The following is a 72,089-nucleotide window of genomic DNA, read 5'->3' as shown; positions in this document are numbered from 1 at the left end:
CAACTCTCTCTAGTATTCTTCCCTGGAAAATTTCATGGACAGAGAAGCCTGGCAGGGTCTCAAAGAATCAGATATGACTGAGCACACACATGATAAATATGCAGGGAAGAGAAACATATAGATGGGAGGTGGAAGGTGGAATACTTAGAGCACTTTAAAAAAATTACTTAGACTTCTTTCTGGGTGTTAAAATTAAATATTTGAAAATCACACTACATTTCAATGCACCAAGAAAAAGAGAGAGTTATTTCTTAAAGGGTACATTGAATACTGTATAAATAACACTGCACTTCATTTATTTTTCTTGTAAATATGGATTTCTTTGTTTCAGGTTTTCCTAAAGGGAACTTCATCTGTATGTGTTACAGCTAAATTCAGGAGTCTACTGATATCAGATTGTATATCATATCCCTAAAATGCAATGCCTGTGAGATCTGTTGATAATATATCTTAATGGCTAGCTATTTTTCAATAAAAATTTTGTTGAATTATACACTCAGGAGGGCATACAGATCATGAAGATGCAATTTACTGATCTACCACAAGGGGCATACACCCATGTGCATATCAGCTGGGTCAAAAATTGAACATTCCTACAACCTCGGAAGCACCTTCATGCCCCTTCCAGACCATATTTAAGCTGCCCCAATTGCCCCTAATTTTAACACCACCAAACAGTTTTTCCTGTTTCTGAATTTTATTTAAGTGGAATTATAAATTGTGTGTCATTTTGTATAAGGCTTTCATAGTCAACGTCATATTTATGAGATTCATCCAGGTTTTGAGAGAAGCAGTGTTTCCTTCGTTACTGTGTGTTATTCTATTGTATAAATCTACTACAATTTGTTTATTCACTCAACTTTTTGAAATGTTTCCAGTTACAAATGATATTGTTTCCAGCATTCTATACTATCTCTTTTATTTGCATTTTTGTTAAATATTTACCTGGGGATATAACTGCTGGGTCATAGAGTATGAATATGTTTAACTCTTATAGATAAAAAATAATTTTCTCAAAGCTATCCTGCAGTGTTCTGCACCCTTGTCAACACTTGGCGTTCTCAGTTATTTTAAATTCTAGTTATTCTTGTGGGATTTAGTGTTATCTCCTTTTAGTCTTAATTTGCATTCTCCTGAGTCTAAGCACACAAAAAAGAAAAACTATATTATCTTTTATTATTTAGACTGAGGGATATGTAGAGAGACAAGTTGTACCCAATGTGAGCTCAAAACATCACAACCATACCCTCAAAATTGAATACACATACGTGAATCTGCATGTGTGTAGGAGACCAAGTGTATGACAGGAATTCTTCAAATAACTTCCATGCAAAATTATGTGCTTATGAAAAGATGAATAATAAACACAAGCTAATTTAAAATATATGCATTATTAAAATTCAACATAACCATAAAACCTATAGGATCTAGACCACAAAAGGTTTTTTTAAGGAAGCGTGTTTTATCATGAAGTTTTTTTTTTGTTTTTTTTTTTTTAGTGGCTGGTCCATGGTAACATTCAAATGTAGACCACTCACTGATATTTAAGCTCTTGTTAGACAACACATCTCACTATTGCCTACACTCACAGTGGATCACTATCACTGTCCCATATTTTTTGCTACTAAGGGATTTTATGCCTCTATATGCTGGATCATAAAATCCCTTAGTGGCCACCAAGGATGGGGCAGGAGGAGTGGTCCACTCTGAGTGCAGGCAATCAGAGGATGTGCAGTTTTTTGAGAGTTTAAAAATTATAATAAAATAACCTAGGTGATCTGCTTTTAAATATTACCATGGATCAGCAATTTTTTAAAATCTCATGATAAAATACTTTTCCCTGAAAAAAGCTTTTGTGGTCTAGATTGCATATAGTTTTTGTGGTCATGTTGAATTGTAATAATACATACATATATATATATATTTCAAATTAGCTTGTATTTATTACTTAACATTTCATAAACTCTTATTTCTGCATGGAAGCTATTTGAAGAACTCCTCAGTTATACATGGACAAAGGAACCTGGCATGCTACAGTCCATGAGGTCACAAAGAGCCAGACACAACTTAGCAACTAAGCAACAACAATGTTGAATCATCCTTGCATCCCAGGAATAATTCCCAATTGATCATGCTGTATATACTTTAAAAATGTTTTCTTCTAATGCCCTAAATGATTGCTGCCTCCCTTCCCAATTTACCTCCCCTAGTTTGAATCTTTCTGTGCCTTAAAACTCAAACAAAAAAAAAAAAAACTCAAACAGCCTGGTGCACCGTGCATGCTAAATTAAATATTAGCTTTGGACCTAAATTTACTGGATTCTCTGGAAAATGGAAGGAAGGAAATGGCAACCCACTCCAGTATTCTTGCCTGGAAAATTCCATGGACAGATGAGCCTGATGGGGCTACAGTCCATGGGGTCACAAAGAGTCAGGCACGACTAAGCGACTAAGCACATTATTGGATTTTCTATTGGCTTGGCGAGGAAACATATTCTTGGAGGCTAGTGGGAGTTAAAACATCTTACCAATATTAGCATCTCTTCTCCTAGTGAGTTAGAGAATCAAAAATAACTAAAAATAAGTACAAGAGCACTTTGGTGGGAATTTCAGGAAGACTTGATCCTTGACATCATTAGCTCATTGAGTTTGCACTCATCTCTTTATTGCCAGCAGGAGCAGGTTTCCTGGCTGGCAAATGGACTCAGTGAGAACTGCATCAACATTCAGCTAGAAACAGACAGGAGAAATCAGAAGTAGGGATATTCCTTATTGACATGTCATTATTTCTCTAAATACCATGATCATTGAGAGACATGGTATACGACATCTGTTTACAAAGGCATGAAGAACCAAGTGATGATCCAGTAGGATTGCATGAGACAGTATTCTGCTTTCCCCCTGACTTTATTTCTGTGTTGTATCAGTTATATGTCAGCTGTTTAACCTCTTTACTAAGACATACCATGGTAGGGTGCGTTATGCTGTATTAACATAATTGTGCTTCTTTTTGGCTGTAAGAGCTTTTGAAAAGTCCTAGACACTATAAACAGAAGCTGCTTCAAACTAATGCACAGGAATTTCAGCACAAAACTGCAGAGGTTAGTTAACAAAAGCTGAAATTTTACATTACTGATAAAGCATGATATTTTAGAATTGAAGCGAATTATCTGTGAGTTTGGGGTTTGTAAATAGAGATACAGAAAATAAATATTTTGTACAATTAAAAGTAATATTAACTGTCTAAATATTATTCATTGCTTTATAATATTTAGCACTTTATCTCTCAATAAATACTGTGATTTACTAAATACCTATTACTATTGTTAAGAGGTAAAGTACTATTTGTAATAATGTGTGTGTGTGTGTGTGTGTGTGTGTGTGTGTGCTCAGTCATGTCCAACTATTTGCAACCCCATGGACTGTAGCCTGCAAGACTCCTCTATCCATGGAATTTTCCAGGCAAGAATACTAGAGTGGGTTGCCATTTCCTTCTCTAGGGGATCTTCCTGACCCAGTAATTGAACCTACATCGCCTGCCTTGGCAGACAGATTCTTTACCACTGAGCCACCTGAGAAACGCTCTTTGTAATAATAAGTATTATGAAATCATTATTTATATGTATTAAACGTAAATGTATTACTATTAATATATTTCAAATATTAACTATCCAAATTTCCTATACATAATTCATTACTTTATAATATATAACATTTATTCCTATATAATGACTAATATTTAGTTGTATTAGTATTTTGTACTAGTAGAACTAGCAATTAATAATCATTTATTAAATAATAAATATGTAGAAAATGATTTTAATTACAAGCAAAGCCTCTCCCATTTCTCTCACTTCACCACCAGGCTATGATCTCTGGAAGAACTGGGCAATGATTATTACATTTTCATGCTTTTCTGAAAAATCTACTAGTGACACTTGAATGGTGTCTAGACGGATGGATGGAATTAGGAAAAGAGAGTGAAGGTCTTTCCAGGGAAGGGCCAGCAGATGCAAAGACATAGAGACATGTGGCACCTCAGAAACCAGCTGGAATTGCTGGGGACTGGTTGTTGCCCTTCACAGTCTCACATCCCTGGAGCTCTTCCCAAGTGTCTTTTCTCTTCAGCAAGATAGTCAGACTTCTCTAACAGGGGTGACTTCCAAAAAAGCAGAAGTGGAATTTGCCAGGACCCCTGTGGCTTCCCTGGTGGCTCAGAGTGTAAAGAAACTACTTGCAGTGCAGGGGACTCGTGTTAGATTCCTGGATCAGAAAGATCCCCTGGAGAAGGGAATGGCAACTCACTCCAGTATCCTTGCCTGGAGAATTCCATGGACAGGTGAGCCTGGTGGGCTACGGTCTACAGGGTCACAAAACGTCAGACACAACTGAGTGACTAACACTAACTAACTTAAGGGCTAGATGAGAATCTGCAATCATTTCTGTCACATTCCACTGGCCAATGCAAATGATAAGGTCAGCACAGATTCAAGGCAAAGAGAATCAGCATTTACTTTACATATGAGAAGACCAACATATGTCTACAATGGTAGGGAGAACTGAATATTATATGAAACAGGATTATTTCTTGAAATTTGGGGAGGAAAATATCCCAAATAGGTCATATCCCTTCTATTTTTAAATTTCACTATGTTTTGGACTATGTTACTCAAAAATTGCATTTCTTTAATTACATGAAGGAGAAAAAAGAAGGAAGAGAAGAAAGAATTAAAAGAAAATCCCTGCAAAGGAAATTTGCCTTTTAAGTTTCCCAAACTAATTAAGAACACACTCAAGTATCATTTATTATCAAAATTTAACAGGTATTTACCTATGTTAGAGTATTAACTGCAATAGTAAAATCATCCAAGTATCAAATTCTGGACATCTCCTGTTTAAACTAATAATCTTAAAGAAGTTTCACCTAAAACAGAGTTGTGGCTCATTAGATGAAATATTTTTTATTAGATTTTATATTAGGTGGAGTTCATTTGTAGAAAACAGACACCACTTTAGGTACTTAAGGGAAAAGGGATTTAATACCATGACTTTGGTGCATACAAACTCACTGGAAATGGTGGATGTACAAGATCCAAGATGCTGTAGATCAACACTGCAGAACCAGCCCAGCAAATGACTGCTAACTGTCATCATCAGGAAGCTGGCAAGTCAAGAAGCTGCAGTCTCAACTGGACCATCATCTTAGCTTAGCCACAATATGAGGAAAGAGTATTTCCTGTAACTTGATTGGGATCAAAGAATGGAAAGCCACCACTGAGATGTTGGCCTCTGGACCATGGGTGTTTAATGAGTTACATAAGGGCAAATATAAATTAAAAATAAGGAAAAAAATTAATTCTTTCCACTGTAAAAAGTGAAGCATTTCTCTCTCTTCCTTTTCTTAGAGCTTTTACTTTAGAAAACGTGTAGTTCCTCCCATTCATTGAAATGTTTGTAACTCTTTTTTAAAAACTCAATATGCCTCTTGCTAATTTTATAATACAGGAATATTTCCACAAACCAACTCTTTGAAATGTAAGCATCAAGGAGGAAAATGCCCCTCTCTCAGTTTTGGTGGGAGGGTAGGAGCCCAACTTCAGCTGGACCCTGGCTCCAAGTTACAAACCTACCTTCTGTCATAACAATATGAGAAATTTGTTTTTCCTTTGGATAAAGGCAGTGAGCAAAGACAGGTGGTTGCCCCAATTACCAAGTGAATTTAGGACCAACTATGTGTGATAAATGGTGCTGTCCCAGGGCTGTTTATCTTGAGAAGATAGATGGAACGGGGTGTATCTGCTTGGCTTTATAAAAGGGTGAGATTCCTTTCTCTTTTTGCAATCTCCTACCAGATCACCTATAATTCATACTATATTCTGGTTCAGGCTCATTCAATAACAAAAGTTTTTTCTTTTGAGGGGAGAATCTCTAGTTTAGCAGGGAATTTGGATTTTATATTTCCCCAATACTTGCATGCCACTGCCTCTGTTCCCACTGTTTTTGTTCACTTATTCAAGCCATACATGAGTACATTTGATAGGCAAAACCTATATCACATCGAGACCACTAATTTTGGGTGAGCTGGGAAATGTAGTTTTTAGCTTCCCAGTCCCAACAATGTATGTTTCATCAAAATAATGAAGTTCTAAATTTTGAGACAAGCAATAAATAAGGTATTATTAATATAAAGATCATGCAGTCTAAATGTGCTTAAATTTCTGCTCTAAGACCTGGAGAAACTCTAGTATTGGAATTTTTCTAACCATGAACTGCAACAAATGCATGCCTCAGCACGTGCCAGGTGTCAGGGAGAACTAATGACCAGTTCTGTGGATCTTCTCCACCACGGGCCTGAGCTAATCACTCTATTTTTAGCTCTCACCACAATTGTGCAGGTTGGGTATAATTATTTGGATTTTATTCCTGAGGAGACTGAGGTTCAAACAGTTTCCATGTCCTATCCCAAACCATTCAACTAGAAACGAGGTTTAAAAATTCAAGGTTTAAATGTAGGTGATCTATTCCCCTACTTATCTCATAATTTCCCCTTTTCACCTACAGGCTCCTAGACAATCACAGTGGGGGTTTCTCCTGCCTTATCACACAGTCTCATTACTTCTAGAGTTAGGAAAATGCTCCAAGATAAAGAAGCAAAGGTTTTTCTAGATGTGGCTTAAAACACAGGAGCCTGGTTTAGAGAACCACCAGCTGACACTGCCCTTCTGGCCAGCCACTGCCTGACGGCTTCCATGGATGGTCAACAGGAGGGACAGACAAGGCAGCACCACCTTTCACCACAGGACCGTGTTGGGTAGGTTACTTGACCTTTCTAAGCCTCAACTTCCAAATCTGTAAACCAGAGATAAACAGAGTCTACCTCTTGGGTTTGTAAGGACTGAATGAGAAAACATTCAAAGTGCCTGCCCCATGCCTGCATGCATGTGTGTGCTCTGTCTTATCCAATTTCTTGCTACGCTATGGACTGCAGCCCACCAGCCTCCTTGTCCACGGGATTCTCCAGGCAAGAATACTGAAGTGCGTTGCCTTGCCCTCCTCCAGGGGATGAAGGCCCCGGGGGAAAACAGCAAATGAAGATCAGCACTTGTGATAATTCTACTACGATCATTTCACAAAGCAGTGCATTCTCATTACTAAAAAATGACTTCTATAGAGCAGACTTTCGCCTCTAGTACTTCGTATTCATTGACCTTAAGTATCCCTTCTAGGAAAAAAGCAAATGAGGCATCAAGCTCCATCTCCCAGGTGACAACCTCTCGAATAATTGAAAGTACATTTCTCCTGTGTTTCCCTATGTTTTCCCCACTCCAGGCTAACACTTCACAGTTTCATCTGTTGACTGTGATACAATTGTCGCGTGCTATGCCATCCTGTTTGCCCTATAAACACTCTGTTTTGTCACTCTCTAGTGTGACACTGTGAACAACATGGGGCCCAGAAGTGAACACAGTACTCCAAAGATGCTGTGCCAATGTAGAAAATTGAAAGTCTGAACCTCCCTTGGTCTGGGTACAGTTTAGCTTAGCTTAAACTGATATTTGCTTTAAAAAGCCTCCTTACATTGTCTACCCACACGAAACTTGTTCTTGAAACTTCCCCCATCCAACACACACTGAAGTTTTTTTATATACAGACTACTCTTTAGCCACTTCTCAAGTCTATTTTTGGAAATGTTTTTTAAATGTTGGTATTTACATTTCATTCCATTTTATTTCACAACTATATAGTTGTGAGATATAGATGTGAAATAAGATGATAGTTTTGGCTATCACTTCAGTCTTTCAGTTGTTTGTTTGCTTTTTTCTTTTTTTATTGAGGTATAGTTCATTTGGAGAAGGGCATGGCAACCCACTTTAGTATTCTTGCCCAGAAAATTCCATGGACAGAGGGCTGTAGTCCATGGGGTTTGCAAAGAGTGGGACACGACTGAGCTACTAACACTTTCACTTTCATAGTTGATTTACAATGTTTCAGGTGTATAGCAGAGTGATTCAGTTATATATCTATATCTACATATATATATATGTACTCTTTTCAGGTTCTTTTCCATTACAGGTTATTACAAGATATTGGCTATAGTTTTCTGTGCTATATAGTAGGTCCCTGTTGTTTACTTTGTATATATCGTAGTGTATATTTAGTAATCCCAAATTCTTAATTTATCCCTCCCCCAAGAGCTTTTAAATCTTAATTTCATTATTTACTATATAAGCAACTTCTCTGGATTAGCTAGGATTAGATTTGATGATGAATTACATGACACTAAGATCCCATGACTTAAATGAAATAGAATTATATTACGTCTTAAGTGAACAAAGACTACAGACATACCGCTCAGGACTGGACTGGTGACTGTGTACATCAGGGATTCTGGCCCCCTGGACTGGGTTCTAGGATCCTAAACACCTCTTTCACCTCATAGTCAAAGGTGAACGCTAGAGCTTCAGCTGTCACATCCACTTTCCAGTTAATAGGAAGGAGGAAAGAACCAAGAAGTTTGTCTCCAGTCTGTTTAAGATGATCAACCCAAAGTGTCCTTCCATATAACACTTTGGTTTATAGACCTAGTTAGAATGTAGTCATGAGGCCACACCTACCTGCAAGAGAGGCTGAAAAATGAAATCTATTCTGAGCAGCTATGTTTCAGGCTAACAAGAATAATTCCATGAAGTAAGAGAGTGAGAACAGGTACTTGGGGACAACTAGTAGCTTCTCCCACACCTTCCCAGGTTTGTGCCCTTGGTAGATATGAAGGCTTTCTTTCTATGACTTTATTCACATCACTGATAAAAATCTTTAAGGGGACCCAGACATTGGCACATTCAGCAAGTGAAATCTTCTCCCTTGTCCTGCAGTGAAAAGTCCCTTAACATATCATTCATTCAATAAGAATCCCATAAATATAGCGAGACCAAGGGGGGGGCCGTATAGGACAGGATGTGGTTGGTTATGTCAAAGTTTGCACCACATCCTTCACAACGAAGGATGAAAGGACCCTAGAATATGCATGCCTTTGCTTTTATCATCTTTATTTTCTCTCTTGTACTTTGGCATATAGGTCTTACCCAATTTCTTTCTGCTAAATTAGATGATAAAAACAAAACTCTTTTTAGCTTGTTATCTTTACATTTTTAGTTCTGTATCTCAGATTTACAGACCAGGACCCCTTTAGGTACCAAATGGAATAAATATCATAGACTCCATCCACTTCAGTTTCAGTAGACCAGTGCTTTTCAAACAATAACGTACATGAATCATGTGGAAGAAATTGTTAAAATTCAGACTGATTCAGTGGATCTGGGAGGGAGCCTGAGAGTCTGCCCTTCTAACAATTTCCTTGGTGATGCCAGTGCTGCTGGTCCTTTGACAATAGTCTAGGTACTAAGGAGATTAGACCATACACTCCATGTGACCACAGACCCTGTCTGCTGTATACTGGTATACCCAAAACCTAACAGTATACATAGCACACAGAAGTAGCACCATAAATTTTTTGAATCAATGAATAAATCATATAAATATGGTCCCATAAGCTATCTATGGGAAGTAAAATTCAACTTAATTTACTTCTACTCACAATTACTCATAATTGTAATAAGCATCTACCTCATGCCCTCAACTATACTTGATACTTCAAGGACATTATTTAGTGTTTACAACAATCCTACAAGTTATGTAATATTTCCATATTGAAAATGAGAAAACTGAAGATCAGAGATATAAATTTTAGAGTCCTGAAACTAGAAAAGAAAATTTTAAAATGATAGAGCAACGTGGTTGATTTACAGTGTTGTGTTCATTTCTGCAGTACGGCAAAGTGACTCAGTTATACACACATATGCGTGCATACTCGGCCACTCAGTCATGTCCAATTCTTTTCACCCCCGTGGGCTACAGCCCACCAGGTTCCTCTGTCCATGGGATTTCCCAGGCAAGAATACTGGAGTGGGCGGCATTTCCTCCTCCAGGGACACACACACACACACATATATATATTCTTTCTTATATTCTTTTCCATGGTGGTTTATCCCAGGATATTGAATACAGCTCTCTGTGCTATACAATAGGACCTGTTGTTTATCCATTCTGTAGGTAATAGTTTGTATGTACTAACTCCAGACTTCCAGTTCGTCTCTCCCCACCCCACCTCCTTGGTAACTACAAGTCTGTTCTCTATGTCTATGAGATTGTTTCTGCTCTGGAGATAAGCTCATTTGTGCCATATTTTAGTTTCCTCATGTAAGTGATATCATATGGTATTTGTCTTTCTCTTTCTGACTTATTTCACTTAGTATGATAATCTGTGGTCGCAATGTATAGTAAATTTTTAAAAATAATTTAAAATGTAGTGGTTTTGTATGCCAGAAATAAAAGAAATTTCTTCCCAGATTGTAGATGATTTACCTTGGATCAAAAAGTTGGTTGCTTCATTTTATACCTGTCTTTTGTACTGAAAGTTTAGTATGTACATTGAATAGAGAGATAACTGAGTTGTATGTTTTATTTTGTTGAAATAATATTATACATCAACCATACTTCAATAAAAATAAGTTAAAAATAAATAAAGTTTTAACGACACACACAAATAAAATAAAATGATAGATCAGAGAGCATAACAGATCTGTGTAATCCTCAAGTGCACTGGCTCAGCTGCCTGCTTCTATCAAGGGAAAACAAACCCCTAACCCCCATAGCACGAAGCTCATTTGACAGACTAGTTCCACCTTACTGCTCAAGCTGAAGAGAAAGCCTCTCTTTACCAGCCCCAGGAGCAACGAGGAGGTGTAAGGATGCTGTGTGTGTGTATGTGTGTGTGTATTCAGCCACTAAGTTGTGTCCAACTCTTTTCGACCCCATGTACCATAGCCTGCCAGGCTCCTCTGTCCATGGGATTTTCAAGGTAAGCAAAGGGGGATGTACCAAAACTAAAGACCCTATGAAAGCCTCATCCCCGGCAGTTTCTAGCTTACTACTGGGCTCACCTACAGTCTTAACTTAGGGGCAAGGCTCCAGAGCACCAAGCATCGCCTAAACCTCTGGTTCCAGCCTACTCAGCACTTCATAAAATAATTCACTACACAAGCAGCATTTGGGAAAAGTGTCTATACTCCAAATATATTTATTTAGCTTATCTCTGAAATAATTCATTTCAATTTTAACAATGAGAATTTTACTTCAATTTGGGTCACTACTTGCAAAGAAGTCGAGCATGACTTCATGAGTGAACAACGACAATACATGAATTGTTACGTTTTAATTTCCTTACCCTACTTCTTTATTGTACTATGTTGAGATGGTGAATTACTAATTTTAAAAAGTTTATTAGGAAATTCCTCAAAATAAATAACAAATAATTCATCTATAAGAATGATTAGATAGATTAAATTTAAAATGGCCTTAAATACCTGGCAGTTCCTCTCAGCAAGAGGTGGAGTCTGTTTCCACATTCCTTGAACCTGGGCTGGCCTTGTAACTTGCTTTGACCAGTAGGACCAATGGAAGTAATGTTGTGTGGGTTGAGTATGGGTCTCAGGAAGCTATGCAGTTTCCATTCTTGCCCTCTTGGGATGTGTAGCAGTGAGATCCAGCCCAGGTCGAGCTATGGGAGAAAGATCACATGGAGCAAAAGCAAGGCATCCAAGCTGAGGCTCCCTAGACCAACTAGCTCTCAGACAAGTCACCCACAATCTGCAACCACATGAGTGACCCCAAGCAAGATTGACAGAACTACCACATTACCGCCACACAGACTTGGAAGTAAACAAAATAACTGTTGCTACAACAGACAACGGGACTTCCCAGGTGGCTCAGTGGTAAAAAAAATTGACCTGCCAGTGCAGGAGACACAGGTTCGATCCTTGGATGGGGAAGATCCCCTGGAGTAGGGAGAACCCACTCCGGTATTCTTGCCTGGGAAATTCCATAGACAGAGGAGCCTGGTGGGCTGCAGTCCATGAGGTTGCAAAGAGTCAGACATGTCTAGCAACTGAGCTCACAGACACAGCAGACAACTGTGTGTAATACTAACTCTACGTGTTGCTATAGGCATTGGAAACCATGGCTATAACACACCTAATCCAGGGCCTGACAACATTTGGTATTGTTCTCAAAGTTTCTAAAAGGAAAATATTCTGAGGTTTCTCTTAGTGACTTTTTCCTTCCACTACGCATGAGTTCTCCTTTATGTTTAGACAAGTCTCCACTAGAGTAGCTTATTATCTGAGTGTTTGCTCGGTTGACATGCAGAGCCGATTGCCACATTCCTGTTACTACTGTGCATACACCTGATGTTCTTTTTGTGTTAATTACATCAAGACTCTGGTTTTCTGAAGAAAGAACTGATAGTCTTGTAGTGAGTCCCATCTTGATAAGTCAACTGATTTCAGGAAAAAATTACTCTCACAGCAACCCTGTAATATAGGTAGATAAGATATTTTCCATCCTGTTTCTTTGGTTGCTTATTATTTTAACCTTACCCTAGTTAATCCACGAGGAGCAAGGAAACTGAATAGTTTTTCTAAATAAGAGAGGGCTATAGTACAAGTTAGAGTTGGTATTTTAACCTCCCAAAGACAACTGACTACAAATTTACTATTCAACTAATTATGATGATATTGAAAGCAGTGCTATTCACTTAACCTTTGGATTCAGTGGGGGCAGTATGCCCCACCAGCAAAAATTGACTCTTGGAGGAGTGAAAAATACTTTGATATTACAATGGTTTATGTCGCTCAAAGGGGCCAAGGAACATAAACAGATATATAGAATATTGGTATTATTAAAATTTCATAGGAAGTAATGGTTACTAGGAAAATAATGTGTAAAATGGCTCCATAGATAATAATAAAAAGAAGGCTAAGAAACACTGGCTTATCTTTTTCTTTTTTTTTCAGTTTTATTAGATATAGTGAAAATAAAATAGGAATATATCTAAAATGGACAATGTGATGATTTGATATATATTGTACATTGTAAAGAATTCCCCTCACAGAGTGAATTCGCACATCCATCATTTCCCATATTAGCCCTCAGTTTTAGCCTGTAATATTTATGTTCTATTCTCTCCAGTTCAGTTCAGTTCAGTTCAGTCACTCGGTCGTGTCTGACTCTGCAACCCCATGAACTGCAGCACGCCAGGCCTCCCTGTCCATCACCAACTCCCAGAGCCTACAGAAACTCATGTCCATCCGAGTCAGTGATGCCATCCAACCATCTCATCCTTTGTCGCCCGCTTATCCTCCTATCCTCAATCTTTCCCAGCATCAGGGTCTTTTCAAATGAGTCAGCTCTTCACATCAGGTGGCCAAAATATTGGAGTTTCATCTTCATCAGTCCTTCCAATGAACACTCAGGACTGATCTCCTTTAGGATGGACTGGTTGGATCTCCTTGCAGTCCAAGGAACTCTCAAGAGTCTTCTCCAACACCACAGTTCAAAAGCATCAATTCTTTGGTGCTCAGCTTTCTTTACAGTCCAACTTTCACATCCATACACGACTACTGGAAAAACCATAGCCTTGACTAGATGGACCTTTGTTGGCAAAGTAATGTCTCTGCTTTTTAATATGCTGTCTAGGTTGGTCATAACTTTCCTTCTATTCTCTTAGCAAATTTCAATTATGCAATACAATGTTACCAACTACAGTCACTATGTTAGACATTAGATCCTTAGACCTTATTCATCTTAAAGTTGTAATTTTGTACACTTTTACCTACCTTCCCCTATTTCCCCTGCCATCAGGTGCTCCATGTCAGCAATACAGCTGTTATGCTTTCTTACTTGTGTATTCACTAAAGGATCAATTTTAAGTTCCTTCAAGAACTTTTCCTTTGCATTCCCATCTCAGCTAACTGGTGTAAGAGTCTTAACCTTCATCCTATTTTGACTTTCAACATGTCTTCCTCACTCAGCTTAATACATGAGGAATAAGGAAATTGTTAATTTTTCTAAATAAGAGAACGATATAGTACAGGTTAGAGTTGCTTGTACTTTTGACTTCTACAAGTTTGACTTTTTAAATAATTCCACATATAAATGATACCATTCCTCTGTCTGACTTATTTCACTGAACACAATGTTCTCTTCAATTTCACTGAAACACAGTGTTTCATCCATATTGTCAAAAATCACAGGATTTCTCTCTTTTAAGGCCAACATATATTCGAGATAAGTTTTGTTTCCTTTATATATCAGAAATAGGGTTGCTGGATCATAGGATAGTTCTATTATTAATTTTTTTTTTTTTAGGAACCTTCATACTGGTTTTCATAGTGGCTACAAAAATTTATATTCCCACCAATACCCAAGCATTCCCTCTTCTCCATACCCCCTGCATGTGCTACCTCTTTTTAAAAAGAGCTATTCTAGCAGGTGTCAGGTTATATCTTATTGTGATTTTCATTAGCATTCCCCTGATGATTAGCAATGTTGAGCACCTTTTCATGTATTTGTTGGTCATTTATATAGCTTCTTTGGAAAAATATTTATTCAAATTCTTTGTTCTGGTTGCTCCAGCCACCAGTCATTCTCTCCTCTCTGCATAACTTTTGACATCTTTATTCCCTAAGACATAATAATATTGACATTAGGCCAGTTAACAACCATACCATAGCCTCAAAGTGTTCAAGTGAAAGGAAAAGTCACATTTCTCTCACTTTAAATTAAAAGTTATAAATGATAAAGCTGAGTGAGGAAGACATGTTGGAAGTCAAGATAGGATGAAAGCTAGGACTCTTGCACCAGTTAACTGAGGTGGGACTACACAGGGAAAGTTATTGAAAGAGCTTAAAATTGATCCTCTAGTGAATACATAAATAAGAAAGTGTAACAGCCTTATTGCTGACATGGAGAAAGTTCTGGTGATCTGGATAGATCATACCAACCACAACATCCTTTTAAGCCAAAAGCCTAGTAGTAACCAAGGTCCTATTTCATGAAGGCTGAGAGAGATGTGGAAATTACAGAAGAAAAGTTTGAAGTTAGCAGAAGTTGGTTCATGAGATTTAAGGAAAGAAGCTATCTCCATAATATAAAACTGCAAGATGAAGCAGCAAGTGCTGAAGTAGAAGCTGCAGCAAGTTATCCAAGATCTAGCTAAGATGATTAATTAAGGTGGCTACAAAAAACAGCAGACTTTCAATGTATATGGTGCCACCCTATATTGGAAGACAATGCCACCTAGAACTTTCATAGCTGGAGAAGAAAAGTCAATGTCTGACTTCAAAACTTAAAAGAAGTCCCTCTTGTTAGGGACTAATGCAGCTGGTGACTTTATGGTAAAAGCCGATGCTCATTTACCATTCTGAAAATCCCAGGGCCCTTCAGAATTCTGCTCAGACTGCCCTGCCTGTGCTCTATAAATGGAACTACAAAGCCTAGATTTCAGGTAAAGCAGCAGAAGCTGACCTGATTCCATACTCCTTATTCACTGTATATACTGCTGCAAAGTGTTGAAGCCTTTCCTCTAATCTAGTTTCTATCCCAAGGTTGTATCCACCTTGACAATAATATTCTTTCACTTAGCCTAGGACATTTTGAAATAAAGTTGCAGTGTCCCAAGTCATGCAGGGACTGGGCCCACAAATGTCCTAAACTTTATATATATATATCTCACTTCTTAGCAGTAGTCATGGTGATTAGACCAGTGAGGGAACACATAGGCCAAACTGCCCTGAGTCTATCTGTGGAATTTTTATATAGCAAAATGGGATGGGGGAATGTGTTTTTATTTTGCTCTAGAATCATAAAACTTGGAGGCTCTAACCTGGAATTGGCTATGTTCCCATCCCCACCATGTAGATGAAATCATCTATCTGCAATAGGAGAGGACAAAATTAATAAGCACAAAAACAGAGACATAGATAGCAATGATGTCATTGTGTGTCCAAATTCATATCTGAAGTTCCCCAGTTTGCCTGATCCTTTCAGCTCTTCCTTGGCTTCTCAGAACTACCGCCTGAGTTATTCACTAAAGTAACCTTGTTGTTTAAGCTTTCTTAAGTTGAAGTATGGGCTTTCCTCATAGCTCAGTCAGTAAAGACTCTGCCTGCAATGCAGGAGACCCAGGTTCCATTCCTGGGTTGGAAAGATCCCCTGGAGAAGGAAATGGCAATCCACTCCAGTATTCTTGCCTGGAAAATCCTATGGACAGAGGAGCCTGGAAGGCTACAGTCAATGGGGTCACAAGAATCGGACACGACTTAGCGACTAAACCACTACCACAAGTTGAAGGTTGTCATTGCAAACATAAGAATATTAACTCAGGCCAAGATAGCTAACTCTTATCCCTCAGATGTACGCTTTTCCTTCATGGAGTTGTTACCAGGAACTGCTGCCCAGTCAGGGAACACACTTCTCAACTTCAGTACCTTTAGTTTGGGCCATGTGACCTGTTCTTACCAATGGCAACAAGAGGAAGTGATGTGTATTACTTCTAGATTAAGGCTGTTAAGAAGTGACTACATCTTCTTCACTCTTTTTCTTCCACTAGCTGAATACAGATAAGCATAGTGTCAGATGATGAACCTACAAGATAGTACAAGGCTAAAATCCTGAATCACTAGTTAGGGGAAAGTTTCACAGTAATATCTTTGGAAGTTTATGTGACTGAAAAGTAAATTTCTATCATACATACTTGATCATTTATATATTTTGAGTATTGTATGTGAGAGCAACTACTCTTATCCCAAGTAATGTACTATTAAAGTCTCTAACCTCAAGTTATTCATGGAAATTAAAATTTTCTTTGAGCTTAGGAATGAACATGAAAGATATCCTATAAGTGGTACCCATTCCAAATTTGGAAATATGAAAAGAATTTAATTGTGTGATAAAGCAAGGGAATAGAATAATACAGTGGAAGAGAAGCACATATGCAAAAAAAAAAACCAAACAGCAAAAAAATCATGGAATGTTTGGAGACTAGTAATCCATTTGTTATTAATATAGAAAGGAGAAGAGTAATGGGATACCAATTGAAGTAGACAGGGAGAACCAGATAATAATAGGTCTAGGACCAAAACAAATTCTATAAAATTCTGGGTTCCCATAACCACAATCATTATATCACTCCTGAGGACAGAAAGAGCAAGTATTGTTTATAGAAGTTTTTTTTTTATAGGATTCATGGTGTGTATATCAGGAGAAGACAAAGTTGATACTCTGCACATAAATAATGGAGTTAGGGATTGGGCTGATTCTGGATTGAGCTTGAACTTGAGAGTAGTCAATGGTCTTTGTAGTACCTTGGAATAAAACTTCTTAATAAGAGTTCTTTATATGAAATGGTGACAAACTAATTTAAATGAATTCTCTCTCGAGATATAGAAATAAAAAACACTCAGAGGGAAAGCAAATCACTTAAGCTATGACTGTATCCAAAATAGTGCAAAAATATTGTTACAATTCTCTGAAGTTTATGGAATAAGCCAGTTATGGAAATATCGGGACCCAGGACCAACTTATAACAAGAAAGTGAGATAGTACCCAGGTTACTTTGTTTTATCTTGCTTTCTTGTGCTACTCCCCATTACCAGCAGTGATCTGCATATACCACTTCCATGCCACCTTAGAAACAACTGCACTAAACCTATTAAGTAACACTAATGAGTCTGTATTCTATCTTGAATGTGCAAGTTACTCTTACCATCAAGTAACAGCCATAATATCAGCTCCCAGGAAATACAACTGTATTTTTAGTCCAGGCTTATTTGTCTTCTAGTAAATAATCACTAACTCTGACATAGAACAATTTCACATTAAGTGAAAGAAAATAAATGGGCTAGAGGAAATCAACTGAAATAGCTGTTTTATAACACAGAAAAATAATAATATCTTAAAATAGTCCACCTGCTGACAGGATACTGATACTTGAAAAATTCTACAAATAAACTTAACAAGACTTTGGCCTTTGATGTTGCAGCTGTGAATCTTGTTGCCAGAAAGTAGCCATGAAGGCAAAGGGGATACTATTTAGATACTGCCAATAAATAATATAGAAATCAAATAAAAGAATTACACTTTGCAAGAAATAGTGTAGTTGATTTATCAAACGAGGATTTTGCATCACTTTGGAAATCAAGGTTTCTCAACCTGTTTTTTACCAAATGTTATTTGGTATTTTACAATGAAAGTTTCTGACTAACAATACTTGGAAAATGTTAGCTTAGATTTGATCAAGTTTCTTAATTGCAGGATTTTTCAAAGTCTGTAATATGCTAAGCAACAATATTAATGTTTAAGAAAGGATTTTAAGCATAAACCTTATTTCCCTAACCTATTTGACCTTGCAACATTTTTTGGTAAAACATCTCAAACAGTGCTCAGAATTACCAGTTTAACTAGTTCCACGCACTTTCACTGTAACCAAAGAATTAATTTTTAATTCAGTCTTCCAAATTTTGTATAAATGAATTTAGTCAAAGCAAATGTTTAGTGTCATAATTAATGGGGAAATTATTACTCAAAAGAAATTCTGCACCTGAACTTACCATGGAAATCTCAGTCAGAATAAAGAAGAGAACCACATTTACCAGAGAGTGTAGGGTCCTCTCCATGGGAACTGAGTGAACACCACAGATATGGACCCTTCGGACCTTCTGATCACACAAGGACAGTGCTGCTTGTCCCAAGAAATAAAAGTGAAAGTGTCAGTCACTCAGTCATGTCCAACTCTTTGTGACCCCATGGACTATAGCCCACCAGGTTTCTCTGTCCAAGGAATTCTCCAGACAAGAATATTGGAGTGGGTTGCCATTTCCTTCCTTATATAAATAAAATTAATTATTTTATGGTACAGCTACTCACCAGGGCTTTCCTGGTGTCTCAGATGGTAAAGAATCTGACCTTGACACTAGGAAATGTTGAAAGCAAAAGGAGAATGGTGTGGCAGAGGATGAGATGGTTAGATAGCATCACAAACACAATGGACATGAATTTGAGCAAATTCCGGGAGATAGTGGAGGACAGGGGAACCCGGCATGCTGCAGTCCATGAGGTGACTGAACAACAGCTTAAAATGCAATATTTCACTGCTTTTATAGCCAAATGTCTAAGCCTATTTTCTTTTCATCTTGGTGAGAATAACAATAGTATTCTTTTTGACTTGAAATACCAAAAGATTATCTGTTAATTAAATATGGTCATCTTTTTTAAAAAATTCATTGAAGGATATGTATGAATCTGATTGACTTGGCATACAAAGAAAAGCTAAATGGGACAGTTTTTCCATCTATCTGAAACAAATCTGCAAATTCTGTGAAATGAGAGCATTAAAAATGTATTTCTTGTCATTGTTCCAATGACTAATAAACTACTTCTGTTTTTTAACAACAAATCTCCACAGAGGAAGTTTACTGAGCTAAGGTTTTTCTTACAATATTAACACAGTCTAAGGAATACTTTAGTTTACTTTTTTTTTTCAAAATTCCAAAACAAATGCATAAATCTATCTTGAGAACAGCAATAACTACACAGAAGACCTAGGATGCCTAGGAGTCAGAAGATGTATGTCCAAGGTCCAGTTCTGCTACTGTCTTTGGACAATGAGCAAACTCTTTCAGGTATCATTTCCCCAACATAAAATGAAAAGGTTTGAATTGATCATCCTAGCTTCAAAATGACTTGAAAATAATTTTTCAATGTGTCAGTCCCTTTAGTTGAAACTCAAATAAGCAGAATGAGAGTGGGTCCCAGTGTCTCATGTGTATTCCTATTGCAAAGTAATGCAGAGATTTCCCAAGGCTATCAATATGCTCTTGCGAAGCCCATTCCTAAAAGGAGGTGCCTATTAATATCATGCAATGAGTCTAAAGGCAACTCTGGAGGTCAAGTGGGGAAGGGGGTTAGGAAGCAACAAATTCTGCAGAGTTAAAAGCTATACAAATTTGCCCCTTTGACAAACCGTTTGTATACCACAGGAGTTCCATTTCATTTTTCCTTAATTTTGTGACTTTCCCTGAACTTTTCATTTGGAGGTTGAATTGCATGTAAATTGGAGCTAATATGTGACCCCAGGTGACATAAGATCATATATGAGAAGTAATACATTCAGGGCCTCATTTTAATAGATAAAGTTTATGTTTACATCTTGGAGGCATTTGTGTGAATACTTATGACACCTAGTGGTCAAAAACTGGGAAATGGGATATTTAGGGAACAGAATGTCCTGAAGAAGGTAAAGTTATAAATAAAGGAAGAACTACTTTTTAGTAAAACATTTGTCTACAAAGGTTTCTGGTTCTGAGATCCCTCATATAAGAAGAATCAACTTGAAGAAAACAAAGGGTCACATAACCCTTAAAAAGTAAAAGGGTCTAAAGAAAGTGGAACTATGCCATCTTCAGTTCCAGATTCTGAACTGAGGAAGAAATTAATTCATTTGTATTCTTCCCATCTAGCAGTTTGAAAAACAACCATTCAAGAACTTCTGTAATCTACCATTGCTCAGTCCAGGTGTTCAAGGATACACACTGGTCTTTAGAAGAGTGAACTCACAGGTCAGCATCTTTTAATTTTGTATCAACATCTTTTTATTTTCCATGTGTTGATGCAGTCTTTAAAAAATGTTTCCACTAAGGGAAAGTTCTCAGTTATTCATGGTGTCTACTTTGCAAAATCTTCAAAGAGAAGAAATGTGAAATCTGGAGTTCCTTTTCAATAAAAACAGTAGCTTACCTTCTTTCTTAAAAAAGCAAGAATCAGAAAGATAATAATAATCAGAAGGGAGGAGATTCATAGAGTTCAAATGCATTTGAAAAAAACAATTCACTGGTGGAAGGGGTAGGCAGGAATGAGCACCACTGTTTATACAAAAAGCCATGTTAATAACATTCCTGGAAATTGTTATAGCTGATCATTCCCTTTGGTTCCTCTCTAAACTTTTTGGCATTTTTAAATGAGATCCACCCTAGGACCTTTATCACAGAAGGCCCACTATCCACTTTCCTTCATATATTGAATATATTCCATTCTTTAAAGCAAACCATAACCAATTGCTTAGACTCCTCCTATCTGAAATGTATTCCCAAATATTGCTGCTGCTCTGCAGTCACTTAGTCATGTCTGACTCTTTGTAACCCCATGGACTGCGCATGCCAGGCTCCTCTGTCCTCCAGTCTCTCCCAGAGTTTGCTCAAATTCATGTCCATTGAGTAGGTGATGTTATCTAACCATCTCATCCTCTGCCAACCCCTTCTCCTTTTGCTTTCGTTCTTTCCCAGCATCAGAGTCTTTTCCAATGAGTCGGCTCTTCATATCAAGCAGCCAAAAATCGGAGCTTCAGCATCAGTCCTTCCAAAGAATATTCAGGGTTGATTTCCTTTAGAAATGACTGATTTAATCTTGCAGTTCAAGGGACTCTCAATAGTCTTCAACAGAACAATGCAAAAGCGACAGTTCTTCGCTGCTCAGCCTTTTTTATGGTTCAAATCTCACATTGGTACTTGACCACCAGAAAAACCAGTTTTGACTACACAGACCTTTGTCAGCAAAGTGATATATCTGCTTTTTAATACACTGTCTCCCAAATATTAGTTGCTCTTATAAAAGTTTGTTTTACAGGCTATAGGGATAGTGTTGGATTTTGTCATATAAGTCCCCTCCTTTTGAAAACAAATCCCTTAAACAGTCTGGTACTTCTTAGGCTTTGCCTAAGAAGGATGCTCCCATTAATACATCAATCTAGTTACTAATGTTCGTATTTAAGCTAGTTTGTAATTTCTCAAGAATGATTTATTAATTTGGATTACCTATCCTACTGCTCCTCTTCATTATTGTAAACAGCCAAGACCTAGAAGAGTCTGAAGTTCTTTCCAGACACTGAGAATTGTCTGAGAATTGAATCAGCTCAGTAGATACATATTTTCTATAACTTGGAAGCCAAAAGAGTATAAATTGGAGTTAACTTATCTGTGTAAAGAGAAAAAAAGTATGAAAGAGAGAGAGAAGAAGAAAGGCAGGGAGAAGAAAGGAAGGAAAAAAAGGAAGGAAAAGAAAAAGAAAAAAGAAAGAAAGGAAGGGGAAAGAAAAAGAAAGAAAGAAAAGGAAGAAGTTCTTAGAATGCAAATGTCTAGTAAGCAAGTTTTCAGGAACAGAGGGAAACTAAAATACTCTTTATGCATTGAAGTTTCTCTTAAGATCTTTCTCACAGCCCTGTCTGGAAGTCAAGTGAATGGGACCAGCAGAGGTTCCATCATTAACCATCTGTGTATCCTTGGACAAGTCACACAAACATTCTGGATCTTCCTTTCTTCATCTTACAGTATGGAGATATTTTGCTAGGTGATATCTAACTGGGGTCCCCTCTGCTGCAGAATTATTTTTTTTAAATAGTTTATTGTATTGACTTTTTCTTATTTTATTTTCTCTGCTAATTAGGCCCCTCAACTTTCCAATTCAATGCCCTTTGAGATTTGAACCAAGAGAAGAGGAAAACAAAGATAATATCTATTTTCTCACTGCTATGAAAAACGAGAAAATAGAAAAATATATGAGAAGATTATCATGGAAAGAAAGAACTACTGTTTTAAAGAAACATAAAAAACCAGGAGTACAATTTAAGCAGTGACATATAATGATAGTTTTTTGTATTAAGTACAATAATTGCAACATTCTGAAATATTATTGGTTTGAAAGGTGGGAGTTGGTTATTAGTGTTTCAAGGTTGGGAAAGAAACACACTTAAGAAATTACAGTTTCAAAAAGTTAGAAGTTGTTTTAACAGTTCTGCACATTTCCAGAGAGATTCAAATATGTGATATGGAGTTGAATTCTCTTGTTTCCTTCCAGCCCTGAAAAGCTAAGAGTCTATATTTACTTCTCCTGGATTTTTCTACGAAATGGCCTTTCCAAGTCCCTCTGGGTTTAGAGTTATTTGATTCCATGACTCCTATTTGCTGAAGGAAAACCAGAATGTCATCCCAAAATATGCCTCTTTGACATAAAAATTATTTTGAGCTGAAGGCAATGAAGAAGCAGTAAACGCAGCTAAAGTTACCCCCCTTTCTGCCTAAACACAGGAAATAAATTCTCCTTTCACTGGAGACAGACTCTTAACCCAGTGAAGGCAGCAAAAGAGTCTGCAACACAAGCTTGTTAAACTAACCGTTATATTTTGAGTTACTTCTTCAGCATTTACCACCCTTAGCCCAAACCCCCTTTTCTTCTCAATTCTTCTCAAATTTATTGTTTCTCTGTCTAAAAGATACAAAAGCTTCCTGCTCCAATCACTTCTTTGGATCTTCATTCTCTTGTGCAGGCTCCATGTTCATATAAAAACTCAATATAATTTGTATGTTCTTCTCCTGTTCATCTGTGTCGTCAGTTTAATTTTCAGATCCAGCCAAGGACGCTAAGAAGGACAAGAAAAAAATTTTCCTCCCCTGTGTTGCCAACCCATGAGAACAGGAAAGTCCCTCGGTGGACTGATGAAGAAGTGAAAAGGCTTGGGAATAAATATCATTTTCACTGTTTTTACCATCTTCATCTACCTGGTGAGGAAGTGATGAAGTGTAGATAACCCAGAAAGAGTGATAAATAAGAAACACGAGCGTAGGCAGACTAGTACTACCAGACAATGCCTGGAAAAATACCCGTTTTATTTGTTTGTTTTTAGAAGAACCTGTATTTCTGACACTCTAGCCCCTCCCCAAACGAATGAGTTTGTTCCAGAAACTCATTCACATGGTGCCAAGTACTGTTTGCAAGTGGGTTGTGTGGCTTGTATATTTACAGTAGCACTTCTCAGGAAGTGCTAAAGTAAATCCTGTGGCTGAGAAGGGTCTTAGATTGTTTTGGTTCCTGCGATATTTATTTAACATAAACTAAAAGTGGAAGAGCACACATACCATGCACGCATCTCAGAGAATACCTGCTACCCTGTCCCAGCAGATGTTTGATTTAAGAGTGTTAAAAAGAAAAAGCCAAAGCTATGGGGCATAATCAGCTAATGTGCTTTTTCCAAATATTAAATTTCCCATAGGACTAGATTTTTTTTTTTTAATCTAGTTTTGAGGACTTCCCTGGTGGCGCCGTGGATAAGAACCTGCCTGTCATTGCAGTGGTCATGGGTTTGATCCCTGATCAGGGAAGATTCCACATGCCACAGAGCAGCTAAGCCCATGTGCCACAACTACAGAGCCCACATTCTAGAGCCTGCAGGCCACAACTAGAAAGCTCTGTGCTGCAACTCCTGAAGCCTGAGTGCCTAGAACCTGTGCTCTGCAACAAGAGAAGCCACCACAATGAGAAGCCTGTGCGCCCCGACAAAGAGTAGCCCCCACTTGCTGAAACTAGAGAAAGCTCCTTCAAAGCAACAAAGACCCAGTGCCACCAAAAATAAATAAATACATAAAATAATTTTTAAATTGTTTTAAAATTTAGTTTTGAAAGGCAGTGAAAAGATTAATTGTGGAAAGGAAAGAACAGAGGATACAGAGCAATTAAAGAAACTGTATTTTCCTTTTTAAACTACATTCTTAACTCTATTAGCTGGCTTTTGTTGAGGCTTATTTCAGGGCCTAGGTTCATGACACGACTAGCAGAGAATTGTGAAGTTCAAAGAAATCTACACCATGCATCTTATGTGTAGGTATATGTTTATGTATTTGTACTGTAATGTATGAATTCATGGAGAAGGAAATGGCAACCCACTCCAGTATCCTTGCCTGGAGAATCCCATGGACAGAGGAGCCTGGCAGGCGACAGTCCACAGGGTTGCAGAGAGCTGGACAGGACTGAGTGACTAAACTACACATACGGATTCTGTTCAAAACGATTCTGTGTTTGTTTAGGTAGCATCTTTGCTTCCATGTCAGTCTCTTATTTTGTAAACCTACTGAGGGCAAGGGACATCTCTAATCCCACAAGTTGCTTCAAATGAATATCAGTCTATAAAAACTTCAAGCATGCCACGCCATCCTCCCATTCTCCCCACCATTCTAGCAGCCAGCAAGAACATCTCTGTTTGATGATACATTAGACTTTGTGCTCTTATCAATCTCCTGTAACCCCCAAACCCAGCATATGCCTCAACCCTGAGCAATTTGGACCCTATGTCTTCCTTCCCCGTAATGAATCTTCCTGTTACATTTTAGCATTAACAACCTTCCAGGAACCTACCAGCCTCTTTCTCTGAGGCTGCTTTTCTAGAAAGGAATGCTACTGATTTACGGGTCCTTCTACTTATCCTAGAAACAGTTTTTTTAAGGAAAAAAAAATAAAAACACTTTTATCTTTGTGGATTTGAGCAGTAGGCATTCCACTGTCATGTAATTCCTTTTAGAAAGTGCCCTGACTCCCAGGTGATATTAAGTACCAAATTCAATAAAGACTTTTTAAAATGGCCCACATTAAAAAAAATTTTTTTAAATAAATGAGCAATTATTTAAAAGAACAAGGCAATTCTAGATGGACTAATAAGACCTATCCCCAAGGGAGGTTGTTAAACTAATAAAGAAAAGTACAGAGATCCATGTATAATTATGCCTGGATTTACAGAGAATACTTCTAGAAAGATAAAAGAAACAAGCTACCATGATTGCCTCTGAATGGTAGATTTGAGTGGGAGACCTGCGTGGCTGGGCACAAGGGTGTAGAAAGACTTATCATTTACTCTATTAAAACAAAGTCCCCCTAAACAGAGTTCCCCTGCTGAGTTTATCATTATGCCCTCTATCCAAAACTTTTTTCTCTTTCTTATCCCTTCTGACCTCAATCCTATGCTAACTGAACACTAATCAACCAGAGTCAGATGACTAAAATTACTGTTGTTGATAACATTTTGCTATAGTAAAACTGCTATTATAGATGTCATCACTACTATACAAACTCAGGTTGTTTCTCCAGAGCAAGATGAGCTAAGAGACCCCCAGCCATGGCCCACTTGGCCAGAGAATCAAACCAGAACATCCTGACTTCCAAAACTGTGATTAAGAGATGTCACAGAAATGTCATAAGACAATGACTAACCCCAGCTTCCTTGTTCTTCCCCTTTAAAATGCTCCCAGCTCAAAGAGTGCATGGAAGTGGATCTGAGGCATGTCTTCCAGTCCTTTGCTTGCCACCCAGTAATGAAGCCTTACTTTGCTACAAACCCACTGTCAAACTTTAGCTTTCTGCCCACAAGTCCTTGCTTAGTTACAACATTACCTTCTGAATTTTGTAGTATGTACATTGAGTTTATTTATAAAGTGATTTATTAATTTCAAAAGAGCTTCATGGGTGGCTTAGACAATAAAGAATCTGCCTACAACATGGGAAACCCAGGTTCAATCCCTGGGTCAGGAGGATGGCCTGGAGAAGAGAATGACAACACACTCCAGTATTTTGTCTGGAAAATTCCATGGACAGAGGAGTCTGATGGGCTACAGGCTATGGGGTCTCAAAGAGTTGGAACCCTTTGGTTCTTAGGTACTGAAATTAGACTTTGGCTAGTGTTCGGATACAATTGCCAAATAAAATACAGGACACCCAGTTACATTTGAAATTTAGATAAACCATGTTTAAAAATTAAATATAAGTATGCCCCAAGTATTGCATGGGACATACTTATGCTTAAAAAAAAAATGCTGTTTATGTCAAATTCAAATCTAACTGGGTACCTTGCATTTTTACCTGTTCAGTCTGACAGTCCTAGGTCCTGAACCCACCATTTATTTTGTTGGTGACCCTGGAAAACGAGTGAAGTAAGATTCCTCTGAAGCAGAAGAAAGGAGAGAATGAGACCTCAGCCTGGTTCTGCACGGTTAGTTGGAGTGCAAGTTGGGCTTCAGAGGGAGGAAACCGGATTTCTGTTCCCCACACCCGCACCTGAGCCTTGTGGGGAAGGGAGGACATCTCCAGGTCTCCTCACTTGCAAGGAAAATGCCCCCAGTAGTCCGCAGAGGACAGTCGGCCCATGAAGAGCCATGCTGTGACTGCTGAAAGTACACCAAAGCTGGGGGAGAAAAAGGAGACTGTAGAAATAGATACAAAGGAACAACAAGAAGTGGGTCACTGGGAACAATTGTGAGCAAAGTAGGCAGGTTTAGTCATTCAGTCAGTCACGTTAGACTCTTGTGACGCCATGGACTGTAGCCCACCAGGCCCCTCTGTCCATGGGATTCTCCAGGAAAGAATACTAGAGTGGGTAGCCATTCCTTGTACAGTAGATCTTCCCGATCCGGGGATCAAACCCAGATAGTCTGCACTGCGGGCAGACTCTTTACCAACTGAGCCACCAGGGAAACCACCCTTATTCCTGTTTGCAGAACCTGTATATTCCTCCTATTGGGTCACCAGTGGTATGTGATGGCCGTCACTCTGTGGTATGCAAAAAGAAAAAACCTGAAGGACGGCTTTGCTGTCCTGCAGAGGACTGTTTCATGCCCTGTCAGGCTTGAATTTTCCAAATGAGGTGGTTCATGGAAGGACCAGTGGATTCCATATCATGCACACCTTATCACACTTCATTTGCCATAAAGTGCGGCCCTTGATTCAGGTAATGCTGTTTCAGCAGATTAAACAGACGTTGCGGTCCCTGAGATAGTGGTGTTAGCTGATAAACCTACAGCAAGAAGGGAAACCCTGTACCTGCGAGGTGTGTGTTTCTGCCTGATCTGGAGAGATTGACTCACAGATTCTGCTGAGGAAGAGCTAGTAAATCCTTGCTCTATACACTCACTGAAGCATTGCAGGCTGTTCTGACTCCCTATTATGCCCATCTAAGTGCCCCAAATCATGGTTCAAAGAAGAATCACTAACAACAATCATTATCTCTCTCGGGTTTCCATGGGTCAGGAATTCCCCAGGGCTCAGCAGGGCTGTTTTGAAGCAGAAGCAGCCTCTGAGGCAAGACTTTCTGAGGAATCAACTTGCTAAAGGAAGTCTGGAGAGATCTGGAAGGCGAGGGGGAGGGGAAGCAGGAGCAGGAAGAGGGGGGAACCAAGGCAGGGTGTGATGGCGGCAGTTCTGCAGAAAGCTCGCTGCACCTGATCCACTGGGCACCTCTGGAGTGTTGTCCTCCCCTGATGCAAGGGGCCTGAGCATTCTCACTCCACACCTGTCATCACTGGTCATTTCCCACCCTGAACAGCAGGGTGTAAACCCCGAGGCATGCCTGCCTATACAGATACAGATCCAGGGTCCCCTTCAGATTGCTCTTAACCTCTGTTTCTTGATCAGTAAAAAAGGAAATAATATTCATATCTACCTTATTTTTTAGGACTAAATGAAATTATGCCTACAAAGTTATTGCTTTAACAGTTGGTACATCTGTTGTTGTTTAATCACTAAATTGTGTCTGACTCTTTTGTGACTGCATGGACTGTAGCCCACCAGGCTCCTCTGTCCATGGGATTCTCCAGGCAAGAAGACTGGAGTGGGCAGCTATTCCCTCGTCCAGGGGATCTTCCCCACCCAGCGACTTTACCCAAGTCCCCTGCATTGCAGGCAGATTCTTTATCATCCTGAGCCATCAGGGACAGAAGATCATGTCATAAATTACATAGTCTTTATCCCATTTTATGTGATGATTTACATGTTCCACTGCAGATATTTTAATGTGGTTTATTACAACTGTACTGTCCCCAGGTGTCTCTGGGAGTGTTATTAATATATAATACATGGGTTAATTTATGGATATCACATATGGACTATGCTAACAAGTCAAGAAGCAACAGTTAGAACTGTTAAAAACATATTAAAAAGCAGAGACATTACTTTGCTGACAAAGGTCCATCTAATCAAAGTATGGCTTTTCCAGTAGTCATGTATGGTTGAGAGAGTTGGACCATAAAGAAGGCTGAGCCTCGAAGAATTGATGCTTTCAAGCTATGGTGTTGGAGAAGACTCTTTAAGAGTCCCTTGGACTGCAAGGTGATCAAACTAGTCAATCCTAAAGGAAATCAGTCCTGAATATTCATTGGAAGAACTGATGCTAAAGCTGAAGCTCCCATACTTTGGCCACCTGATATGAAGAATTGAATCACTGGAAAAGACCCTGATGCTGGGAAAGATTGAAGGCAGAAGGAGAAGGGAATGACAAAGGATGAGATGGTTGGATGGCATCACCAGCTCAATGGACATGAGTTTGAGCAAGCTCTAGGAACTGGTGGAGGACAGGGAAGCCTGGCGGCTGCAGTCCAAACAGTCACAAAGAGTTGGATGCAACTGAGCAACTGAACAACAACAACAACTTTTTAAAATGCAAAACAAGTTCTGAGTTCAGAAATATGCCTAACCCAAGGGACTGGGATATGAGGGTCTACTTTTTACTACGACTTTACCTCCTGCCGTTTGCACTTGCTATTCCTTCTGTAGGAAATGCTCTTCCCATTCCTTTCTTACCTGGCTCCTTTTCTTCCTTCAGGTTTTGACTTAAATTTCTCCTCCCCAGAGAGGCCTTCCCTGTTGCTATTTGTTCTTGCTGTCATTCCCCATTAGGCATGCTATTTTGTCCTTCAAAACAATTATGTCAATATATAATTATTACCTTAAAGCAAACATGCTCAGTTGTATCTGACTCTTTGCGACCCCATGGACTATAGCCTACAAGACTCCTCTGTCCATGCAATTATCCAGACAAGAATACTGGAGTTGGTTGCCATTTCCTCATCCAGGGAATCTTCCTGACCCAGGGACCGAACCCACATCTCTTGCATCTCCTGTGTTAACAGGTGGATTCTTTACCACTATGCCACCTGGGAAGCCCAATTTTCACATTAGCTTTTATTTATTGTCTATCTCTCCCTCTAGACTCTAGACTTCACTAAGTTGAGGACTCTTTACCGTTATTTGTTTTTGTATGTCCAGCTCTTAGCACAACACCTGGCACATTGTAGGGGCTCAATGTAGGGGCTCACATTTGCTGAAGTGAATGAATGAGTGAATGAATCAGACAATTAGTCTATTCAGAAATGCTGACATTGGAATGGGACTCAAAGACCTCATCTGCTAGTTAAGCAAAGCTGATGCAATAAGGAAGACCTAACATATATATGAATTTGTTCTTGTATAAAAGAAGTACTTTTCTTAGGTCCAAAAATAATGACTTCAGGTATACAAATCTGTATAGAGTAAAATAAGAGATATGATAGAAAAGATGTAATTCTCCACTCAGTGAATACTCTGATGACATTGTAGTAAAATTATCTCCTGGACATACTGCCTTCATTAACACTGTGCTGCCTCATTCTGATCTGGTGCCTTCTTATTTTGATATGTGTCTTTATGCCCTTGATATATGGACTTGAAACAACACCATTTTCGCATCAACTGCCCAAACAGAATTGAAACTGATTTAAGTCTTCTGGGATCCTAGAATTACCACCTATTTCCAGAGTAAAGAATTGAGGTTCTCATCAGAACCTTCTGACATGTTAATCATTTCAACATGAAATCAGAAGATTCTGAAATTATCTCATCTGTGTCATGATGGTTTCTCCAAGGTTTCTGGGTGTGGTTCGCATCTCGTAAGATGATGAGTCATACAGGTCAACCTCCAGAACTGGCCATTTTCCAAAAGTCTGCTTGTTCCAGAAAAAGTCGCAATTTTTTTTTCCTTCATGTGCTCCTGCTCTGTGCAGCAAAGAGAGGAAGCTGAATTTGGTGGTTTGGGCAAGTGCCTGAGTCAGCAACCTTCATTTCTATATTTGGTTATGCAATTTGCTGAAAATCATTGTCAAACCAATTCTGTTTCATTTATGAAAGAAGTCTTTATTCTCTTATATGTAACTTTTCTGAACTTCTGTGTGAGCACTATCTTCATTGCTACTGTTCTGAAATTGAACCATATCCTGGGATTTTTCTCTTTTATATTTCTTTTAGTAATGATCTGGTTGGAGAATCAATAAACCAACAAAGCAACCAAGCAAGAAACAAACTAAACCAGACACCTATGCCTTGGCGGCATACCGCATAGCTTTCACACAACAACAGAGCAAGACCTACCACACAGAAGAGAAGAAGAACGGAGGCCCTCGGAATTGTGCCCAAGCAAACGTCAGGGTCTTGTGTAAAGCCCAGCAAATGAGAAAGAATAAAACCACACATCATTAATAACCTTAAATTGTCAATGAGGTTGACTTTAGAATTAACACCTCCCTTACTCTAAATCTTTAACTGCATAAAGGAAAAGATGTGTTCTTTGCTAAAATATCAATAGTTAAATTGCATCTTGGCAGCAAAATATTTTGTAGGGTAGAAGTTTCCTTTAATCACATGCTACAACTCTAGAACTTTGTGAGGTCAGTTTTGTTTGCAGCCTGGCAATTCTTAACCTATGTTATAAGGACAGCTGTGTGTTATGGCCAATGGCTAACAGTCGCTCAGACGAGTCCAAGTCTTTGCAACCCCATGGATGGTAAGCTATCAGTCTCCTCTGTCCATGGAATTTTCCAGGCAAGAATACTGGAGTGGGTAGCCATTCCCTTCTCCACCGATCTTCCCAACCCAGGGATTGAACCCAGGTCTCCAGGATTGCAAGGGGACCCTTTCCCATCTGAGCCACCAGGAAAGCCCAAGTGCTATGGGGACTATCTAAAGGGTAAATATTCCCGGGGGTATTTATTTTCTTCTTTGTACTTTTCTAGAGTATTTCTAACATGCTATTTATCATTAAATATATAGATCAATTTGCATTAGATGTTTGCATTTTTTATTACAGATATATAAGTAAATAAGAAATTAAGCACCCCAACCCCCAGAGATAACCACTGTTAACATTTTTCTGCATTTTCCTACACATATGCACATATTGTTACACAAATGGGACAACAAGTACATAATTTTTTTTAACTTTTACTTTATAATAGACCATAGTTGATTTACAAAATTGTGTTCATTTCAGGTGTATAGCAAAATGATTTCAGTTTTTCACATACATATATCTATTCTTTTTCAAATTCTTTCCCACTTAGTTTATTACACAGTATCTAGCAGGTTACATGGTAGGCCCTTGTTGGTTTTCTATTTTAAATATAGTAGTGTGTATATGCCAATCCCAAACTCCCATAATATTTTATAGTCAGGATATTTCTTCACCTTGGAGTGCATTGTGAGGCTTCTTCCAAGCTCTTCTTGGTCTTATTCTTTTTAATGCTTGTTAGTGTGTTATAATATGGACATATCATGATTATTTAACCAATCCCCCATTTCTAGAAAATTACGTGCTTTCCAATTCTCTGCTAATATAAACAGCACTTTGACGAACATCCTTGTTACTAAATTTTCAATCATTAGGAATCTCTTTTTTCTAAGACAACAGAAGATGAAGTCAGCTCATCTACCATCAGACAAAGGTCAATTGTTCCCTTTGTTACCAAAACTACAGCTCAGAGTCTCAGACACTTTTAGATTCACAAAAAAATGCTTCCCGGCAAAACCAGTCCTATTAACTGAACTTATTATGTCTTTATGTTCCTGAGTACTTTCTCAGTATTTTATCAGCTCTTTGTCATGTTAAAGAAACTTAAACATATGTATATTTTGTCAAGTATTTCCAGCTGTTTTTAGTAAGAAGAATTTACAAATATCAAGTTTTCCATTACCAAGGGTAAAACTACGGCATTTTTTATGTGCTCTGGCATTTCCTACTTGAGACCCTCCAGGGTTTCCCTTGACACAGACAAACCCAAATCCCTCACTAGAGCTACCAGGTCCTACAGACTCTGTGTTCTCCTCAGATCTCAGACTGCATCTTTGCTTCCGATGTCCCTCATTACTTCTCTGTCCATCAGCATCTGTCATTCTGTCTTTTTGTCTCTACAAAGGGCTTTAAGAATTGCTCACACCTGCCCAAAACACTACACCCTCAGATGTTACTTGATTGCCTTCGGCTCATGAGTCAGATCTGGGTTCAAACAATACCTCCTTTGAGAGGTTTTCCTGGCCATCCCAGATAGAGTGTTTACTACTTGATTTCATTTTTTTTTTTCTTGTTGCATCTATCACTCCATGCCATTTGGTTTTATCATGGGTATTCCATTTTTTCTCACTAGAATGTCATCCCATGAAAAGGACCCTGGCCCTGCTCTATCTCATTCCCCTATCATGTATCACCAGCACTTTTAAAAACTGCTCTGTAAAAAGTATTATTATTTCCTGTTCATACATTTTCAAAGTGTGCGGTTTGGGAGGAGGAGATGGACTTGTTCCTAAATAAATGTTCATGTATAATCTGATGACAGAGCGTGACAGACTAGATGTCATAAGACTTGAGTTATTTTCCAGTTACTGCGGGACCAGTGACTCGTCATTCCATCCTGCCTTCACAGTATTTCACAACATGTCTCACTCAACTTTTTAAACCAGTTCACCATCTTCATTAGTTCTTCCCACTAACCCACATCACATGCGACCCACCAAACAGCAGTGGATTCTAAGAGGGCAGCAAGAAAAGAGAGAATAGTGAGTACATGAAACCCAGGGAAAAGCTAGAATTATTCTCATAAATTTGTAAGCAATTTTAAATACAACGTCAATAATCATTAATCAATAAGCACTGAAAGTTGAGCTAATAGCCTCAAGTGAGCTGGCAACACTGAAATCGAGGTGCTAAAAATATGGTTTTCAGCCTCTTTATGGCCCGGCACAATTTCAAATACCAGAATTTTGAGAAAACAGTTGAAAAGATTAAGACTCAAGAAACTGCTAAGTCAGCAGTAAATGCAAAATCATTATACTAGCATAAAGCAGAGCTACATATTGTCTACAAAGACCTCACAGGCATGATGTGTCATAACTCCACTTCCCTGTGCTGTTCTTAATCATTCAATCATGTCCAACTCTTTGTGACCCCATGGACTGTAGTCTGCCAGGCTCTTCTGTCCATGGGGATTTTCCAGGCAAGAATACTGGAGTGGGTCGCCATGCCCTCCAGGAGATCTTCCCTACCCAGGGATCGAACCCAGGTCTCCCACACTGCAGGTGGATTCTTTACCAGCTGAGCTACCAGGGAAGCCCTTCCGCAGCCTTAGGCATTTATATTCTGCTTGAAGAGAACAGTCAGTGCCCTTGCAGTACTCAGGGACATAATCCAAAAGTTAAGTCATCTCTTGGTTGTACATTTTCCCTTAGTGAGAGTTTGATTTATGTTAAACCATCTCACCTGTAATAAACTGTACCTAGTTTGCACTGCATTCCACAAACAACTCAGGTCACGTTCTGTTTGACAGACATTGCCTGTTGGCAGAATGCTCAGCTCTAGTAAAATAAATTTTAAATGTTGAGTAAAAGACCTGATTAAGTGTAAAGATTTGTACAAAGGTAAGAAATATGGTTTTTAAAAAAATAACGCAAATGGAAGTAAAATCATAAAGGGTCATAAATGTTAAATAGTCACAGAAGAGCCACTGATTTACTAATGAATTTATTCATTTAACAGATATTTATTGAGCATCTTCTATGTGCTGGGTTGTTTCCTAAGTGAGTGATAGAGAATATGATAAAAAACAAAGCCCACTTCTTCACAGAGCTTACTTTTCAGTGAGAGCAACAGATAGCAACCCAAAAAAAAAACTTTATTTAAAGTCAAAACCCAAGTAAACATATACTTACTCAGGGTAGTGATAAGGGCAAAGGCAGCATAGGAGAATAGAGTATGGGGGAAGAGTGGCAACAAATATACACAGTGTGGTCTAGGGATGACTCACTGCTAGGGTGACATTTGTTAAGAGGCTTAAAGGAAGTTACGAAAGTTGAGAAAGCCTGGGCTGCAGATACCAAAGGGTAGATTGTAACAGGCAGTGGCAACCACGGGTGCAGAGGCCCTGAGGCAGGAATACACTTGTGACAAGGATGACCTACTGGAAGGGAATATTTGCAAGGAGGATTGGTAGGAAAAGAAAGTAAGAGGAGCGGAGATGCTGGGAACTTGGGAGACATGGGCAAGATCAAATAAGACCTCTGCAAATACTCTGGCTTCTCTTCTGAATGAAATGAGTAGTCAGTGGAGGGTTCTCACCAGAGTGACATAGTTAAATATGCATTTTAAAATGATAGCTCTGGAAGAATTAAAAATGCAAACAAGGAGATCAGGGGAGAGATAACAGTGGAGTTTGAATCAGAGTGCTGTGGAAGAGGTGAGAAGTACTTGAATTCTACATATAATATGAAAGTAAAGCTGAAATAATTTGCTAATGGATCAGGTATGATGTGGGAGAGAAAGATAGGAATTTAAGATGACTCTAAAACATTTAGCCAAAGAATTGGATTGAGATGGAGGATACAAGAGTAGGTTTGTAATCAAAATAAGACATTTGATTTTGGAAAACATGAGGTTAGCATTCTGTGCTGTCTGAATCAGCAGTTACTGGCCAAATGTTGGTATTAACATTTACATATTAATTAATGAAAGTTACAATTTACAATTCAATTCCTCAGTTGCATTTGCCACATTTTAAGTGCTCAGTATGGAGAAGGAAATGGCAACCCAGTCCAGTTTTCTTGCCTGGGAAATCCCATGGACAGAGGAACCTGGCGCTCTCTAGTCCACGGGGTTGCAAAGAGTCAGACACAACTGAGCAACTAAACAACAACGTAGCAGAAAGGGCTTGATTGACACCAGATAATAGGAAGTTGAACTATATTTGTTCTTGTTCCACCCAGTGGTTCTCAACTAGGTATGGTAGGATACCCTTAGAAGACATCTGAAAATGTATAGGGTGTTTGGGATAGACTGATGGGTGTCATGGGCATTTTGTGGCAATGATCTTAGGACAGTGACTTGTCACAGTCCAGCACAATGAAGACAAGTTCTCTCATTCAAAATGTCAACAGCTTCTCCAGGGAAAAAGAGTGAGTCTGCCCTCCTTCCAGCAATACTCCACAGTCCATAAAGTGAAGCAATATAGACATTAGAACATGGTGCTGGTCTCAGATAAACTTGTGTACAATCTGTTCTGACTTGAACTTGCTGTATGGCTTGGGATCATTTCCTAGATCCTGAACTTCGTTTTCTCGTCTAAATAATGCAGAAAACAATTATTAATATACATCATCTAGGGTGGTTCTCAGAATTATGGAACTCTTTATAGTACCTGGCTCAGTGTTTGGCTCAGGAAGTCATATAAATGTACACTATTACTAGAAGTGGAAAAAGAGGATGAAAGAGGAAGTCCAATATAGAGACTTAAATAAGCAAGATGTAAATTCAAGCAGAAAAGGGAGTCTAGAGCAGCACTGTCCATCCAAAAATATGGATCAAAAAAAAAAACTGCAATTTTTTTCAGCACATGCAACATTTAAATGTTCCCCAGCCACATTAAAAAAAAGCAAGAAACAGGTAAAATTAATTTTATTAATATCCAATATTTAAGTAACCAACTATATCCAAAAATTTTATTTCAATATATAACCAATATAAAAATCAGAGGCATTTTCAATTTTTTGGTATCACTTTCTTTCAATTTTATGTGTATTTTACTTACCCAGTGCTCAGCAGCCACATGGGGCACAAGACTACAGTATAAATGAATCCATCTCTTTCATTGACTGCTAACATTCAGTAATTAAAAGATTCTTACAAGTTAACATTTCAATGTGTAGAGGGTGGTTTCATAAAAGTCTCAAGTATTACATTTAGGAAATTTAACTCAGGATCTTCATATAAGCTGAGGCATGCCAGAGTTGTAGAATGTTTGATCTCAGTCATGAGTGGGCTCAATGAGTTGTAGGTTCCCATTCCAACTCTACAACTTCCTGTGTCCTTGAACAAGTTAGCTAGTCAAAAACCTGTGTTCTTACTTGCGAAAGAAATAATGGTACCAGCTTCCCTAAGGATTGCTATGAGGATCACGTACATAGTATTAGCCCAGTGCCTACAGAAATTTTCCAAATGTGAACTGTTGATATTTGCTATGTGGGTTGAGAAATAGGACAGAAGTCACAAGAATTCCAGTTATTCTTTACATATACACACAAGTATTTCAGAGTTGAATTACTTTTTTAATTACTTTTGTTAATAAAACAAGAGAACATTGTATGCTCTCAGAGCTGAGCGTTTGTCACCGTGAGTGCAATGATTTGTCCCTGTGGTCAGATATAACTCAACCTCTGGAAGACAGTCTGGCACCTGGTAGGTCCTCAGAAAGTTTATTAAAAGGATTTTGAGCTACAGAATTCCCGAGCAGTAGTTATAAACACACTATTGAAAGTATGATTACTAGCCAATGATGGTGATTTAATCTTTATTATTACATTTAAATTATAAGGTTTATGTAGCTGTTTTTCAATGAGAACAGTCTCTGCCACAAATTTAAGATCCTTGAGTTGATACAAAGTTCAAAAACACAAGGCAAGATTAATGATTGGTAGCTTATTAGCCACAGAAGTAGTTCTATATATAAATTACTAAAATATAATCTCAATATGGTATCCTCAAGGCTATCCCACTTATTCCATTTGTTAATGTTAAAACTCATCGCTAAATTCCTATAAAGTTTAAAAAAGCATGCAACACTGGTGTAGCACAAACAGATTTATTTACTAACCAAAGAGATGACCCTAATTTGAAACACTTTGAAATAGTTTAATTGTTTGTGATAAAGATAATTGAACGCAATAATGAAAAAAAAAACCAGCAGTATGGAGATTTGCTCATTGAACTGAGCTCGTTCATCCTCACAACTAATTTCTGTGCAAAATGATGATGGAGTTTTTATTCTACTTTTTCATAGACCCGAGTACAGGTAACATTGTTCATGACGCATACCTAGGAGAAAGAATGTCATTAAAAAGAGGCAAGTTAGTCTTACATCAGAGAGTAATGGTGGTAGTTGAATGCTAGGATCACAATCCTACAAAACATTGAAAATCTACTTCACAGATGGAGAAAATGCACTTGAGGATTCCTGGGTTTGAAAAGCTAGAACCTGTTATTTTATTTATGATGTGTATACGCTTTACTGAAAACTACCGATTTGCAATATCTAAACTATTTAGTTTTAGCAAATACTATTCCTCATTTTAAAGAAACAGAAAAATGTATGCTCAAGATTATATAGTCATTTTTTACAAACTGAAGGTTTGTGGCAACCCTGCATTGAATAAGTCTATGGAGCCATTTTTCTAACAGCATTTGCTCACTTTCTGTCTCTGTGTCACATTTTGTTAACTTTCACAATATTTCGAAATTTTTCATTATTATTATTATGTTGGTTGTGGTGATTAGTGATCTGTGATATTACTCTTATAATCTGGAGGCTGTTTTCAGCAAAAAGTATTTTTAAAATTAAAGCAGGTATATTGTTTTTTCAGACAGAAAGCTATTGCATACTTAATACAATAGTGTAAATATAACTTTTATATGCACTGAGAAACCAGAAAATTTATGTGACTCACTTTATTGCGATGTTCCATTTATTGTAGTGGTCTGGAAGCGAACCTACAGTATCTCTGAGGTGTGCCTGCACTGTAGACGGAGCAGCAGAACACGGACTAGACCCAGCTCCTGCTGTATCACCTTCTCTAGCTCCACAAAGGGCTTTCTTTCGTTATTAAGTATTCTTGTATTTATGTTGTTACTTGGCACTTTTTTTTCCTTCGACCTAGTTCTCCTGTTCATGATCAGTGATCTAGAACACTTATGTGAACTATGAATTCATATAAGACATAAGATGTCAGACACTTACCACCACTAATTTCCCATCTTCCAGTTTTCTTGTTATTGTGCTTTCCTTTCCATCCCATTCCTGATGTTGAACCAATGCGCCATCTGTAAAGTTGCAGACAGTCTGCCAAAATAAAGTATCCTTTTTAATCTTCCAGAGCACAATGAAAAAGAGTTTCTGTGACTTATAACCTCCTTAATCAACATTTTTTTATCTTTTCCCTTCTGAGTCTACTTCACCTCATTAACCCATACTAATTTCATTCATAATGTAGTTTGTGCTTTTCAATCTAGATGTCCCTTAAAACTATTTTTACAAAACAGATTAAGTTGTGAAATCAGTATTTTCACTAATTTGTCAAAACTCAATTCATAAAACAACTTGAGACTTTTTCATTAAGTTCTGGCCTGGAAGTAGTAAGAATGTTATTAATAGAGTTAATCATTCTGCAAGCTTCTGTGATATTACAAATTATAATTAACCTGAGTCTTTCTGCCATCAGCTGTGGTCTCTTCGAACTTCTCTCCCAGTTTACAGGAAAACTGTGTTGTTTTCAAAGTGCTCTCAGTTTTTATGCTGAGGTTTTTGCCATCAGAAGTGATGATACAGTCTGGTTTGGCCATCGCACCCACTTTTCGAAGAGCCATCCCCACTCCTGTAGAAAGTTATACCATGTTAGACACCTGGAAGACCAAAGTTCTCGTTTACATAATAAAAGCAGTAATTCAATTGCAATCACCACGATATGCATATTTTCAACTATTTAGTCATCAATGGGGAAGGCAATGGCACCCCACTCCAGTGCTCTTGCCTGGAAAATCCCATGGACGGAGGAGCCTGGTGGGCTCACTGGGAGTCGGACACGACTGAGCGACTTCACTTTCACTTTTCACTTTCATGCATTGGAGAAGGAAATGGCAACCGACTCCAGTGTTCTTGCCTGGAGAATCCCAGGGACGGGGGAGCCTGGTGGGCTGCCGTCTATGGGGTCACACAGAGTCGGACACAACTGAAGCAACTTAGCAGCAGCAGCAGCTGTCATCAGTAACAACTGTGAACATACACATATCCAGCGCTTACCAAGCACTAGTACCTGACGTATACTGTTCATGGAAGCCGGGCAAGGGCCTTGTGAGAGGTAGATAGTCTCCATCTGACAGATGAGTAAGTGAGGCATTGATGTAACTTACTCAAGCCCATCCAGCTAAGAAGGGAGGTGCTGAGAACCAACAACGCAGGCAGTCTAGCTCTAAATCTCAGCTTTAAGACACCATGCCATGTTGGCCCTCAGAAACTTAAGGAAGGTATCCTGACTTCTATAATTTCCTCAGTTCTGCCAACCACTGTATTATATGACTCCAGCACATAGTCTAGCACATAAGTCCCTGATAAATATTTGATTAGTAGACTACACAAAATCAGTATCAATCCTGAGATATTCAAATTGCAGTTTTGAGAGTTAACCGCACAATCATAATGCTAACAAACAGGAAAAACCTTACCCTCACAAATAGTATTTCAGAACTCTGTAACTCAGATTACTCTATTAATACATTTATTTTATAATCTATGTATTTCCCCCTAATATTAACATTTAGTAGGAAACTTGGTTCTAGGCCAAATCTGTTTCATGGATGAGGCGACCACGGCCTAAGCACAGTAACTGACTTGATGGTGAACACGCAGCCCGGCTTGACATGTCCCCGCGGAGCCTTCTCTTTTCCAGCTAGGCTCTGGTGCTTTGTTTCATTAGCTGAGTCATTATTTTCTCACTTTCGACAAATAAAGGGCTCTGCTCTTTCCACACTTTGATTGCTCTCTAATGAATTGTACCTTGACAACCTTCCTGACTCCAGAACTCTGGAAACAAGCCATCTGATAAACACGTTCGGTTTCAGTGGGCAGAGAAACTGCCTTCTGTGGTCCTCACTCAGGTGAACACACACATAAGTATTTCTCCTTTGTGAGTGCAGTTAGTTGCTTTTCGTCCAGAGTCACATTGATCAAGCCATAGAGCGGAGGGGAAAAAAAAAATACTGCCTTGTTTTATTCACAGGATCATAACACACTCAAGATTCACCAGAGCCAGACTTAACCAGCCATCAGCTAGAAGGTGTGTTTCTGAAGTACTTCAGGGTACTTTGGGGTCTAGGTCTTTGTAATGACTTCTTCACTCATTTAACATTTGGTAATAGAAAGTTACTATTTGCGGGAGGCTAGCTTCTAAAACGGAGAAGGCAATGACACCCCGCTCCAGTATTCTTGCCTGGAAAATCCCATGGATGGAGGAGCCTGGTAGGCTACAGTCCATGGTGTCGGGAAGAGTCGGACAGGACTGAGTGACTTCACTTTCACTTTTCACTTTCATGCACTGGAGAAGGAAATGGCGGCCAACTCCAGTGTTCTTGCCTGGAGAATCCCAGGGATGGGAGCCTGGTGGGCTGCCGTCTATGGGGTCACACAGAGTTGGACACGACTGAAGTGACTTAGCAGCAGCAGCTTCTAAAACAGCCCTACAGCCCCAGCAGTTGTGTCAGACAGAATCTTTGCTATGCTTCACTTCCTAGGGGCCTGTGACAAAAGTTCACCTTTGCCAATCTACCCAATGTCGCAATCAGCACTCTATCATTGTCACCGGCTTATGAAACAGACAACAGAAAATCCAACACCATTTTGAGCGAGAGAACTTGAATCTTCCTACAGAGACACATCCTCCCTTGGAAGGCTTTTAAAAAGTCAAGTGCCTCCCTCTGTAGAACAGGCTCTAGTTTCATCTAGGTCACTAGAACTGACTCAAATTTGTTCTTTTTTCTGGCTGAGTAGTAGTCCACTGTATATATGTACCACATCTTCTTTATCCATATTTATCTGTGGATGGACATCTAGATTGCCTCCATGTCCTGGCTATCCTAAAGAGTGATGGTATGAACATTGGGGTACACGTGTCTTTTACAATTTTGGTTTGCTCAGGGCATATACCCAGTAGTGGAGTTGCCAGGTATTAAGGCATATAAATGGAATCTAGAAAAATGATACTGATGAACCTACCTGCAGGGAAGGAATAGAACTGCAGATATAGAGAATGGACTTAATGACACAGTGAGGGAGGAGAGAGTGGGAGGAATGCAGAAGGGAGCATCAACACGCACACACTATCAGCTGCAAGATGGATGAGTGGCGAGAAGTTGTGTAGCACTGGGAGGCCAGTCAGGTGCTCTGTGATGACCTGGAGGGATGGGATAGGGGGAAGGGAGGGAGGCTTGGAAGGGAGCGGATATATGCATAATCATGGCTAGTTCCCCTTGCTGTACGGCAGAAATCAACACTGTAAAAATTTTAAAAATAATAATAGTTTTTAAAAAAAATCAAGTGTCTTGGGCAAGGCCACGCCCATCTTGGACGCAGTTGGAAAGCAGCTGAAGGACTGGCAGTTTCTGACTGCGGTTCCCGGCGAAGCCTCTCTGCGCTCCACCCTCTAGACGTAGAAGGCTGCAGGGCACCGCTACCCCGGGTACACTCGACCTCACCGCGCTCCTCCCACACGCCACCCGGCCACCGCAGCGCCCAGTCGAGCAGTGCCAACAGGTCACTGTCGCCAGCGCCACGCCTCTGAGCCCCGCTCCCGGGCGTGGAGAGAAGATGCCCTGATGCTCCACCGGGGGAGCCCGGCCAACCCAAAATGGCCCGCCGCACGCGGCGAAGGCGGGCGGGGGCTCTGAGGGTGGGGGAGATGCAGCCAAGAGCGCAATGGAAGCTGAAGCGGTAGCCCGGATTTCAGCGGGAAACCGAGTCCCGGTGTAGAAGAGGGAGGGGACCCTGCGCGCCACCTGGGAACAAAAGATGCGGCAAGGTGGGCCAGGGCAAGTGGGTGCGGCCACGACCGGGCGAGTGCGAGGGAGGACGATGGCAGAAGAGCGGACGAGTGGTGGGAGAAGAAAATTCGGGAAAGTTAAGAGGGCCGCCTGGAAGGGGCGAAAGAAAAGAAGCTTGGAGTGGGAGAGGAGTGAGCGCGCTAAAGGGCAGGAAAGCAGGGGTCGCGTGAGCCCGGGGAAAGCGGCAGAGAGCGGGGCAGATCGAGAGGCCGACGGTCCCGGGAATCCGGAGCGGGCGGGAGGCGCTCCCTCCGCTGCTAAACTGCGATGAGGGTGGGAGGTGGAGGATAATGGGGTCGGGGGTAGGCGGCCGCGCACGCCCAGCCTTTCAGCCTAGCACGCCGAAGGGGGCCTACGGCCAGACAGCCACACACACGTGCCACGTTGCCGCGCCGTATGGCGGGGAACCTCACCTACTTCCTTCATGTATTCGTCAAAGCCTTTGCTCTCCACTAAGCGCCATCTTCCTACCAGCTGCTGAACGGTGGCCATGGTGGGTCCGAGCGGACAGGCGTGACAGGCAAGCGGAGTAGGGTCGAGCGCCGGGAATCAGGCGTGCGGTTGCCGGGCCACGCGCGCGGCTTTATAAAGGCAGAGCGCGCGCGCGGGCGGTGCCCGGCGACCAATGAGAAGCGCGCCTCGTCCTCCCGACCCGCCCTCCGCGCCCCCTGGCCTGGTTCGTGGGGTCCAAAAGAGCTGAATTGCTCCACCTGCCGCAGCGGCTGGGGCTCCGCGGGCTCCTCCTGCAAGCTGGGACTAGTCCTAGTCCGACGCGCCCCACGCCGCCACGGACGCCAGCCCCTGCGCCGCCCGCGCCTCCGCACGCCCAGGAAGCCAGAGGGGCTACGGGCGGACCCGGCCCGGCTCTCCCGGGCCAGTTGATCCCATGCCAAGCTGCCGCCCCTCCTCCCGTTCGTAACACCCCCGAAGAATCGATTAGCCTTCGTTCGGTTCCCATTGCAGGAATTGATCAGTGGCTTAATTGACTGATCGGTAAACTTCTTCGCCTCTTTAATCACTGCTGGGGCGAGAGGTTGGGGGACAAACCCGCATCCCACACCCTCCTGAAATAACCTGTTCCCACCCTCACGCCACTCCCGGCCCAGCTGGGGCCTCGGAGGGTATCTAACCTGAGTTGAGTTAGGCTATCTTAATCAGAAGGTCTTGGGTGCGGGGAGATGTCCCAGGCAGTTCGGTTTCCAAACTCTGACTCTGTGGAAGGTTATCAGTTTAAGTGACTGCCATTGCTATTAAATGTTCTCATTCAAGTATGTTTTATTATTTACATTTTCAGCCGAGCGGAGCCCTGAACAATTTCTCCTCAGGCTCCCAAGTCTTTAGACTCCAGTGGTTCTCCTCTTCTCCTTTAATCTTGATACTACCCTGTATTTATTTGTAAGTAGAACGTTCTACTTTTCAAAGTGTGCCTGTCACAGGATCTTTGTGCTCCTGGGTTGCTGTGGGAGTGAGTTGGAGTGAGATGTGGAAATTGCCACACACAGAGGGTAGCCACCTTGGTGGAGATAGAATGCCTCCTTGCTACATGCTGTACTTCCTGGCCCCTTTATATCTGTTAATGCTGATGCCCACAGGATTTTTACTCAAGGGTGTTATCCCAATTTTCTGAAAGAGAAATGAGGCAGGGAAAGTTTGCAGAGTGGAAGAACCAGAATTCCTGTCCAGGTTCCTCTCGTTCTAGACTTTGTGAAATAGGACCACACCTGGCTGCCTCAAGCTCACCCGCCTCTTCATGGGATTAAGAGTAGAGGCTACATGCAGTCCCCCGAATTGTTCCAAGACACTAGTTCTTCTTGCACCTTCCCCAACAAACTGAAATCTGAGCTTGTCATTTCCCGGAATACCTCAGGACATTTACTCACCTGCAGTGTATTCTTGCCCTAATCCTAGGGTTACCTCAGTTTCCCTACTGGCAGCGTTTTAATGCTGAGAGACTCAGGTCACATAGTTGTGTCACTAAGGACTGGCATGTCCCGTACTTGAGGCTCAACTGCTCCCAGAAAATGTTCCTGTTCTGAGGGCAGCTGAGCACATCATTTGTCCAGCAGAGCAAGTGCTGTCTTCCAGACACTTGGCATGGTCACTGCCCCTGCCTCCCAGAGAAGCAGCTCCTGTGTGCTTGGACTTGCCTTCTTCATGTGCTAGGTCAACATGTTTGCCCATTTTTGTATAGAATATGGTAATAATAGCCAGGACTTGGTACTGGAATACTAGTTTTTAGATTATCATAATCAACCATGCAATAGAAATATCAAAAGGAAAATGACACCTTGATACTAAATACTTAAGTACTCAAGAAATCATTTTTATACCAGAGGCATTATCCAAAATTTAACTTTTAAACACATTCTTTGATGTGATGAGTGTGTGGATGAAAAAATGTGGCCTGCCAAGTCAGTAAACAAAGGATTTTGCAGGCCTCAGCCTAAACACCGCCCTGACTCTGCACCCTGAGGGGATTCAGGGTCAGAGAAAAGCAGAATCCTGGCCCTAGATAGGTAAGGTTCATATCAAAGGAGTGATCTCCATGAGCCCAGATTCTTGCAACTTTCCTGGTGGCTCAGTGGTAAAGAATCCGCATGCCAATGAAGGAGTTGTGGGTGCAGTCCTTAGTCGGGAAGATCCCCCGGAGGAGCAGCCCACTCCAATATTCTTGCCTGGCAGGCTACAGTCCATGGGGTCACAAAGGTCAGACTGAGAAACTACACAAGTATGTGCAGATTCTTGCCTCTTCCCATACAGAAGAAAGCGACACTGAAATCAAGTGCAGATACCTGGTTTTCTTTAACAGTAGTCTTTTGATGTTCTGACTATATGGTTTTAGTTGCAAAAACTCCTATATATCCTGGCTCTTCCCTTACCTCTTGCAACAGTTCCTCAGAGCTATCAGAGAGGTCATCTTCCAGGCTTAAGTCCTCAGGAATCCACCGAATAAAACATACTTCTCAATTTTGCCTATAGTCTATGGGATCTCAAAGAGTCGGAGACGACTGAGCCATTGAGCACACACACATTCAACTTTTAGCTTGTGCATTTTTTTCTGTCAACAAATGGGAATAATCCTTCTGTGGTTAAAACACATCGACAAAACAAAGATACAGGTCAAAATACCTGTTAGTGTCTCCCATGGGACAGAGCCAAAGGGCATGTTGATGGCTCTGTGACTCAGAGCAATGCACTTAATCCCTTGTTCTCTGATGCCTCTCAACTGTATTACAGACATGCAGAGAGATTGAAGCCAGGTTATTTCTAAGGTCCCTCAAGCCCTAAATTCAGATTCCCTTCCTTTCTTAAGAGTTATAGTAATGGACTGTGTGCCTTGTGCTCAGATGCTTTAGTTGTGTCTGACCCTTTGCAACCCCATGGACCATAGCCCTCCAGACTCTTCTGTCTATGAGATTTTCCCAGCAAGAATACTGGGGTGGGTTGCCATTTCCTCCTCCAGGGGATCTTCCTGACCCAGGGACTGAACCTGGATCTCCTGCATTGCAGACGAACTCTTTACTGCTGAGTCACCAAGGAAGCCCAGTAATGGATTACAAATTCTGAAAAACATTAAGTATTTCCTTAACCTTCAAACTAAATTCTGTTCTAGGCTACTTAACTTGAACCCAATATAAATGTAAAAATGAAAAATGCTATGAAAACAAATCTGATTAAAGTCTAGTATGACTTTATGGAACTGTGGACAGAGACCATCACCTGCCATTTCAGTAAACAAAGCATGTTGCTGTGGCCAGCAACATGATATAGCAGTGGTCCTGATGTGCGCCCTGAAGGGATTCAGGATGGAGGAAAAACAGCATCCTGGCCCTAGGTAGTTAAGATGCATATCAAAAAATAATTTCAATGAGCCCAGACTCTTGCGTCTTCCCACACAAGGAAAAACACTAAAATCATTGTCGTGAGATGTCCATTTTTGTGTTTAGCAGTTATCTTTTGATATTTGACTACTTAGGGTTTTTTGTTTGTTTTGTTGTTGTTTTCAGCAAAAGCTATATATCCTTTCTTCCTTATTTCTGCAGAGCAGTCCTCAGAGCTGAGAGGCTGAACCCCTGGCTTAAGTTCTTAGAAAGTTCACCAAATAAAATATAGTTCTCAACCTTTGGTTTGCGCATTTTTTTTTCAGCCTACAGAATGGTTGAGTATCTCTTCATTGAACAAAGGGAAGAGAATTATCACTTGGTTGAGATTAATTACATTAGGATACAGGGCTTCCCAGGTGGCACTAGTGGTAAAGAACCCACCTGCCAATGCAGGAGACATAAGAGACATGGGTTCAATCCCTGGGTCAGGAAGATTTCCTGGAAGAGGGCATGACAACCCATTCTAGTATTCTCACCTGGAGAATCCCATAAACAGAGTTTCCTGGTGGGCTCCAGTCCGTAGCGTCACACAGAGTACGACAGGACTGAAACGACTTAGCACACACAGGGAAGAAGTGCCAATAACTTTGCTGCAGCCTGTCTTTAAAAGCAGAAGGAGCCCTGCTGGTCATCAGTTTTAGGGGCAGCACAGAGACCATCAATACAGGTGTCACATCATGTGTTCCATCATGCTAGAGGATAATAAAATAGTATTTATTCTTGTAGGTGAAAATGGCTGAAGAATCCTGAATTACTCTAGCATCTCTTCACCCAGTGGCTCTACAAGACAACCAATTATAAGACAGATGAAGTTTTCTTTAATATCTTTGAACCTCAGTTCTCTCATCTATGGAATTAAGGAGGTAAGGATTAGACTAATTGATTTCTTAGATCTCTTTCAGTTTATGAAGTAGTCTTGCAGTAGTTGATAGCCCTGAAGAAAATACTCAAAATTACTCTATTTCCACCTAGTGGTAAAATGAAGTATTTCTTGCAGCTTTTCTTGGGTAATAACCTGTCAACTTCCACAATCACACGATACCTTTGATGCATATCATATAATTTTGCTTAAAGACAAGTTCCCAGTTTCAGTTTGTATAGATGAATGTGCCTCCCACAGAGTTAGTTATAATGTGTAAACATCTCCTAAGACAGCAAGCATTGGTGACCTAGAAGCGCACAGCTGGTTGAAAAAGAGAGCACCACATTAAATGAATCACTACAGATTACAGAAAGCAATCCATGTTCAAACCATTGAGTCTTCTCGAAGTGTATTCCCAGATTAATCCAAAAAGGAGGAGAAAAAGCCAAATGATCTCTACCAAATGTTACTTTTCAAATTTTAGTGTGCAGATCACTCAGGGATCTTCTTACAGTACAGATTCTGATATAGCAGTTCCAGAATAGGACATAAGACCACACATTTCAAAAAAAAAAAAGACCACACATTTCTAAGAAACTCCTAGGTGATGCCAATACTGGAGTCTAGGGACCTTGCCTTGAGTAGCAAGGCTGTAAAGTGAGCACAAATTTGCCTAAGGCTTTGCCACACGTGGCTGACTTTCACTTCAGTGCATGTGTATTTTCTGACCATATCCCCATAAAAATATATAGGAAAAATGGGAAATCAAACAAACTCACTCCCAAAATTATCTCACTCAACATTTTGACTTTTTTCTTATTCTGTTGTTGTCCAGTCACCAAGTCATGTCCAGCTCTTTGCAACCCCATGGACTGCAACATGCCATGCTTCCCTGTCCTATACTGTCTCCCAGAGTTTTCTCAAACTCATGTCCATTGAGTTGATGATGCCATCCAACCATCTCATCCTCTGTTGTCCCCTTCTCCTCCTGCCTTCAATCTTTCCCAGCATTAGGGTCTTTTCAAATGAGTCAGTTCTTTACATCAGGTGGCCAAAGTATTGGAGTCTCAGCTTCATCATCAGTCCTTCCAGTGAATGTTCAGGGCTGATTTGCTTTAGGATTGACTGGTTTGTTCTCCTTGCATTCCAAGGGACTCTCTAGAGTCTTCTCCAGTGGTGATAGCCGCAGGCTTAATCGCTCAGTCATGTCTGACTCTTTGCAACCCCATGGACTGCAGCCTGCCAGGCTCCTCTGTTCATGGGGATTCTCCAGGCAAGAATACTGGAGTGGGTTGCCATGCCCTCCTCCAGGGGATCTTCCCAACCCTGGGACTGAACCCAAGTCTCCTACTTTGCAGGCTAATTCTTTACCATCTGAGCCACCACAGCACCACAATTCAAAAGCATCAATTCTTTGACATTCAGCCTTCTTTATGTTCCAACTCTCACATCCGTACATGACTACTGGAAAAACCATAGTTTCAACTATATGGACTTTTATCAGCAAAGTGATGTCTCTGCTTTTTAATAGAGTGCTGTCTAGTTTCATCATAGCTTTTCTTCCAAGAAGCAAGCGTCTTTTAATTTCATGACTGCAGTCACTGTCCACAGTGATTTTAGAACCCAAGAAAGTAAAATGTGCCACTGTTTCCACTTTTTCCCCTTCTATTTGCCGTTAAGTGATGGGACCAGATGCCAAGCTATATTTCTCTCTGTTCACTGGAAAGCATGATAGGAAGCTTCACATGGGGAAGGGAGATGAATAATAGTTTTAATCTCTTCGTTAAATCTTATAGCCAGTTTTCTGACGCTGACCCTTTCTGGCATGTCTTGCTCTAGACGTGCTTTGAATACTCAGCTTAAAACCAGATATTCCATAAGAAATCCCATTCGAAATCAGTTCCAAAAGTATATGCTAATAGTAGATAGAGCATGGAGCTGCGTCTTGTCTGAGGGCTGTAGCAGCAGAATTTTCCAGATGAGAAAAAGTCAGGGAGCCACAGTACTTAAGGCACACTTAAGGTTCTTAATCCTTCAGTGGATCCAGCTGCAACAAGGAACTGGCAATGACCAGCATCCTTCAATGGAAGGTTGTTCTATTTTGTTTTAGATGATAAGATTATTTCTTATTAAAGTACTTCTAAGAATGGAGTGATTTTATGAACTTTGTCTTTTTACTTAAAGCAATTTGATTCTTACACAATGTGACTGCTGTAACTAACCATTACAACTGTCCAGTTGCTAAATAATTCATGGTAACTCTGTGCTTGCTAAATTAACTGGACTAGAGGATAGCTAGAGGGAAAACGAGACATTGCAAGTGTCACAATAATAAAAGATTATTAGTTTCAAAACAAGGCAGAGGTCATAGTGGCTCATCTCAGTGTGAGACAAATCCATTTCCCTTACTTACAGAGGTCTTCCTGCTCTCCAGAATTATGTGTTATTGGGCATTGATTTCATTATTAGCTCACAGCAACAGATTGTAGAAATATGTAATTTGGCTAACCCTCTCATGCCTCATGTGGGCAGCATTCGAGGTGTCTAAAGGCACAACACTCAAAGGGGCATCTTGAAGTGGGGCAACAGAATGCTTGCAGAGCTTCCCAATAAACACAAAATTATCAGAAAAACACTAACTTCACCAGGCAATACAACCTCAAGACAACTATCCTGGCAACCCCACCTCTAAGCATATTGCCACTTCTAACATACATTATATTATGCACAAAGGCCAGATCTGGCCGGCCACATACACACAGACAAATTTATAAAAGACACTTTTGCCCTCTTATACTTGCAAAGAACAAAAACCTCCAAATAATATTTTTCCACTGTGCTATGTGCTGTGCTTAGTTGCTCAGTCATGTCTGACTCTTTGTGACCCCATGGATTGTGGCCTGCCAGGCTCCTCTGTCCATGGGGATTCTCCAGTCAAGAATACTAGAGTGGGTTGCCATGCCCTCCTCCAGAGGATCTTCCCAACCCAGGGATCAAACCCAGATCTCCTGCATTGCAGGTGGATTCTTAACCATCTGAGTCACCAGGGAAGCTCCAGAATACTGGAGTGGGTAGCATATCCCTTCTCCAGAAGATCTTCCCAACCCATGAATCAAACCGGGGTCTCCTGCATTGCAGGCGGATTCTTTACCAGCTGAACTACCAGGGAAGTGGCCAAATTCTTTTCTGGCAGATTATCACTATCCCGTTTTTCAGTCCCACCTTCCATATGCTATTCTACGATTGAGTGTTTTTCTCTCCAGATTTTAACACCATTTGACCATTTCTCTTTATTGATACTTTTTACTGGAATTAATGATTTTTCAAATCCAACATACAAAATAACTTGCCCTGAGCTTTTTACCCTGATGGGTCAGACCCATTGCTTCCTTTTGCCTGAATTATCTTGTAAGAAGAGCCATCAGAATTTAATAACCTACATAATCCAACTGAAGGTGCTTCCTGGATTCTCTCTGAGCCCCTGAACTTGGTGGTGGGAGACCTACCCCATCATCCCTTAGAGGCATGCCCAGCACTGCAAAAACAACATCGCGGGATTCTGTGCCCTACCTTAAGGAGCCAAGAGGCAGGATAAGTACTTCCCTTCATCTACCTGTGAACACCGCAGACATTTTTTGTTCACCTGCCCACTTCAGCACTGACTAAAGATATAAATTCAGCAGCATGTACTGAAATGTTTGTTTTATTCCTCTAAGTGTTATCCCCATGTTGTCTTGCCTCTTTTGTTCCTGAATGCCTTCTTTTACAACAATGAATGACTGTTAATAATGAGAAGCCAGTTTGCATTTCCAATGAACCACATCCTGTTTTGTGGGTTGGCTAGATGCTGTGATTTCCTACAAGAACTGGGAGCTGAGTGGATGTTACCCATTGAGGTCAACCATGATCTCGGTTTGGATCTATTTTAGAAGGTGGATAAAGAATATTTGTGCCACAAATCTCAGATCTTGTCATCATCTTGTAGATTCAAAATACTTTATTAAACCCTCAGTACAAAGTTGAGGCTCCTAATGGCTCTTCTGCCCTGGTAGATTAGCAGAACTAAACACTGTTTTTGACAGTGCAAGATGTATTGCCTATATGTCTCAGATAGCCGTAGGACAAGTCTGAGCGATGGCTGTTGTCCTGTTGTAATTATAAACAGTACTGTCACTCAAAGTAGCTCAAATTGAATGATATTGGATGAAGAGTTGTAAAATGCAATTCTTGCCTACCAGGCAGCTCTAAAGACTAAATTTCAAGTATGACATTACCATGGGACTCTAATAACCATCTAATGTAAAACCTGAAGATTTTTTTACGGCAGAGGAGAAAGGCTGTGAGGCATAGTCAGTCTTTCCCTACTCACATGACCTTACACAAATACGTCATGTGTGCACTGCTCTGCTTGCCCACAAATGAAAGACAAACACAGCTATCCACACGTGACAGACTCCTTTGATTCAAGTCAGCTTGCATTTTTATACTGCCTAACAATTATGTGGAATAGGATGCAGTCCTTGTTTTCAAGGAGTTTGTCATCTAAGTTTATATCAACCAAGGAACTTGCATTTATGCAATTTTTTCATTTTATCAACATTTATTAAAACATTTCTCTCTTAGCTCTGAAACTTCTCAAGTTTTAAATGCCTCTGAAAACATCACATAGATTCATTTTATCTTTGTGACATTAATTGAACTTTTCAAGAAGATACCACAGTCTTCTGGGTGGGGGGTTATGGGGGTGGGGCGGGGTGGTGACTGCATATATTGTCCTAATTACTTTTGACTCTAGATTTTTGATTGTTTGTTTGAACATGTCATCTCTTTGACAGGAATGAGGTGAGTGTACTGAATGATATATCCTGTTGAAAACTAATGTGCCAAATGCCACAGAACCACCTGAGGTAACATTCACTAAGATCAGAAAGATCTTGACTACAAAATACTTGGTTAGAGAGCATGAAGCAACCCACATCATGACTCCAATCACCCTGTGTTTCAAAGTTAGTTCATCGCCATGAACCTGGGAATAAACTGACATTTGGCTGTCCCTAACATTGTGAGATACTCAACTTTCATAATAAAATCTGCCAGTGTGCAAGTCACAACAGGGATTCTCCACCACCCCAGTCAGGCTGGGTAAGGACCAGAAAATCCTGCTGTGTTCCCCTTACTGTGTCAATGACATCCTCTTTGGAAAGAAGAAACTCAGAAGCAAAGCTTAATAATTTTCCCACACACCTCTGATACCTTTGTCTTTCAGTAGAAATTATAACTGGTTCCTGGAAGAAGAATATGACTCTGTTATGACAAGTTTGATTGTATTTATCATACAATACAAAATATTATTACTTCTGCAGCTATATTATCAGTATATCATACAAAGTAATAAAAACTCTAGTCAGTCGAGGAAAACACATAAAACTATCATAACAAATCCTCTGAGAAGTCACAGACCCAAACCAGTCTTGCAACAGACAGGCTCCTTAAACTAAAATAGATCCTAACTTCCTTTCTTGTCTGCTCTTCTAGAGTAGGACCAGCTTCTGGAAACAGAAATGAATGTCACTTACTGGCGTCCCTTTGAATGTTACTTACTACATGAAAGTTATTTTATGCCACTTACTATATGAAAAAAACAGGGTTCCCCCCCATTATATTGTATATCTTTCCATTTTATTTTATTTTTGCATTATACTTGACATAATCATTTCTGAGATATATTTACAGAAACAGAAGTTGGGCTCCATTAGGAACAGAAAATCATAACTTTCTAATATCTCATTTTGAAAGCAAGTAGGGATGTAAATTGGGCTTCTTAGGTGGCTCAGCGGTAAAGAATCCGCCTGCCGACACAAGAGATGCAGGAGATACAAGTTCAGTTGCTGGGTTGGGAAGATCCCCTGGAGGAGGAAATGGCTACCCACTCCAGTATTCTGGCCTGGAGAATCCCATGGACAGAGGAGCCTGGCAGGCCAGTCCATGTAGTCACAAAGAGTTGGACACGACAGAGCAACTGAGCTCCCACACACAGGTATATGAGTCATAACTGGAAACAAGATAAAAATCGCTTCATAAATCATAAAAAAACCTTCAGTAAACCTTTTATTTATCACTTGCCAGTATACACGAACCTTGTGAAGAATGTAGCAACAGGTTCCCATTCACTTTCATCTTTCCGAGCTAGTGGCAGCGGCCCCACATTTTGTAGAGCAGGGCTCCATTTCTTTCACACACTGACTTTCTCAACCCCAACCCTGAAGGCCTCTACCCTGAGGAAATTGAAGTCATTTTTGCATATTCAGAAGTTAAACTTGATCGCTGGTTCCCACACCCAAGTCACTGAATTTTTATTTGCACATTTTGGCAGTAATTTCTAGTCAAACCTGATCGCAGTCCCATTAGCTGTCAGTTAGGCCGACATGTTATTAGTAAATCCCTGAAAGTCAGATTGTCTCATTTCTGAATGGGAGTGTATGATTTGAAATCAGAACTAAAGGAGGATCTTAAAATTTTAGAGTTGGGACGAATTATAGATGTCTTCTACTTCAATGTAAGCCCATTTAGATTTCTCTTAGTACAAATAAATTCAACCTCTCACTTAAATCCTTTTAGGGACGGAGACATTGCTTCCCCACCAATAAGTCCTTTGTGCATTTAACTGGGAGCAAGCCAATGTCACTATGTACTGAAATATTCTTTCAGTGATTTCTAGCTGTTGGTCTTAGTTTGACCCTTTGGAATAACAGAATGCTCACTGATTTTCTCATGGTAGGCCTATAAGGTCCGTATGTATTTGATGATGATACTTAACACAAACAGTTGCTTAGAAATCCAAATACATTGTATATAAGGTACTTTGGATAAAGAGAGAACTATAGATAAAATTGTATAAAATATACATTATGTGTATGTGTATATAAATGTGTGTGTACATATATGTATATGTGGGTGCATGTATATATATATACTCTATCTTTATATATATACATGGGGAGAGAGAAGTATTAATTACAGAAAAAGGAATAGTGAAAAAAATAGTAATTCTAATTACATTTTAAATTTAGAATAAGCAAGAGGCTAGGAAGGGCTTCCCAGGTGGTGCTAGCGGTAAAGAACCCTCCTGCCAATGCAGGAGACATAAGAGATGTGGGTACAATCCCTGGGTCTGGAAGATCCCCTGGAGGAGGGCATGGCAACCCACTTCAGCGTTCATGCCTGGAGAATCCCATGGACAGAGGAGCCTGGTGGGCTACAGTCCATGGGGTTGCAAAGAGTCAGACATGCCTAAAGCGACTTAGCATGCAAGCAGAGGCTAGACAGGATCACATAATAATAACTAAAATCTTGTTTAACGTGGCTATTACAAAATATTCAGAAAAAGAATCATTTCCACTCTACTCAACATAATTAGAGTATTTCATAATCCAACTGCAACTATTGCTTCAGAATGCAGTTTTTCCAGAGTAAGTAAGCAATAACAGAATCCCAAATTACAGGTTTATGAAGAATATCGGATATATTCAGAGATTATTTAAGTATTAGAAACACTTTATAGGGAGAAATATTAAAGTGAAAAATGAGAAGAGGATTAGCCTAAATTATTTCTATCAGTTCATATTTGGCCTATGATAATAATAGTTAATAATTGATGATTAGAGCAATACTTATGTGTGGATTTTAAATAGCTTTGGGAAACAGCACTAAAATTAATTATGCAGTTGTTTAGCCTTCACCCTTATTCCTTAGGAGAGCCATGTATCAAAATGACAATATGCATCACATAAACACACACACACACACACACACACACACACATGATTTGCTCACTATTTAAACCATAACAAGGCCTTTATGGTTTCTTAGAGAAACGTTTTTTAAAATGTCGTAATTACTGTGGTCTCATTTCTCTTTTACCTTCCCTCAATTGGATAAGCTTATCTTAAAAGGACTGTTTAAGAATTGAGTTAGAGCAACTTTCATCTCCTTCTTAACTCTATGCAGCAATATCTTAAGATATGACAGGCACAGGAATAGACATCACTCATAAAACAATACTTTTATTAATTATCCACCCTAATGGCATAATGGTACAGTTGAAAGAACAGTGTCCTAAAAATGTAGGAAACCCTAGTTCTAAACTCTTTTGTCCTGCTACAGAATAACTGTGTAAACTTAGATTTCTATTTCCTCATCCGAAAAATGAGAACAGCGTAAATCAAATTTTCAAGGATATACATATTAATTTCACAAAGCATTTCTTTGACAACCTAAAAGGAAATCTACATTGACAAAAAAGAACAAAAAAACTCCGAGTTGTGTCCTTTAATCATTTATCATCTGTTTATAAGGGTTAAACACAATGGTTGAAAATTAAAATACATGCCATTAGCTGTTCTCAGATCCCACCACCTGGGCAAATCCTTATTATTGTTGTTCAACCTGTCTACCCTGCAAGAGAGCTTGCTGAAGGGGACATTCCAAGCAGAAATGGAAGAGTTCTCTGAGTCAAGAAAACTGCAAGTAAGAAATTCTCAGTGATAAGAGGTGGAGATGGATTCTCCAAAGAATCCACAGTTGCATCTTATGGGGGAAAAAAAACAGTAGGCAGCTTTAAATACTCACCAAGAGCAATTTGTTGTTCGTTCACCAAGTTGCGTCCAACTCTTTGTGACCCCATGGATGGCAGCACACCAGGCTTTCCTGTCCTTCACCATCTGCCAGAGTTTGCCCAAACTCATGTCCATTGAATCAGTGATGCCATCCAACCATCTCATCCTCTGTTGCCCCCTTTTCCTCCTGCCCTCAGTCTTTCCCAGGGTCTTTTCCAATGAGTCAGCTTTAAACATCAGGTGGCCAAAGTATTGGAGCTTCAGCTTCAGCGTCAGTCCTTCCAATGACAGTCCTTCCAACCCCTTCAGGGTTGATTTCCCTTAAGATTAACTGGTTTGATTTCCTCGCTGTCCAATGGACTCTCCAGAGTCTTTTCCAACACCATAGTTTGAAAGCATCAATTTTTCAGCACTCAGCCTTCTTTATGTTCTAACTCTCACTAAGAGCAAACAAATGCCAAATATATTTTACCATTCGAATATTGTAAATAAGTTTCACCTCAAACTATTCCAGTCAAATAAGATTTTTTTTTACTCTATTTTTTTTTTTCTTCTTTTCCGCAGCAAAATAGCAGACAGAGGTAGCCTCAAGGAGGCAGGATGATAATTGAGGAGAGGTCTCCATATTCCCGCATAGAAGTTTTCCAGGCTGTGCAGAGGCTATGAGGGGGCAGGAAACTGCTTTCTTCTTGCACAGTGAGACGATCCACTCTTTAAACCTTTCAGTTACATGTGTATTCACTTAACGCCTGTGAAATGTGCAAGAGTTACTCCCGTTCCTCCTCCTCATTAACCCCACTCTCTCTTTTTTCCCCGTGTACTAGGAGATTCCATCTATGGGGTCGCACAGAGTCGGACAGGACTGAAACGACTTAGCAGCAGCAGCAGCAGCAGGAGATTTCTACCATTTCTTGAAATAATTGCCAGGGTTATGCCAGATATATAGATCAATTAAGTCAAATGATGCCTCTGAAAACAAATGGTAAGAAGATAGTGTCAGCAGATTTGAGCATGAAAGCCTCACTTTTAGGTTGCTGGGGGATTTTTTTGTGGTTTTTTTTTTTACCATCACCAGACACTTGATGATGACAATACCACCCTTCATATGACTCCATGTGCCAAAAAATGTAGTTAAGAATGTGCATGCATGCATGTTAAGTCTCTTCAGTCTTGTCTGACTCTTTGTGACCCTATGGACCGGAGCCCACCAGGCTCCTCTGTCCATGGGATTTTCCAGGCAAAAATACCAAAGTGGGTTGCCATGCCCTCCTCCAGGGCATCTTCCCCAGCCAGGGATCAAACCCGCATCTCTTACCACTGGCGCCACTTGGAAAGTCCAATTAAGAATGTTGGTGCTCTGCTAGAAAATGGCAAATTATAATTGACCATTCATGTAATTAGAAAAGGCAACCAAGAGGTTGAGAATAGATTTTGTGATCAAAGAAACTTTGGGTGCTGAAAATACCATGGAGATTAAGCCTCTGTTTACCTTCTGTTTATTAAGGATTATGTTACCTTCTCTTCTTTACCATTTAAGACATGGGAAGCTGGGAGGGGACATTCTCTTTCAGGCTACATGTTTAACTTGCTTGTTCAGTTCCTCCTTAACATTAGCAGGATGAGAAATTGTGTATACACATAAAACCTCGCAAAAAGAACATCATTCTCTTTTCTTTCTCATACCATCTCCACTCTCACCAAACTTTTCTGAGATGAGCTAAAGTGATTAATGTATTTCATTTTGTAAATGTACTTCTGGAATTGTCCCTGGCACCCAGGATTATCCAAGGTAAATAAGCATCTCTTACAGCTTTTCTCTTAATAAAGTGAAAAGTAAGTATAGTTTAGAAGAATTTCTGAAATAAGATTATTGGGATTTATAAGGAACTTTCATAAAAGAATTTGACCTACTTAAAAGAAGTGGGACAGAAGTTTTCGGCACCTTTGTTGGTTCAATTAACACTAGCTTCTAGAATGGTGCATTACAGAAGCCCTGGCACCTTTAGAATGTCGATCCAAACGCTGTGATAACCACAGAAACATTAGGAAGACCTCAGCATTCATTTGTATTGTGACTACAACACGGTGTCCAGGCTTAATGAACTTCTACCTTCTGAATGGCTTAATCTGATGTTGCTGTTTTCAGACCACTGAATCAACAACAATACAAAGGTGATTTTACACTGGTTACTCACACCTAAGGTCATCACACTGGTGCCCTAGATAGGTTATTAATTGTTTCCATTTACAGCATACTCCAGAAAACAGTTCCAGATAGAGGGCCAACACTTGCAGCCAGGGAGTAGGTCACAGTGACTAGAGTCCAGGAAAACAGTTGAGTCACTGTGGGTGGAAGAGATAAAACCTGCACTAGGACAGGAGTTATGCTTCCCATGAGCACCCAACCTTATTAACAAATATCAAAACTAAGGACAAAAAGTTAGGGTAGGAACCCTCAGAAGGCTGACAAGGTTGTACATTCATACAACCACTTCAAGAATCTATTTGGAATTATCTGCTATACCTGAAATTTTACACCAAGAGGCATACAAAAATGCTTATGGTGGTGTTATTTGTAACACCTCCCCCAAATGGAAAGAACTCAAAGGTTCACAACAGAAGAATGAGTTTTTTTAGTGTGACATACAGTGTCTCCTACATCCGAACCTTCAAGTTGCAAACTTGCAAAGAGGCGAACATTCATTTGCATGTCCAGTCATGTAAGTTAGTTCACGCATCTGGTGTCCATTGTCACATGTGTGCCTCCTCTACAAGAGATTCTGCTTTTGTGTACTTTACTGTACAGTACTGTATAGCACATTGGAGTACTGGATCTTTATTTCAAGCCCAGGATGTCTGGAAGCAAGAAGGTAGATAGAACTAAATCCAGCAAGGAACCAGATACTGCGCCATCGATGTCAGTCATGAGTAAAATTACAGCTTGCCCTCCGTCTCCTATTGCTGACAGTCCTTCAGCTCTACCATTTCCCACCCCTCCTCCGGTCAGTTACTCTTCTTGCCTGTTCACTTGATGCCAGCCCCTATATGCCGGCTGTCGTACTCTACTACTGTACTTATCAAGATACTGTCAGATTTAAAATGTTGTCTTTATTTTTTGTGTTTGTTTTTTATGTATTACTTGTGTGAAAGCATTATAAACATATTATAGTATAGTACTGCATAGCCGATTGTGTTACTTGGGTACCTAGGCCAACTGTGGACTTTAGAACAAATTGGACTTACATTTTTACATAGGGGACTTGCTGTATTCATCCAGTGGAATGGTATTCAGCAGTGAAAATGAAAGAACTATGGCTACTTGCAACCACTTGGATGAATCGCATAAAGTGGCTAAGACTCTGCACTGCCACTGCTGAGCGACTAGGTTCAGTCTCTGGTCAGGGAACTAAGATCCCACAAGCCACCTGGCATAGCCAAAAAAAATTCAAAAATAGGTAAAACTCACCTAAGGAGGAGCTATTGGGAAGGGAATAAGGGGGCTTCAGAGCACTGGGAAAGCTTTCTGTCTGAATGATTACATGAGAGATTTCATGTTGGTGATATTTCACCAAGCTGTACACATAGAGTCTGTGTATTCTTCTCTCTTTAATGTTAGGCTTTAGTTGGGAATGTTTCTTAGTGAAAGAACTATGAAATATCTTGTCTCCAGAAAAAAAATTGTGAGTGGGTCAATAAAATTCTACATGTATTACTAATCCTAGCTTATAAAAGAATCCTCTTATTGTTTTAATTGTTTTTGTTGTTCAGTCGTTAAGTCGTGTCCAACTGTTTGCGACCCCATGGACTGCAGCACACCAGGCTTCTCTGTCCTTCACCATCTCCGCGGAGTTTACTCAAACTCATGTCCATTGAGTTGGTGGTGCCATCCAACTATCTCATCCTCTGTTGCCGCCTTCTCCTCCAAAGAGTCAATTCTTCACATCAGGTGGCCAAAGTATTGGAGTTTCAGCTATAGCCTCAGTCCTTCCAATGAATATTCAGGGTTGATTTCCTTTAGGATTAACTGATTTGATCTCCTTGTTGTCCACGGGACTCTCAAGTCTTCTCCAGCACCACAATTCGAAAGCACCAATTCTTTGGCACTCAGCCTTCTTTAGTTAGGGGCTATCTAATTTTTACTTTAAAAATTTTAACCTGTCAGTTGAGTACAGCTAGAGTTGGTTAAATTCAGCAATTAAGGAAGTGTGTTTTGAGGGGGACTACACAGTACTTGGGCTTCCTTGATAGTTCAGTTGGTAAAGAATCCACCTGCAATGCACAAGACCCTGGTTCAATTCCTGGGTCAGGAAGATCCGCTGGAGAATGGTTAGGCTACCCACTCCAGTGTTCTTGGGCTTCCCTTGTGGCTCAGCTGGTAAAGAACCCACCTGCAATGCGGGAGACCTGGGTTTGACCCCTGGGTTGGGGAGATCCCCTGAAGAAGGAAAAGGCTGCCCACTCCAGTATTCTGACCTGGAGAATCCCATGGACTGTATAGTCCTTGGGGTCGCAAAGAGGACACAACTGAGCAGCTTTCAGTTTCACACAGTATCTTGATTTTCCGTTTTACAAGATTACACTGACAACCACGGGGGTGACATATGACTAAGAAGTACCTGAGGACACCTTTTGGAGACTGCATGATAGAGTGGAAAAAAAAGTTGGAATTTGGAGCAAGAGGGAACAGAGTCTGAATTGTAACTCTGCTAGATACTAGCTTTGTGATCTTGAGCAAGTCACATGCTTTCTCTGTTTCCTCATCTTTAAAGAAGATTAGTGATATCCGTTTCAGTTAGGGCTATATTACATGTGTGCATGCATGCTCAGGTGCTTCAGCTGTGTCCAGCTCTTTGTGACCTCATGGACTATAGCCCTCTAGGCTCCTCTGTTCATGGGATTTTCTGGCAAGAATACTAGAGTGGCTTGTCATTTCCTCCTCCAGGGGATCTTCCTGGCCCAGGGTTCAAACCTGCTTCTCTTAAAACTCCTGCATTGGCACACAAGTTCTTTACCACTAGCGCTACCTGGGAATCCCTTTCATGTGTATATTATATGTGTGAATATAGTGCATGTTATCCAGTTCATGGGAACTACCATTACGAATAGAATTACCTAACCTATTTGTCAACAAAGTAAATAAATGGAACCAACATAAAATGTAAATTTTATTTTGTTCTCAAGGTTTTTACCACAAGATGTTGCTTTAAAAGTGTGGTCTTGGGCCCCAGGAAACAACTAGTCTATCTCAGAAGTCTGAAGCTGATAGTATCTGTGGTCTCAAATGCTTTCTTCAGGAATCTAAGTAACCAACATGTCCCTGAGCCTTGCTTGGCACAACAGTATAACTAATGTCTCCCAGATGAGGGCTTCAGAGCACTGCAGTGATTTGCACTTGAACTTTTATCACAGGATGCTTCCAGGAAAAGGGGAAAATGGAGAAGAGGGCAGAACATGAGCAGCAAAGGGGCAAAAAGATCATTACCATTAACATAAGGGGGGACTGGAAAGAAAATATGTGTAATTCCACCATTTTGATCTAATCCATGGAAAGAAATGTGTAATATAGGATTTAGTGTGTGGTATTTAATTCCTCAGTGGCTCAGGGGTAAAGAATCTGCCTGCAGTGCAGGAGAAGCGGGTTTAACCCCTTGGTTGGGAAGGTCCCCTGGAGAAGAAAATGGCTACACAGTCCTATATTCTTCCCTGGGAAATCCCATGGACAGAGGAGCCTGACGGGCTACAGTCCATGGGGTTGCAAAGAGTAGGAGACTACTCAGTGACTAAACAACTGCAACATGTTATAGGTAAGCTTGAGTATCGGCTGTTCAACCAACAATGCACAGCCTAAGCATTGATATCTAAAAGTTTTAGTCTGGTATATACAAAACGGATATAATTAGAGCTTTACAATTTTTCCTTGGCAAAAAGAAATGGTTTAATTCTTTAACTGTTAAACAGTTATGTTAGTCTTTTATTGCCTGTTTTTTACATTTTCAAAAATATACATAGGTCCTTAGAAAGAGAGGAGCTTTGTGCAATTAATACAGATGACTTCCCTTCCCATGAGCCCCAAGAATACTGGAAATGATGTCATTTGTCTTAGGGGCCTTGAATTCCATTGAAAGCAGGCCTTATCATGACCACAGATTTTACAGATAAAAGAAACTTTAAGAGCTTATTCTGGTCCAGTAGCCAGAAAGACAAGGAATTGCGCTTTCCATCTTATCTATCTCTAAAACTTCCTCCTAAAATTTTGTTGACCTAAAAGTATTGGTTCTGACATAATTTAATTAAGCGTGTGTGAAACTGTAGTGTTCCAGAGTCTGAAATTGATATAATTAAAGTGAAATGCAAAGTTTGGACCCTCTGATGCCATTTTATAATGTCACACTCCATCACTTCTGTTTAATATCAAATCACAAGAGATATTTTTCATCTGTTAATTGCATTTTATATGCCTTTCACATCATTGGCCTCAAAGCAATTAAATTTGAGGGAAAAAATTTTTAAAGCAATGAGTAAGGTCCAAAATAATCAAGTTCAGTAAAGTTGCCTTCTCTGAGTGATGTCTCTAGCAGATGAATTACCATAGTTTCATTCTACTATAGCTATTTCATTCTCAAAAATACATAGATTAAAAACTGAGGGATCTAGAGAAGGTTTTTTTCCCCCGAGTATTTGGAAATCTAGCAAAAAGAATGAAACCTGCTGATTTATAATACTCTATTATAAAATGATTATTCCTTACATAAAGTGTAAACTATCAGCAAACACCAAAAATGAAATTAATACTTGGTCAGTTTTCATTATACTTTATCCATGAGTCACATGAACCACAAAGTGTTCTTGGCAGTTTTATGCTTCAGATATTCTCTCCTAGACTATTCTCTCCTAGATGTGCATTCATGGTAAGTCACTTCAGTCCTGTCCAACTCTTTGAAGCCCTTGGACTGCGGCCTCCCAGACTCCACTGTCCATGGGATTCTTCAGGCAAGAATACTGAAACGGTTTACCACCAGGCACCACCTGGGAATAGTTGACACAAAAGACTTGAAGATCTGACTTCTAGTCAGTAGGAAACCTAATATATGATGTTTTGGGATATTGGCTTAAATCAAATTAAATTACCATGTTTGTAAATCAAAAGCAGTCACATTCAGGAAATTTTTATATGATAACAACCAAAGAGCTGATAAGTGTTGAATACAAGCATCTTGGTGTCCCTGGAAACATCATAGCATTCATTCTTCATTAAACTGATACAAACATATATTTTGAAACTATTATCTTATAAAGGGTTCTTCTGCTTACTCTTCTCTATCTTTTCCCATACCCACTTCCTCCTTCATCCTTTGAGTGGTTACCTTCTAATCTATCAATCCCATAGAAACTCCTCTCTCCAAAATCAATGGTGATCATTCAGGAAATTGTCAAATACAAACACTTCTACAAAGTTCATGTAATCTATTTTACAAATGTTAAATTATTTGATTCTTATAACAACCTTATGATGCATACTACTACTGTCCTTATTTTTATGTAAATGAGGAAATTGAGACCCAGGGAGGTTAAATGATTTGACCAATGTCACACAGCTAGTAAGTGGCAGAGGAAAAGAAAATTGTTCAGTCATGTCCAACTCTTTGCAACCCCATGGACTGCAGCCCTCCAGGCTCCTCCATCCATGGGATTCTTCAGACAAGAATACTGGAGTGGGTTGCTATGCCCTCCTCCAAGGGATCTTCCCAACCCAGGAATCTAACTCAGGTCTCCTGCATTGCAGGAAGATTCTTTACCCCTGAGCTACCAGGGAAGGCCAGTGAGTGACAAAGTCAGGATTCAAATCCAGAGTCTGGGTCCAAAGTCATTGCTGTTGACCCCCTCCACAGTGAGCTGGATTTGTTTATCTCTTCACTCTCTGTCTGGAACACCATCACCCCACTTCCGGTAGGTCCTTCTCTATTGGATCTTTCTTAATCCCTCACTATTTTAATGAACTCAACTTCTCTCTCTTTTGAAACTCCCCTGCAATAAATATAAACAGACTTACACTTATTTCCATCTGCATTTCCCTTTCATATAACCTCCTTGACACCCCCTATTTTACTATTTGCTATGGTTTTCTCTGACTCTAAATGCTGGATGGTCCAAGGTTAAAGCCTTTGAGCTTTTTCTCTATACTTAGCGCTCATCTTCTCAGTGATTCCATTCACTTCAAGCTGCAAACACCAACTGTACAGGACAACTCCCACATCTATAGCTCCGGCTTAGAATTCTGTCCTGAACTCCAGTCCCCTACATATAGAACAGACTTCACTTGGTCATCTAGCGGGATCTCACGGTTAACATGTGCAAACAAGGCTCCTAACACTTGCTCCCTCCCATAAACTTCATCTCAGTTTCCAACCAACCAGTGATAACACCATGCTTCCCATTGCTCAGGGCCAAAAAGGTTGGCATCAGTTTTATATCCCCTTCTCTCTCAGGCTCTACAGTCAATAAGTCACCAAGTCTGATTGGCCCTACTTTCAAAATATATCCAGAATGCAACCATTGGTCTCCACTGCTATTCAAGACCAAAAATTTGCCTTGAACCATAATCATTTCTCACCTGAATTAGGCTCCTAACAGCTTCTGTTCTTTCTCCTGTAGTTATTTTTTCCCAATGGAAGCCTAAGGGACACTATAAGAATATAAGTCAGATCATATCAGTCCTCCACTAAAATCTTTCCAGCAGGTTCTTTTCTCACTTTTAGTGAATGTCAAAGTCACTTTCACTGGCCCCTGTTCCCTCCTTGACCTCACTTCCTCCTACTCTAACTCTGCCTGAAACACTGGCCTTCTTGCCATTCTTCCAGTCCTCTAGGAATGTTTCCACTCCAGGGTCTTCGCAATAGTGTTCCTGCTGCTACTTCCTGGACCTTTTGTTTCCCACATATAGTTGCTCCTTAACCTGCATCTGGTCTTTGTACGAATGTTACTTTCTCAGTGAGGCCTTTCCTGGTCACACTATTTGAAATTGATAGTCCCTAATTCTAACATTCTCTATCTTGCTTTCTAGCCTTTCTTTTCTCCATATCACTACCTAACAGGATATATTTTACTTATTAATTTATTTTCTATCTCTCCCCACCAGGATCTAAGTTTCATCAAAATTCACTATTCCAATCTCAGTGCCAGGCAGTGCCTATCATATAATAAATACTATAAAAGTGTTGGCAGGTGGTGCTAGTGTTGTTAAGAACCTGCCTGCCAATGCAGGAGACATAAGAGACACAGGTTCAACTCCTGGGTTGGGAAGATCCCCTGGAGGAGGAAACGGCAACCCACTCCAGTATTCTTGCCTAGAGAATCCCATGGACAGAGGAACCTGGCAGGCGACGGTCCATAGGGTCTCATAGAGTTGGACACGACTGAATCAACTTAGCATGCATGCATACAATCTACTCAGCCTGTAGCTCAGAGTAGAGAATACATCTGTCTTTGATAAATGCTATTGAAGGAATCTGTTCATTTGTGATTGAATATATTTTCTTTTTATTATATATCTAAGCTATCCTAAAATCACTCTAAAGGTAACTCCAATCCCCAGTTTTATTTCAACTCTCTATTTTCAAATTTCCAAACCTGAAAATTGCAGTGCCAGTAGCCTATTGTTTATATCATCCTAGATGGTATAGATCCTCCAAATTCAGTCTAAAGTTAAACACATCTCTAAACACTCACTGCCCAAGCTCAATTAGCTTTCTACTATTTTTATCAGTGCTTAAGACATTATCATCCCTCAGTCAACAGTCATTTTTGTATCTACTGAATTCTATATCCCTGTATCCAAATAATTATCAAACCCTGAGAGTCTAGCTGTATATACAATGCTTCTCTACTTTGTCTCTTTCCTTCATTCATTCATTTCATAACACCTTCATCAGACTTCGACTGTTTCTTTATCTCATCAATTCAATCAGTTATTCAGTCCTTCATCCATCTCTTCATACATCAGCATTTATTGAATCCCCACTGCACTAAGTATTTGGCCTATACTGAACAAAATGTACTATCAAATGGTGTCCTTGATCAGAAAAAGTGTCACCTGGTAGGACAAATTGATGCAGTACTGTTGGCTTCAATCCTTTAACTGTATTATTTACCTGATAAACAAAGCCAAGCCCTGAACCTGTGCCAGTCATGGGTTTTAAATTTTCCTGGAGGTAAAAGCAAGGGACCAGTATTATCCACTTGCCATCTGTGTGCTGGTCCCTCACCCATGGGGATACCCTCTCTGGCATTGTGTAAACATTCTCTTTCTTGCTAACAAACTGAATAGTTAGATTAACACTTCCTACTTCCTCTAGTGCTGTGGTAAAAAAAAAAAAATCATTCAGTTCAGTGCTACATGCCTCAGTTCCTCCTGTGACCACTCATATCATCTACCCAAAAAGCCACTTCTAGGAAATGCACCAAAACATCTACTTGTTGCATCTATCTCAGGTCCTCTCTGATCTTGGTAAGGGATCGTATTCTATATAATTAGATTTATTTACTTGCTTCTGTTACACCTGCTTTCCCCAGAATCATATATTTACTGAGAACAGGGTCTGCATTTTAGGAGTCTCTTGTACCATCAACATTGTTTAAATAGATTAGGGGGTCTGTGAAAGTTAGAAGTATTGAATAGAATTGTTTACAGGTTACACTCAGTTCAAATATATCATACTGCTGTCCTGGCATTAGAAAGAGATGTATATAACATGGACAGCAGAATCTATACATCCAAACAATAATATTTTATTATACTCAGGGATGATTTAAGAGGTTGTTCTTTGATTCAGCCAACGGGAAAGAAATTCTCCTATTTAAGGATTAGGATTATAACACCGGCTCCCTCTGTTGGTCATTTTAGAAATGACATGGAATTTGAAATTATTTTGAGCAACCACAAAAATAGACTCCCCAACAGTAAAATATTAAACTGGAATAATCCAATAAACATACAGTTGAGATTTTATTTATCCAAGACTGCTATTCTGAATATATAGAAAAGAAATAAACAATACCATAGTAAGTGGCAATTTCATCCCGTGTCTCCTTTCCAGTTGATTATTATGATCAACATATACTGTGTTCAGGAGATCAGTGATAAAGGAGTCAAACATATGATTTCAGGCTCTTTGAAGATAGTGGTTATCAAGTTTTAATCTGCATAAGGAAAATCTGGATGAGTGGTTCAAAAGTTTTGATGTGCTTCAGAAATCACCTGGAGGGCTTGATACAACATGAGTTGTGGGGTCCAGCCCACAGCATTTATGATTCTATATGTCTGCCTTGGAACTGAGAATTTGCATTTATCATACACCCAGAACCACTTCTCTGGGTCAGGCTACTAACTGTGATCTGCAAGGCAGCAGCATCAGCATCACCTGGGAGATGTGAGAGACAAAGGATTTCAGGTCCACCCCAGACCTTCTTTCCCAAAGAATCCCTGAGTGATTTGTATGCACATTTGAATTTGAGAAGCAATGGCTTAGAGCAGGGGTGGCAAACTTTTTCAGTAAAGGGCTGGATAGTAAACATTTTAAGCTGTCTGGGCTGTAGAGTTTCTGGCACAGCTACTCAGCTCTGCTCCTTAGCACAAAAGCAGTCACAGACTATGAATGGCTTTGTGTCAATAAAACTTCACTTCCAAAAACAGGCAGTGGGCTGAATTTAGTTCAATGGTTGTAGTTCACTGACCTCTAGCTAGTACGTGTGTGTTGTTATGGGGTTTTTGTTTTTAAGTAGTTTTATCTCTCACGGTCTCTGATTCTGTGGTTCTAGGGTTGGACCTGCTATTTGTATTTTTAACAAGCACCTGGGGAAATTTTGATTTATTGTTGTTAGCACCCCACACTTTGAAAAAAGTGTGCTGCCATCATTTTCTCTTATTTATTAGATATATATTGTTTTCTTGTAAATAGCTCACGACAAGAAAAATTTAAAGTTCTGATCCATTATTCCTTTCAGCAACACCTTCTACATTCTTCCAAATGCTTCCCACACGGAGTTGGACTTGTTTGTTTAGTTGTATCCAACTCATTTGCCACCCCATGGACTATAGCCTGCCAGGATCCCCTGTCCATGAGATTCCCCAGGTAAGAATACTGGAGTGGGTTGCCGTTCTCTTCTCCAGGGGATCTTCCTGACCCAGGGATCGAACCCACATCTCCTGCATTGCAGGCAGATTCTTTACTGCTGAGCCAGCGGGGAAGCCCCTGGACTGGCATTAACCATGTGCATTTTTCCCCAACAGAGCAAACTGAACTCCTGGAAGAATTACTACTGCACATATTTGTCCATCAGAAGGGAGGACAAACTGCATGCACATTTAAGCAGAAAACTCATTACAGAAGGAAATTAGAAGCCACGAGAAGGGAGCATTCTTCTCCTTTATTGCTTCTCTAAATTTTTCAAACCAAAACTCAACTGCTCTGGCTAAACTCTTCAGGGAATAGTTTTATGATTAAAGCCAAAAAGAGAGAGAGAACAACAAAGAAACGGAAGGAAAACAGAGCCAGCTGTGAAATGGACTTTGTGCTTATTCTCTAAATGGCTAGCTATTTCTTTCATAAAAGTAGACTTGAATTTACTTTTTCATCCCAGTTATCCCATCCCTTCTCATCAACTCTCCTTTCTCCCAAAGACACTAACTCTAAACTCTGTGATCTTTTCTGCTGCCATTCTTATTTTGCTTAAGAGTTCTAGGAAGCAATACATGAAAAAAGCTTAATTGCTAATGAACAGAGATGCACATTATAAATTTTATGTTTTTAACATTTTCTTCAAAGATGTGTTTTTCTCAAAGTGTATAAAAAGATGTTTAGAATTTTCTTAGCCATTTTTTTTCCAGTTGTCTTAAAGTATAGCTTTAAATTTTCAGGCTCTTGGGGGCTATTTTCAGTTCAGTTGCTCAGTTGTGTCCAACTCTTTGAGACCCTAAGGACTGCAGCATGCCACATTTCCCTGTCCATCACCAACTCCCAGAGCTTGCTCAAACTCATGTCCGTTGAATCAGTGATGCCATCCAACCATCTCATCCTCTGTCGTCCCCTTCTCCTCCTGCCTTTAGTCTTTCCCAGGGTCTTTTCCAATGAGTCAGTACTTCACATCAGGTGGCCAAAGTATTGGAGCTTCAGCATCAGTCCTTCCAATGAATATTCAGGGTTGATTTCCTTTAGGATTGACTGGTTTGATCTCCTTGCTGTCCAAGGGGCTCTCAAGAGCCTTCTTCAACACCACAGTTCAAAAGCTATTTTATGTAATTTTTTTCCTAATGATTAAAGCAATACTGTTCAATGTTAAAAATTTTTTAAATACAGATAAGTGATGAAATAAATCACCCATATGGGACTTCCCTGGTGGTCCAGTGGTTAAGACTCCGCACTCCCAAAGCAAGGGGCCTGGGCTGGACCCCTGGTCAGGGAACTAGATTCCATATGCCTAAGAGAAGATCACACAGGCAGCGATGAAGATCCCCTGTGATGTACTGGCACAGCCAAAAAAATAAATTAAAAAGAAGAAATCATGCACAACACCTCTACTTAAAGATTGTCTCTACTAACTTTAAAAAAATTATTTGAGATAAAATTCACATAACATAAAACTAAATATTGTTTGAAAATTGTATTGAAATTTGATGTACTATATGTTACAGGTGTACACAACAGTGATTCACAATTTTTAAAAGTTATACTCCAATTATAATTGCTATAAAATTATCCCCATTCCCCATCCGTACCCCCCAATAACCACCAATCTATATTCTATCTCTATGGGTTTATCTATTCAGGATGCTTCATACAAATGGAATCATATATATGTGACCCGGTGTGTTTGGCTTCTTCCATTTAGAATATTTTTAAAATTCATATACCTCACAGCCTGTATTACTAATTAATTCCTTTTTCTGACTGAATAATATTCCATAGTAGGGATATACCACATCTATTCACCCATTCATCCACAGATTGGATGTTTCCATCTCTGGTACTATGAAATAATGCTGCAATGAATATTGTGTACACAAACTTGTTTGAGTAACTGTTTTCAGTTCTTTTGGATGTATATTGAACAGTGAATTTGCTACATCATGTGGTAATTCCATGTTCGACGTTTTAAGGCACCACCAACTGTATTCTTGCCAGGGAAATCCCATGGACGGAGGAGCCTGGTAGGCTACAGTCCATGGGGTCTCAAAGCCTGTTTAGTATAGTTCTCCATGGTTTTATAAATGAGGAAGCTGTAGCTCAGTCTGGTGATAGAGGTTAACAGAAGTCACAGTAAGTCAGGGACAGATCCAAGGTACCACCGTACTTCTAATAGGCTAAAGTTGTGGTTTGTATAGCAACGGCAACACTGAATAAGCTTCAAGACTATGTACTCCCTCTATAGGTCTCAGAGGCTAAAAATGTGTGCCACAGTCCAATCATTAGAACAAGTAATGGGGAAAATTATGGACCATTTCAGCTTTGCTGAATTGCCACACATAGCCCCAAGTGAAAGCTATGCAGAAAGTTCAGGTCTTTCAGGACAAACACTTCTTCTAAATATTTTTTCCACTTATATTAACACAGGAAGTAGAGAAAGCAGTGTGTTGTAGTAAAGAGCTTAATCCTAGGTTCAGAGATTCTGAGCCTGACTGACTCAGTCTTTTGCTAGCTACATACACTTCAAGTAATTGTTTCACCTGTAAAATGGAGATAATACTAGTCATTATATCCACAACTAATAGGATAGTTATGCAAATTTTTAAAAGTAATGCCCATAAAATGCTTAATTGGCAATTAGCATATGATGATAGTGAAGACAAATGACTAAAAGGGCTTTTTAAAATATTTTAAAAATTGCAGAATGTATGCAGTATACAGTTCATTCACCTAATCTTATTGGTAGGGGAAAATTGACTGTTTCCAATTTGGCAACACATTTTTATTTTGTTTAGACTCCTTGTAGATGGAGTATTTTAAAGACAAATGTGACTTGGGTTTTTTCTTCAACATAATGTCGGTTTCTTTAGCACCTCTGGATATGGAATAATATTCTCATTATAAAGTTACTCAAGACATGACATAGGAACAAAAATATTTTAAGAATCTACAGTGCATGTTTGAAGATGGAAAAAACCTTTTGATAATAAGTTTATTAAATAGTTGTTAAAGTTTATATATGCCATTTTAATTGTACTTTGGAAAGACATTTTAATAAAATGATAAGAAATTACAGACTCCAGAATTAGAGAATTATGAAAAATATTATCTTTACATTTACTTATTAATATAGAAAAATGTCAGACAAGAATAATGGAATATGAAACAAAGGTAATAAAGAGAAATTATTCTGACATCTGAAGCTAATTATAATTTTTTAAACTTTCAGATCATACCAAAATCCTTAGTTAATTAAAATGAAGAGTTTTTTTTAAAGAAGTGATAAATAAGCTTATGAAATTTTTGATAGTGAAATTAGGTAAGAAGAGTAAATTAAATCAACATATTTTAAAAGATATAAAATTCTTGCTAATGATTGGAAATACTAACATTGATTAAGAGGATATAAAATACATAATATGCTACTACAAAGAAGGTGTTTAGTGCTGTCAATGTAAGAATATTTGAAATTGGTCACTGCTTGGGTAAAATGGAAATGCCAAGAAATCTTACCATTTGTTATAAAAAGAAGTAACCAAAGGGTATGCAGCTAAAAATGGCAGAACTGCATTGTTACAGAGTTGTATGAGACAGCTAATTAATTTGAAAAATTATATTGTTCTTGTAGATTTTGTGATGTTTGGAGTGTATCTCAGATTTTTTTAAAGTGCAATTTGTTGTGTTTTTCTCCTCAATTGAAATACATATTCATTTTCATAGCTTATTCTATATTTGTAATTTTTATTATCTTTCATAAAGAAGAATGTCTGAATTGTGTAAGTTTCAAGCCCACAAAAGCCAGATCTGTCCCTAGGTAGAGGAGATGTGAAGGTTTAAGGAAGAAAACTGAGGGGCCTGGATTCTGGAGGGAGGCTCAGATAACAGCTGAGTCTTCACAGTTGCTGATGCAACTTCCTTGGCTGTTAGGTCAGTGAAGTGCTGTGTGCTTTTCACAAGCTCCCCACTTTTCCTTCCATATTTGCTACAACAGTTACTGCTGTTACCTCGATAACTGTTTGCTAGACAATCGTGTACTAAGTCACCTCAACCACGTCTGACGCTTTGCAACCCCATTGT

The 72,089-nt window shown here is 39.7% G+C and overlaps 1 protein-coding gene and 1 long non-coding RNA gene across 2 annotated transcripts; one reads left to right on the top strand and one right to left on the bottom strand.

The window, feature by feature from the left end:
* Positions 1–37,161: 37,161 nt before the first annotated feature.
* FABP5 (fatty acid binding protein 5) lies at positions 37,162–43,058 on the bottom strand. Its single transcript, XM_043483597.1, has 4 exons — positions 42,886–43,058; positions 39,083–39,255; positions 38,622–38,723; positions 37,162–37,702 (listed from the first exon to the last, which is right to left on the bottom strand). Exons 1-4 carry the CDS (start codon positions 42,962–42,964, stop codon positions 37,649–37,651), a joined length of 408 nt encoding a protein of 135 aa, XP_043339532.1. The 5' UTR covers positions 42,965–43,058; the 3' UTR covers positions 37,162–37,648.
* LOC122451072 lies at positions 42,239–59,542 on the top strand. The gene is made up of 3 exons (XR_006272302.1): positions 42,239–42,450; positions 47,083–47,219; positions 56,398–59,542. It is a non-coding gene; the product is annotated as an uncharacterized LOC122451072 (long non-coding RNA).
* Positions 59,543–72,089: the final 12,547 nt, after the last annotated feature.

Source organism: Cervus canadensis, chromosome 12 (assembly GCF_019320065.1).
Source record: "Cervus canadensis isolate Bull #8, Minnesota chromosome 12, ASM1932006v1, whole genome shotgun sequence".
Taxonomy (NCBI): Eukaryota; Metazoa; Chordata; class Mammalia; order Artiodactyla; family Cervidae; genus Cervus; species Cervus canadensis.
Note: the sequence above shows the minus strand (reverse complement) of the source record. Positions and strands in the feature narration are given on the sequence as shown.

What these genes read in the sequence shown, in the direction of transcription:
- FABP5 (XM_043483597.1), bottom strand. Translation starts at nt 42,964, where the DNA reads ATGGCCACCGTTCAGCAGCTGGTAGGAAGATGGCGCTTAGTGGAGAGC. An exon ending in CGAATACATGAAGGAAGTAG is followed by an intron (nt 39,256 to 42,885) that starts GTGAGGTTCCCC and finishes AACTTTCTACAG; the next exon opens with GAGTGGGGATGGCTCTTCGA. An exon ending in AAGATGGGAAATTAGTGGTG is followed by an intron (nt 37,703 to 38,621) that starts GTAAGTGTCTGA and finishes TCTTTCTCCTAG; the next exon opens with GTATGCGTCATGAACAATGT.